Below are 71,499 nucleotides of genomic sequence, written 5' to 3'. Positions count from 1 at the left end.
CCCTCCGCCTCTCTCCTCCCCCCAACCGACCCCCTCCCCTACTTTCCCATCCTTCCCTGCAGTATCCTCAGAGGAGATCTCCTCCCTCCTCGCAAGTGCCACCCCCTCCACCTGCGCCTCGGACCCCATTCCCTCTCACCTTCTTAAAACCATCGCCCCTGCCCTCCTACCTTCCTTAACTTCTATTTTTAACCACTCAATCTCCAAGGGCTCCTTCCCCTCTGCCTTCAAACATGCCCACGTCTCCCCCATCCTAAAAAAACCCGCTCTTGACCCCACTTCCCCCTCCAGTTATCGTCCTATCTCCCTACTACCCTTCCTTTCCAAAATCCTAGAACGAGTCGTCTACAATCGATGCCTAGAATTCCTTAACTCCCATTCTCTCCTAGACCCCCTCCAATCTGGCTTCCGTCCCCTCCACTCTACCGAGACTGCTCTCTCTAAGGTCACCCGTGACCTTCTTCTTGCCAAATCCAATGACTCCTACTCCATTCTAATCCTCCTTGACCTCTCTGCTGCCTTTGACACTGTCGACCATCCCCTCCTCCTCCATACCTTATCTCACCTTGGCTTCACGGACTCTGTCCTCTCCTGGTTCTCCTCTTACCTCTCTGGCCGGTCATTCTCGGTCTCCTTCGCTGGAGCCTCCTCCCCCTCCCATCCTTTAACTGTTGGAGTTCCTCAAGGGTCAGTTCTTGGCCCTCTTCTGTTCTCCATTTACACTCACTCCCTCGGTGAACTCATTCGCTCTCACGGCTTTGACTACCATCTCTACGCAGATGACACGCAGATCTACATCTCCACCCCTGTCCTCTCCCCCTCCCTTCGGGCTCGCATCTCCTCCTGCCTCCGGGACGTCTCCACCTGGATGTCGGCCCGCCACCTAAAACTCAACATGAGCGAGACTGAGCTCCTCATCTTCCCTCCCAAACCCGGTCCTCTCCCAGACTTCTCTATCACCGTGGATGACACGGGCACGACCATCCTTCCCGTCTCTCAGGCCCACAATCTTGGTGTCATCCTGGACTCGTCCCGCTCGTTCACCCCACACATCCTATCCGTTACCGAGACCTGCTGGTTTCACCTCTACAATATCGCCAAGATCCGCCCTTTCCTCTCCACCCAAACGGCTACCTTACTGTTACGGGCTCTCATTATATCCCGGCTAGACTACTGTGTCAGCCTTCTCTCTGACCTCCCTTCCTCCTCTCTCGCCCCGCTCCAGTCTATTCTTCACTCCGCTGCCCGGCTCATCTTCCCCCAGAAATGATCTGGACATGTCACTCCCCTTCTTAAACAACTCCAGTGGTTGCCTATCGACCTCCGCTCCAAACAAAAACTCCTCACTCTAGGCTTCGAGGCTCTCCATCACCTTGCCCCTTCCTACCTCTCCTCCCTTCTCTCTTTCTACCGCCCACCCCGCACGCTCCGCTCCTCTGCCGCCCACCTCCTCACCGTCCCTCGGTCTCGCCTATCCCGCCGTTGACCCCTGGGTCACGTCCTCCCGCGGTCCCGGAACGCCCTCCCTCCTCACCTCCGCCAAACTGATTCTCTTTCCCTCTTCAAAACCCTACTTAAAAATCACCTCCTCCAAGAGGCGTTCCCAGACTGAGCTCCTCTTCCCCCTCTACTCCCTCTGCCATCCCCCTTTACCTCTCCGCAGCTAAAGCCTCATTTTCCCCTTTTCCCTCTGCTCCTCCACCTCTCCCTTCCCATCCCCACAGCACTGTACCCGTCCGCTCAACTGTATATATTTTCGTTACCCTATTTATTTTGTTAATGAATTGTACATCGCCTCGATTCTATTTAGTTGCCATTGTTTTTACGAGATGTTCTTCCCCTTGACGCTGTTTAGTGCCATTGTTCTCGTCTGTCCGTCTCCCCCGATTAGACTGTAAGCCCGTCAAACGGCAGGGACTGTCTCTATCTGTTGCCGACTTGTTCATCCCAAGCGCTTAGTACAGTGCTCTGCACATAGTAAGCGCTCAATAAATACTATTGAATGAATGAATGAATGGATTCACTAGGTGAAGAGGTCAGACCAGGGAAAAAGGTCAGACCAGGAGAAAAGGTTAGGGAAAATTAGGGGAAAAATAGGGTGACCAGTCTGTCCTCTCTGGAAGGCTCCCGAGAAGAATCCTCCCCTTACTCCTGCTGCTCTGGGGGAAGACAAGAGGAGGCCTTTTCCTCCAGGGACTGGCTGTCCAGTAGCTCAGTCCGGGAGCCTTCCCTGGTGACGATGAGGGCTACTCCGATGGTCCTCCCCCATCTCCCTCCCCCCGCCTCCCCTCTCCCCCATGACTCACGTGCAGCTCCTCACTCGACTCGCTTCTGTCAAGCACGGGGTGGACCCGCGGAGGGGCAGCATCCTCCAGTTAGCCAGAGATGGCCAGGGAACCCCTGGCATGCCCCACCGGGTTTCTGGCCTGGGAGGGAAAGAGAAAGGCAAGAGTGAGCTCCCCATCCACACTCCCTGGGTTTCCCCTTCCACCTCACCCCTACACCTCATTGTCATCCCCCCCCAAGCCCCCACCGCACTCAGGCTGGAGAGAGTCCCCTCCCCGTCCCGTGGGACAGACCCCGTGAGGCCGATGCTGGGCGGAGTGGGAGAGTCTCCTCTGGGGCCAGCACCTCCCTCGGAAGGGGCACCTGGGGGTGGTTCTTCTCCGTCCCAGGCCAATCGGAGACGACTCGCTGCCTGCCCAGAGCCCGGGCCCCTGATCTCCCCGGGGGGGGGCTCAGGCTCGTCCCACATCTTTCCTCCAGGATTCACACAGACACACACATACCCTTAGCTCTGGGAGTAGCCGCGCAGTTCATTCAGTCAGAGGGAAAAGCTGCCAGTAGAGTATGCCCACAGGAGAAGAGAGAGGATCCTCAAAGCCGAGGAGCTAAGGAGCAGCACTGATCAACCCTTATTTTCTGAAAAAGGGTTCGGGGCCAGACCAGCAAGGCCAAAGCAGGGCACAGGGAGGGTGGACGGGGGTGGTAATGGCAAGGAAAGGATTAGGGGTGCACGGGTAAGGCACCCCCTAGGGCAAAAGATCAGACCAGGGATAAAGATTAGGCCAGGGATAAAGTTTTGGCTAGGGGAAAAGTTTAGACTAGGAAAAAAGATTTGGCTAGGGGAAAGCTTAGGCCAGCAGAAAAGGTTTGGTGAGGGGAAAAGGTTAGACCAGGGAAAAAGGTTTGGCTAGGGGAAAAGGTTAGGCCAGGGAAAAATGTTTGGCTAGGGGAAAAGGTCAGGCCAGGAGAAAAGGTTTTGCTAGGGGAAAAGGTTTGGCTAGGGAAAAGGGTCAGGCCTGGAGAAAAGCTTTGGCTAGGAAAAAAGGTCAGGCCAGAGAAAAAGGTCAGGCCAGGAGAAAAGGTTTGGCTAAGGGAAAAGGTCAGGCTAGGAGAAAGGTTTTGGCTAGGGGAAAAGGTTAGGCCAGGGAAAAAGGTCAGGATTGGAGAAAAAGTTTGGCTAGGGGAAAAGGTCGGACCAGGGAAAAAGGTTAGGCAAGGGAAAAAGGTCAGGCCAGGAGAAAAGGTTTGGCCATGAGAAAAGGTCAGAACAGGACAAAAGGTTAGGCCAGGAGAAAAGGTTTGGCTAGGAAAAAAGGGTAGCCTAAGAGAAAAGGTTTGGTTGGGGAAAAGGTTAGGCCAGGGAAAATGGTTAGGCCAGGGAAAAAGATCAGACCAGAGAAAGAGATTAAGCCAAGGGAAGAGGTTAAGTCAGGGGAAAAGGTTAGGCCAGAAGAAAACGTTTGTGTAGGGGTAAAGGTTAGACCAGGGGAAATAGGTTAGGGTAAAATAGGGGAAAAATGGGGTGATCCATCTGTCCTCTCTGTGAGTTCCTATACTGTGAGTTCCATGTGGGACAGGGACTGAACCTAACCTGATAATCTTGAATCTACCTAGGACTTGGTACAGTGTTGGGCACATACTGGGCATTTAATAAATGCCACCACAATTATCATTATGCAGGTGGGGATGGGAGCCAGCTGGTTTTTCAACAGATTTTTGTTCTCTCTCTCCTTCCCCTGCCTTGTTAATCAGAGGAGGATGGTTGGGCTCCACAGACTGGACCTTGCCAAAGAAGCCACATGGGAGACTATACAGTAGGGTTTATTTTTCTACAGAAACATTCTGGACATGTCATCCCCCTCCTCAAAAATCTTCAGTGGTTGCCTATCCTTCTCCATATCAAAAAAACACTCCTCACTATTGGCTTTAAAGCTCTCCGACACCTTGCCCCCGTGCCTCCATCTCCCCTGATTCGTCGTCCATCCCCTGGCCCACATCCTACCTCTGGCCCAAAATGCTTCAAAATGACCGATGGATTCACTTGATTGATTTGGGCCTCCCTCCTCAAATCTGCCAATTGCTCTTCCTCCCTTCAAAGCCCTACTGAAGATGCACCTCCTCCAAGAGGCCTTTCCAGTGTAAGCCCCACTTTTCCTCAGCTCCTACTCCCCTGTTTATCACCATGACTGGCTCAACTTTGCTCTTTCCCCCCTCTCCCCACAGCACTTATGTATATTTTATTGATATATATATTGATGTATTTTTGCTTGTATGGATGTATGCCGCCCCCCCCCCCCACACACACACACTATGAGCCCATGGTGGGCAGGAATTATCTGTCTTTATTACCATATTGTATCCTCCAAGCACTTAATAAAGTGCTCTGCTCACAGTTAAGCGCTCCATAAAAATTAACAAATGAATTTTACGCAGACCAATTTACCAAGCGCTTGGGAGAGTTCAACGGATCTGGTAGACAAGATCCCTGCCTTCGAGCATCTTACAGGCTAGTGGGAGAAGCAGATAGTAAAAGAAAATTACAGGTAAGCAGGATATCTGAGGCACAAGTGCATTTGTGAGAGTCCATGCCCTCACGTGTGCCCTTGAGCGCTATCTCTGCATGGGTGTGTACTTGTGTATTTTGAGCTCTCTGTTTCAGGGTGATTCAATTCCCTGTTCCCTGTCTCCATTCCCTGTGTGTGCTTGGTGAAAATTCCCTGTCACTGGCCTGGGAATCGGGTCAGGGGTTCTAATCCCAACTCTAACCCTGCTGTGTGACCTTGGGCAAGTCACTTCCCTGTGTCATTTCTCATCGGTAAAATGGCAGTTAAAACAGAGAGCCCCATCTGAAAAAGGGACTGTGTCTAACCTGAATCGCTTGTGTTTCTCCCCTTACCCCTCTCCCACCGGTTCGCATAATGCCTGGCACATTGTGGGCACGTAAATACCCCAGTTAATCCCAACTCTGCCAATTGTCTACTGTGTGATCTTAGGCAGATGACAACTTCTTTGGCCCTCAGTTGCCTCATCTGTTAAATGGGGATGGAGACTAGGTGCCCTGTATGGGACAGGAACTGTGTCCAATCCCAGTTGCTGTGTCTTTAACCAAGCTCTTGCTGCAGTGCCCGACATGCTAACTGCTTAACACATACCACAATCATTATTATTATTATTGAGATTAAAAAGCAAGTTAGTAGACACATTCCTTGCCCACCAGGAGTTTACAGACTAGAGGGGGCTACAGACACGAATATAAATAAATGATGGACATCCTGGCACTTAAGCACTTAATACCACAATTATTGTGCTTGTTATTATTAGAAAAGGGGAGGGGAAGCAGAGACCCAGAGAGATTGAGGCACACCACTAAGTCACACAGCAAGTCACTTAAGTCGCTCCAATATGATGGATTAATACACTAAACTGGCTGGGTAGTGAAACCTGGGACAACCTGCAATCTGAGCCCCTGCCCGTCTCCAACTCGTGCTGTCCCCTCCCTCTCTCTTGGGCCTAGAGGGTCCTGCCGTCCACGCTAACCCTGCCCACCAGAGTGGATAGGGGCAGGGAGAAATCTGAAACCCTCCAGCCCCTGGGAGCCACATTCCTCTAGAGACCCTGAGGCTGGATAGGGGGAGAGGCAAGAAGAAAAAGAGTGTGTCATCATGCCCCTTCCTTGAACTCACAAGACCCCTTACCCTGCCTGCGTGAGCCAGAAGGAATGAGATCTGGAAGTTGGGAGGGTGCTAGGTTGTCACTCTACAAGTTAGAAGCTGGTGAAATCCACTTGCTTTGAGTACACAGCTGGTTCCCTCTAATTCTAACCCTTCTGTGGAGCGGGGCCAATTGCCAGTGGCTCAAGAGTGATGAAGAACGTATACCTTTTATTCCAGAGACATTTGGGCTTACAGATCCCAGGCTGCCAAGGGGACAGAGATGGGAGGAGGAGGGGAAGGGGGGAGAAGGGAGCAGACCGTGCCATTTCTGTTGGTAGGATGGGGGAAAACCACTTTGCATCTTCCCACTCTAGCATTTACTATTAGTCCTCTCCACTCCTCTTTCTGCTCATCCAGGAGGGATGGAAGACACAGGGTAGTCACATATACATACATACATACACACAGACAGACACACACAGACCCTTAACTCAACCTGTCCCTACCCCCGCTCCCCCAGGGGCACCCCCCTGGACAGGAAAGGGAGTCTGTACTCTTGAAGCCTGAGTTAGGCAGGAAACTCCGACAGGGCGGAACAGGCTAGGAGGATGTCGCACTGACTATAGAATTAAGGGCCCCGGTGCGACTTCACACCCGCTCGGATCCGCCCACCGAGTACCAGCTCCAAACTCTAGACCCCTGTTTCCATAACCCTTTACCCGGCCCAAGAGGGGCGGCCCCTCTGACCCTGCTCTGGTCCCGGCCCTCACTCTCACGCATGAGGCACACACACATGCACACACCTCCATACCCTCCTGGAGTTGCAAGGGATTGATTTGGCATCCATGATGCAGTGTTTGACCCTTAACCCCCCCCCAAAGGAAATGGCACTGTCTGGAAGGAGGGGATACAGTTGCAGGCTAGGGGGCGGGAAGGGGGTGGCCAGGGGGCAGCAGCCTCGTGTCAACAAATTTCCTCTCAGTGGGGCCGGCGCAATTTATCACTGTCCATAGCAACCGGTGAGTAGCTGGTCCTTCCTCCACTGTCCGTGAGCCCTGGTGGTCCGGTTCGGGGCTGCGCTGTGGCTTCCTGGGGATGGATGTGACTGTTGGCTGAAGAGGTGTGCCCCTGCCCGCACATGGTGAGTGCCAGCCAGTCACAGTTGGGGGTGGGGAAGGCTCGGTTGGGTCGGCAATGGGGAGCCCAGGCTTCCAGCTGGGGAGCAGGAAGTTGTATGTTGGGTAGGAGCCTGGTCAGGGGTCACTACTGAGCCCAGAGCGACTGGGTCACTGCTCTGGGTTGTGGACTATATGGATGCAATGGATCATGTGGGTATGTGCAGCGGGGAATAAGGTTCCTTTCACTATACTCTCTAAAGCACTTGGCAAAGTAGTCTAGACTTCAGTGCTCAATAAAGAGCATTGTTTCCTCAATTCCTCCCACTTGCTCGAAACAGAACTCAGATAGCCCCAAGTTTAAGGCATAAAACTCACCATTCTGTCCAGCCCTGTCCAGTCCAAGATGTCCTTAGAGAAGCGGGGATGGGCCAGGGGGCTGGGTCTCCCATGATGCACCTGGGGCTCAGGCTCCTTCCTTGGCCCTAAGGATAAACCTTGTAAGGTCTCAGGGTAATCTCGCTCTGCCCCCCTGCTTGTGGCAGAGGATGCTGCAGCCCAGGCCCAACCCCATTTGCAGCTGGACTGTGCCCTGCAGGCTCATTCCCATCCAAGGTCAGAGAGTGAGAAAAAGAGGAGACAAAGAGAGAAAGGAGGGAAGACTCCTCATATAGAACAGAGCAGCTGCCATTCACACCCCCTGCAGGGGAGGCTCTGGCTGGCTTTGTCACTCCAAAACAGGACACCCCACACACTCTGGTTTCCCCCAATAGAGTCTCAGTCCCTGGAGACCCCCTCCCCAACACAGCCACGCACCCCCAATTTCCCAGGGTCTTACCTGTGAGCAGGCCTGTCTGGGAGACTTCTCCAGGGGGCAGAAACAAACTGGGCTTCTGCCTTTTCTCTCAGGCAGCCAAGACCCTGAACACTTACCCAGTACCAATCTGGTCCTTCACCCCTGCTCCTCTTCCACTCCACCAACAGTAGAAGGAGACTGGGGCACCTGCCCCCAAGTTTGGCCCTACTGGAGTGAGACCCCAATCCCTTAAGCACCCTCTTTGGCAAGTCAGATTTAGGAGACACAGCCCCTGCCCACTGGGAGCTTACAACCTAAGTCAGTCAGTCAGACAGCCCATTGTATTTGAGCTCTTATTGTGTGCAGAACACTCAGCTAAGACCCTGGCATAGTACAATAGATGCTTTAACATATATGACCTACCCACAACAGGCTCACAGTCTAGAAGGGGAAGCATCGACTTTGGAACGACGTGGTGCAAATGCTTCAGAGTTCAGCATTACATAGCACACGTGGCCTCTGCTCTCAAGAAGCTTCCAGTCTACATGAAAGACATTAAAATTGATTTACTCACTGGTAGAAGGGCCTAAACAAGATCAGTACACCAAATTGAACATGGTGAACCTATGATAAGCTTGAATCGGTGGTATGAGTAGACCAAAAAGAAAGTCAATCAATACACAGAATGAAGAGTGGCAGTGTTGCATTAATATAGCAAGAGTCTTTATCAAACACTATTTGACAGAGCACTGTACTAAGAGCAGGACGGGGGTGAGAGGGCTCGGTTGCTAAGGACACCCACTTGGGTCAGTTATATTTCCCCGGCACTGCAGAACAAGATATAACCAAAGTCCCTGCCTATTATGAGCTTATAGTCTAGTGGGAAAGACAGATGGTAATATGAGTGTTATGCCCATTTAAGTAGGAACCACGACGAGTCATTTGGAAATATTCCGTAGACTAGATTCCACCTCAAGGAGAGATTTGCACTTGGTAACTCAGTCTCCCAGGCGCTCAGTAGGATGCTTTGCAGCCAAGTACTCGGCGAATACTAACGGTGACTCAGCTTCTGCTACTACGGCAGCACTTGTGTTTGTGGTGTTCTGGCTCAGTGCGGCGTATTTGAGCTCAGAGCACTAAATAAGCACTTGGGAGAGCACAACAGACATTGCCTGCCCACAACGGGTTTACAGTCTACTCCACTGGGTGGCTACTGAACCCCAACTCATTGTTGGGCTTCTGAGGGGCTCGAGTCCCACGGGGGGGGTGGGGGAAATAGGCAACATATCTTGGGGTACAGGAATTGGGAAGCCCAAAAAGAGTCCTCAGACAACCAGCGGAGGTTGGCGCAATCCTGCCCTCGAGGGGCACGTGACAGTACCACCACGCCACCCCTCTCCCATCGGCGGGTCTTGATTCCTGCCCCAGAGGGCTTACAATCTGACTCTCCGATACTGACGCACTTCCAGAACTGACCCACAACTCTGAATCTAGCGAGGATGGTAGGGAGGAGGTTTCCAGTCGGTGGGGGTTGGAAGTGCACCTCCTTTTAAATAATTGGGGAGGTGGGGGTGGCACAAGTCTTGCAGAAACAGTCCCTCACCTTCTAGCACATTCCAGAGGCATGAGCATTTGTTGAGGTTGGATAAGACTGCTGGCTTTGACAACTTTATGGTTGAGTGGGAAATACTAGCTCACTGGGGACTAGCAAGAGCACAGGTAGAGGGCTCACTGACAGACACACAGAGAGACACATAAAGACACACAAAGACACAGACAGACAGTGAGCATGCACCCCCATGCACCCCATCGTTTCTGCCCCATCCCTTTCTCCCCCCCCCACCAAAACCCTGAGCACCAATCATTCCCCCTAAAAACAGACTTCATAGCATCACAACCCCTCAAAATCCTCCTCTCTAGAGATTTTTTTGTCCCAAATCAGACACTTCACTTCCTAGATCCCAGACTCATCTCCCAGTCAGCAAAACCAAAACCTTTATTGTCTGTGGCATTCCCTGCCCCTCTAGGGCATGAATACTGTAGCCACATCAGAAACTGGGCTACAGGCACCATTAACCACACACAGAGTCCAATCTGATTATCTTGTACCTACTCAAACACTCGGAACATACAGTAAGTACTTAACCAATACCATCATCACATCAACAGTATGGACAAGTCAATAATATCAAATACATTCTCCTTACCACCATCAGCCCACTCCACTACCAACATCTCATTAATATAGGACTCATTCTCAGAGTCAGAAGGTCTTGTGTTCTAATCCCAACTCTGACACTTGCCTGCTGGGTGATCTTGGACAAGTCACTTTACCTCTCTGTGCCCCCATCACCTCATTTGTAAAGAAGTGGATTAAGAATGAGACCCATGGGACAAGGAGTGTGTTCAACCTGATTACCTAGTATCACCACCAGCACTTAGAATAATGCTTGGCATATACTAAGCCCCCAAAAGCATCAAGACATTCCTGACCCATGAAAGCCAAACCATTTGCCCTGACCCTCTCAGCCCCACCAGGGCCATTGGCATAAGAAGTAGGCAAAGAAAGCCAACTTTGGGGGGACTCTTAATCCAAAACATCAACTACCAAGTCATCAACTACCCCAGCTGAACAAAAAATAAGTTAACCAAAGGGAGCAACTCAGGCACTACTCCCCAAACCCCCAGACAAACACACTACATCTCCTCTCCACAACCTATGGCAACTACAGCCCACTGACCCTACTTAAGAAAAAGAAAAGCACACAAGCCTCTGGGGCTTTAAAGGAGCACTGCCACTTGCTCCACTGTAGGGCACCTAATGGAGAGAGCGGGTTTCTAGGGGGTGGGGCTGTAATACGAGAAGGAGGAGACAGAAGGCTATTAAGGAGAAGGAGATTTGCACCTGCCTATCATTAAAAGGATCTGGAAAAACAGCCTTAATTATACACACCTGCAACCCATTCATTTACTCCTTGAGGATGGGGTCTCATTCTCATCCAAGGCTTTCCCAGAGTTTAATACAGTGCTTTGCACCCAGAAGGATAGTCAATAAATAAGAATGAATTAATTAATCAATCAATCAATCAACACAAGCTCTTCACTGAGGCCTCCCCAGTCCCCACTGTCCCCTCCACTCCCTTCTTTCGTTTTTTGTTTCCTTTCTAATGATAACTAAGTGCTTTCTATGTGCCAGCCACTGTGTGGGCGCCACGGTGAATACAAGATAGTCGGGTTGGACACGGTCCCTGTCCCGCATTCATTCATTCATTCAATTGTATTTATTGAGTGCTTATTGTGTGCAGAGCACTGTACTAAGTGCTTGGAACGTACATTTTGGCAAGGTAGAGACAGTCCCTGCCCAAAAGTGGGCTCACAATCTAAAATCCCCCTATTTTACAAATGAGGTGATTGAGGTCCAGAAAAGTGAAGCAACTTGCCCAGAGTCACGCAGCAGACGGGTGGTGGAATCGGAGTTGGAACCCAGGTCCTCTGACGCCTGGGCCTTCCCACTAGGCCACGCTGCTTCTCTCCCCCCAGCTTCTGTACCGTTCAGCTTCCAGGGAAGGCCTGTTGGTGTAAGAAGTAGGTAGAGGAGGCCAACACTGGGGGACTCTTTATCCAGGAGCCTGGGGAGAGAGGAGGGAAAAGGCAGGGAGCCAGAGGAAAGACAGGTAGGAAGGACAGGTCAGCTTTAAGTCTGGTCAGTAGGAAGGCCAATGATGGGTCTTTCAGATCTTTGACCAATAATAATAATGATATTTGTTAAAAGCTTACTATGTGCCAAGCTCTGTACTAAGAACTGATGCCTGGGTGTCACATGTCCCACAGAACACTTTTTTTAATGTTATTTGTTAAGTGCTTACTATGTGCTCAACATCTTGCTAAGTGCTGGGGTAGATAAAAAGTGAATTAGGTCAGACCCAAGCTCTATGCCGTAAGGGCCTCACAGTCTAAGTAGGAGGGAGAACAGAAAAACCGAAGCTTAGAGAAGTAGAGTGGCTTGCCACACAACAGGTGTTTGGCAGAGCTGGGATTGGAATTCAGGTCCTTTGACTCCCAGACCCAAGCTCTTTCCAAGGCCACACGGCTTCTCAGAATTCGACCAGAATCATGGGCTCTCTATAGGGTATGGAAAGGCTGAGAAGCCTCTGATTCTTTAAAGGGCAGTGCCACTTGCCCTATTGAAGGGTACCTAGTGGAAAGATTGGGTTTCTAGAGGTAGGGCTGAAAGATCAGGAAAAGAAGAGGCAGAGGCTATTAAGGAGAAGGGGATTTGCAGCTGCTCAGTATTGAAAGGATCTGGAAAAACATAAACAGGTGCATCTCATTCAAATACTCCTTGAAGACCAGGTCTAATTCTCATCTAGCGCTTTCCCAAATCTTAGTACACTGTTTTGTAATCAGGGGGCTATTCAATAAATAAGAATGAATGAATCAATCAGTGACTGAAGGAATGAACTCAAGCTCTTCCCTGAGGCCTCCCCAGTCCCCAAGCCCCGCTGCCCCCTCCACTCTGCCTCTCCTTTTGGTTTTTTGTTCCCTTTTTAATGGAATTTGTTAAATGCTTCCTATGTACCAGGCTCTGTGCTGGGTGCCGTGGTGGACACAGGACAGTCGGGTTGGGCAAGGTCTCTGTCCTACAGAGCGCTCACACTTGATCCCCCATTTTACAGATGAGGTGACTCAGGCCCAGAGAAGTGAAGCAACTTGGGACTCAGGTCCAGAGAAGTGAAGCAACTTGCCCAGGGTCACACAGAAGTGGGCAGTGGAGCTAGAATTGGAACCCAAGTCCTCTGACTTCCAGGCCTGGACCCTTTCCATTAGGTCGCGTGCTTCTCTCCTCACTGCTTCTGTCCAGTTCAGTTTCTGGGAGAGGACTGTTGGTGTAAGAAGTACGTAGAGGAGGCCAACTTTGGGGGGCTCTTAACCCAGGAGCCAGGGAAAATGGCAGGGAAGGGGTGGGGGGGCAGAGGAGACAAGAAGGAAGGGCAGGTCAGCTTTAAAGCTGGCCACTAGGGTTGCCACTCATAGATATTTGTTAAGCACTTACTATATACCAAGTACTGTATTAAGCGCTGATGCCTGAGGTGTCACATGGCTCACTTTTTTTTACGCTTTTGTTAAGCGCTTATTATGTGGTCACCATCGTTCTATGTGCTGGGGTAGATACAAGTGAATTGGTTTGGACACTGTCCCTGTTTATCTCCTTTGGAACTCACAGTCTAAATAGGAGGGAGAACAGGAGTACCAAGGCCCAGAAAAGTGGAGTGGCTTGCCCAAGGTCACCCAGCGGGCATTTGGCGGACTCTGGTTTGGAACTCAGGTCTTTTGACTCCCAGGCCTGGGCTGTTTCCACAAGGCCACACTGCTTCTTGGAAGTCCACCTGAATCTTGCACATTTCTCCAGTGGTGTTCCCCTCTCCAGTCAACGGAAGCACGGGCACCACTTCTGAGCCATGGAACTCAGTATTCAGGTTAAATGAGTGGAGGGATGCTGGGCATGGAAAATAAAAATGGTGGACAGGAAGCCGTTCATTATTGACCTGTACCATATTGGCCGGGTCGGCTGTGAATCCAATTAGGTTAGGGGTCAGATTGGACAAATGGTCATTCTCCTGGCCACCTTGTCTAGGGGCCTGTGACGCACCTGAGACCACATAGAAGGTCTGCTGTCGGGTTCTCTGTTCTCCCCTCCTAGAATGCCTTGGGGTTGAGATATGTCACCCAAGGCCTCTCAGGACTCACCATAGAACAGGTTTCCAGTTTTAGCGTGCAGAGGATGGACCAAGATGCCACTTGTCTGCTCACTGCCCTTCTCTGTGCCTCAGTTACCTCATCTGTAAAACGAAGATTAAGACTGTGAGCTCCGTGTGGGACTGACTCTATGTCCAGCCTCATTACCTTGTATCTACTCCTGTGCTTAGAATGGTGTTTGGTAAGCGCTTAACAAATACTACAATTATTATTATTATTCTTATTAGCAGACTAAACAGCAGTGTTCAGCCTTTATTCACTGAACGTGCCAAAACCCACCTCAAGTTCATCACAGCATCTTCCGCGTCCCTTCAGATGAAAAGCACCCAGGATGTACCTCAGTTCTGAGCAGTGACAGCTCACTGCCTATTGTCCAAGTGGTTGAAGATTTACCTCTGAATAAACCAGGTCAATTTAGGATGAATGTGTCTTCTAGGAGGGTTCAGAGACCATGGAATCCAAAGAAGACGAAGAAGAAAATAGAAAATTAAAACACTGTGTGAACCTGACCTTGGAAAATAAAGAGCTAAGCCTGTATTGTAAATCAATGCCACAAAACTGCTCATGACTTGGAGATGTCATTAAAGATGTCTCTGCTGACAGCTGGAAATTGTGAGGAAGAAAATGTAGAATCAAGGGATAGCCTCTAGACTTTACACTAAGAATAATAATAACAATGATAATAGTAATATTCTTATGGTATCTACCCCAGCACTTAGTACAGTGCCTGCCAGTAAGTGCTTAACAAATACCATAAAAAAGGGCTACAGACTTTTACCAGGGAAACCAAAGCAGTTGCAACAGCGGAGGTGGCCTTTAAGCTGGAAGCAGTGTTTATCCTTTGGCAAACAGCAGCAGCAGTGCCTGGAGTATAGTTTGTGCTTAACATATATCATTATTCTTATTAAGGGCCAGCCTTCAGTCCATCAAAAGTCAATCGATCAACCATACTTACTGAACACTTACTCTGTATCAAGCACCATATTAAGCAACTGAAAGAGTCCACTAGAGTTAGTAGCCACCATCCCTGCCCTCCAGGGCCCAAAGGGGCTAGCTGGTTGCCATTTAGGGTCCTTTCAGCCTTAACTGGCAACTCTCAAAGAGCAGAGAAGAGACTGCCTGCCTATCAATCTTAATAAACCTTACGGTCTAAGTCTTCATTGATTTCAGCTGTTCTTAATTAGCTTCATTAAAAGTAAAGTAAAAATAAAACAAAATTTTGGAGGTTACCAATGGGGTAAGGCTAAAACCTTTTGCCTCAGCATCTCGGTGTCGTGAGTTCTAATCCTACTTGGGAGATCAGAATCTTTTTTACAGTTCTAAGACTGAAGCATAGATAAGAACCCAAGCCTCCAAACCATTACCTTCTCTCTAGGCTACAGCAGGCCTCACAAGGGAAGGGTCTCATTCACACAATTTCAAGCGGAGGATAAATTCAAAGCAGGGGGAAAGAAAACCCCTAAATACCACAGGTTTTCTCTTAGGGAGAAGCGGTCAAGGCAGTAGATGTGGAGCAGAGGTAAGTCTTCAGTCTCTGAATTCGGAGGCTGTCGGTTCTAACCTGCAGGTTAGTCTGTAAAGAAAATGTGTGTGTGCACATGTCTAGAAATAAGTACCGTGATGTGTAAATAAGATGGTGTATATAAGCATCTGAATAAAGTGAAATGTGTGTAAAAGTACACGTGTTTCCTCAGTGTATATCTTTGTTCGCATAGCACTAAAAAAAATGCTCCATATGTTTATGGGTGTGAACATACTTTGTGCATACAAAGAAAAAAATAATATCTCCCTTGTTTTAACAGGATATTTGCTAAGCACTGGGATAGATATTAGACATGGGCTCACAGACTTTACCCCACTTTAGAAACAAGAAATCACTGAGGCATGGAGCAATTAAGTAACTTCATTCATTCCTTCAATTGAATCTATCGAGCACTTACTGTGTGCAGAGCACTGTACTAAGCACTTGGGAGAGTATAATACAACCAAAAACAGACTCACTCCCTGTCCACAATGAGATTACAGTATAGAAATGGGGAAACCGACATTACTATAAATAAATGACAGATATGGACACAAGTGCTGATGGGCCGGGAGGGGAGACGAATGAAGGGAGTGAGTCTCACATCAGACAGTGGCAGAGCCAGGACTTCTGTGTAAGTATGTGAATGTCTGCACAGGGGTAAGTCTTAGGACCACTATGTATTTCTTTTCCTGCAGAGAAGTAAAGTCATTTGTTTCCGGGTAAGTATGCATGCACCTGCATACTTCTCACTCTTTACCTGCCTTTGACACTGTTGACCATCTCCTTCTCCTCCACACCTTATCTCACCTCGGCTTCACGGACTCCGTCCTCTCCCGGTTCTCCTCTTATCTCTCTGGCTGGTCATTCTCGGTCTCCTTTGCAGGCTCCTCCTCCCCCTCCCATCCTCTAACTGTTGGGGTTCCTCAAGGGGCAGTTCTTGGCCCTCTTCTGTTCTCCATATACACTCACTCCCTCGGTCAACTCATCCGCTCTCATGGCTTCAACTGTCATCTCTATGCAGATGACACACAGATCTACATCTCTGCCCCAGTCCTCTCCCCCTCCCTTCAGGCTCGTATCTCCTCCTGTCTCCAAGACGTCTCTACCTGGATGTCTGCCCGCCACCTAAAACTCAACCTGACCAAAACTGAGCTCCTCATCTTCCCTCCCAAGCCCTGTCCTGTTCCTGACTTCCCTATCACCGTGGATGGTACAACCATCCTTCCCGTCTCTCAGGCCCGCAACCTCGGTATCATCTTTGACTCTGCTCTCTCGTTCACCCCACACATCCGATCCGTCACCAAGACCTGCCGGTCTCACCTTTATAATATCGCCAAGATCAGCCCTTTCCTCTCCACCCAAACGGCTATTTTACTGGTACAGGCTCTCATAATATCCCAGCTGGATTATTGTGTCAGCCTTCTCTCTGATCTCCCTTCCTCCTGTCTCTCCCCGCTCCAGTCTATTCTTCATTCCGCTGCCCGGCTCATCTTCCTGCAGAAACGCTCTGGGCATGTCACTCCCCTTCTTAAAAACCTCCAGTGGTTCCCTATCAACTACCGCTCCAAACAAAAACTCCTCATTCTAGGCTTCAAGGCTCTCCATCACCTTGCTCCTTCCTACCTCTCCTCCCTTCTCTCTTTCTACTGCCCACCCCGCATGCTCTGCTCCTCTGCCGCCCACCTCCTCACCGTCCCCCGTTCTCTCCTATCCCGCCGACGACCGCTGGGCCACGTCCTCCCGTGGTCCTGGTATGCCCTCTCTCCTCACCTCTGCCAAACTAATTCTCTTCCCCTCTTCAAAACCCTACTTAAAGCTCACCTCCTCCAAGAGTCCTTCCCAGACTGAGCTCCCCCTTTTCCCTCTGCTCCCCCTCTACCTCCCTCCTTCACCTCTCCTCAGCTAAGCCCTCGTTTTCCCCATTTCCCTCTGCTCCTTCCCCTCTCCCTTCCCCTCTCCTCAGCACTGTACTCGTCCGCTCAACTGCATATATTTTCATTACCCCATTTATTTTATTAATGAGATGTACATCACCTTGATTCTATTTATTTGCTACCGTTTTAATGAGATGTTCATCCCCTTGTATCTATTCATTGCTATTGTTTTTGTCTGTCTGTCTCCCCCGATTAGACTGTAAGCCCGTCAAAGGGCAGGGACTGTCTCTACTGTTACCGATTTGTACATTCCAAGTGCTTAGTACAGTGCTCGGCACATAGTAAGCGCTCAATAAATGCTATTGAATGAATGAATGAAGACTTCCAGACAGATGAGAAGAGCTATAAAGATAGATTTGGGAGTCACCTACAAAGAGGTCATAGCTGAAGCTATGTGAGTGGATGAGTTCTCCCAGAGGATGAGTGTAAAACGAGGAGAGTGTGGTGCCCAGCACAACACCTTGGAGGTCAGCTACAGTAAGAGGATGGGAGACAGAGGAGAAGTCAGCAAATAAAACTGAAAAGAAGCAGTCAGAGAGGTAGGACAAGAACCAGGAGAGTATTGTATCAGCAAAGCGGAGTCCTGTTAGTGTTTCGAGCAGGAGGGAGTGATCCTTGGTGTTGAAAACACCAGAGGGATTGAGGTCGACCAAGATGGTTTATAATCTTTTGGACTTGGCTCTAAAGAGACCATTGGAACCCTTGGAGAGACTAGTCTTAGTGGAGTGAAGGGGTTAAAACCGAGACTGCAGAGGTTTAAAAGAGAGTTGGTGGAGAGGTGACTATGGCAGAGGGCAGAAGATTGAATGTGAAGGAGAGCAGGGAGAGAGGGCAGTAGCTGCAGGGGAACACGGGATCAATAAGTGACTTTTAAAAAAATTGGGCAGGCTTGTGTGTGCTTTGAAGACCGATGGGAGTCACTGGAGAGTGAGAAGTTGAAAATGGCAGTGAGGGAGTTGAGGTGTGAAAGCAGGTAAAATAGCCTTCTGTAGCCTGGGTATTCTCAGGAAGTGGATTGGAAAAAAGAGAAATCATAGTTTTGCTATTTAGACCCATGGTACATCTGCACTTGGAACATTTCATGGAGTTCTGGTCACTGAATCTGAGAGAACAAAGTAGGGCAGCAGAAGACACAGAGATGATCAGAGGGATGAAGCATCTTCTATATGAAGAATTTGGAGAAAAACAATCTGAGGGGGTGCATGATTGAGCACGGGCCTGGGAGTCAGAAGGTCATGGGTTCTAATTCCGGCTCTGCCACGTGTCTGTTGTGTAACCTTGGGCAAGTCACTTCTGGACCTCAGTTATCTCATCTGGAAAATGGGGATTGAGACTGTGAGTTCCATTTGGGGCAGGGACTGGGTCCAATCTGATTTGCTTGTATCTACCCCAGTGCTTAGTACAGTGCTTGGCACATAGTAAGCGCTTAACAAATACCATAATTATTATTATGATTGTCTATGCTCCTCATTCTATGACCTATGGACACAATATTCTCCCCAGTCCGAGAACACTTTATGTACATATTTTAAATTATATATTATCAATTACATATTTATTCATATTAATGTCTGCTTCCACCTCTAGACTTTAAACTGTTTATTGGAGGGAATGTGTCTGCTAGTTCTGTTGAACTGTACTCTCCCAAGCACTTATTCCAGTGTTCTGCACACGACTGAAGCCCAAGCTAGAAATGTCCATACATCTGCGACAGGAATGCTTAAGTGGATAATAACCTGAGAAGTTATTTGAGTCTGTAATTGAACTTGCCCTGGAAGCTTTCTGAAATTGGAGGTAGAAAACAGGTGGCTACCTGGATTCATAGTCCTTTGGAATGACATTAGACTGCTTATACTAAAATAAATAGACAAATAAAGTTTACAAGTATATCTGGACACCACCCCCAGGAAATATTCCAGAGAGTAATTGGTTATAAATTAAGAAGGGCACAGGACTGACCACCACATAACTAGGATTTGCTTATCATCATCATCATCATCATCATCATCATCATCATCATCACTGTTATGTATTGAGTACCTACTGGGTGCAGAGCACTGTATTAAGTGCTTGGAAGACTATAATACAACAGAGTTGGTAGACAAGCTCCCTGCCCACAAGGAATTTACAGTCTAGACATTACTCCCCAGACAGAAATTAAAATATAAAAATGATTTATAATAGCTAATTTATAGATATATATATAAGCGCTGAGTCGAGAAGAAAATGCAGGTAGAAGTTTGGCTTGGGAGGAATGAATACAGAAGGTAGAATAATTTTGGGTGGAGAGAGCAGATAGGTAAAGTGGTCACATGATGGACAACATTGAAGCCAGTTGTGAGGAGATTTTTAAATTTTTGGGTATGAGGCAACATAGATGATTATAAACCACTATCAAATGCATCAGAATTGTTTTTTTTAAAAAAAGGATTTCCCCTCTTCCTGTTGTGGATGTCAAAGTCTGACGGCCCAAGATTCTCTCGGCACATCCCTTCTTTGTGACCCTGCACGGTCAGAGTGCTCCCTGATAGCCTGGGCTGACCATCTCATCTGGCTCTCGCCGCTCATCTATGGGCCTTGGCATGGTGAGTGCTGGGATGATTTTCCTGGATGGTCTGGCTAGGGAAGGCAGCCAGGCTCTTTCCCAGTGTTCCATATCTGTAGAATATAGAAGCCCACAGGTTGATAAGTCTCATCCTTCCTAGATTTTTTTAGTGGTCTTCATTAAACGTTTCCTATGTGCCAAACATTGTTCCAAGTGCTGGGGTAGGTACAGATTAATTCAGTAAGAAACAGTCCCTGTCCTGCATGGGGCTAACAGATTAAGGAGGAGGGAGAACAGGTATTTCATCCCCATTTTACCATTAATGAAAGTGAGGCATAGAAAAGTGAAGTGAATTGCCCAAGGTCAAACAGCAAGTAATCATCAGAGCCGATATTAGAGCATGGATCCTCTGACTTCCAGGTCCATGCTTTTCCCACTAGGCCAAGCTGCTTCCCAGATGCGAGTTAAGTACATGTGGCAGGACAGTTGATCGTAAAACAAGTCCTGGTCTCCACTGGCTGAGCCCATGAACTTCTGGGATAAATCTGCCTCCACCTTCCGAACCAGCAGTGAGGTCTATTGGATAGAGCATGGGCCTGGTAGTCATAAGGACCTGGGTTCTAATCCTGGCTCCGCACCCTGTCTTGCTGCGTGGCGTAGTGGAAAGAGCATGGGCTTTGGAGTCAGGGCTCATGAGTTCAAATCCCAGCTCTGCCACTTGTCAGCTGTGTGACTGTGGGCAAGTCACTTCACTTCTCTGTGCCTCAGTTCCCTCATCTGTAAAATGGGGATTAAGACTGTGAGCCCCACGTGGGACAACCTGATTCCCCTGTGTTTACCCCAGCGCTTAGAACAGTGCTCTGCACATAGTAAGCACTTAACAAATACCAACATTATTATTATTATTGCTGCGTGACCTTCGGCAGATCACTTCACCTCTGCCTTGGTTATGTTACTTCACTCCTCTGTGCCTCAGTTACCTCATCTGTAAATAGGGATTAAGACTGAGCCCTACATAGGACAACCTGATCTACCGCAGCGCTTAGAACAGTACGTGGCACATAATAAGAGCTTAACAAATACCATCATCACAGTTATTATTATTATAAAAAAATGAGTGACGGAGCAATTCTTGTGACTCTTTTCTTCCTATTCTTTTAAAAAATCTAGATAAAATATTTTGGACACTTTCAATGTGTGATCTTCTTATTGCCCAATCTACCGTATCGTAAATTGTTTTCTCTAACTTCTTCAGTGGCCATGCGAACTGTGTTGTGTCCTTCCTCTCTAGGGTTTTCATTTGTTTGTTTGTTTATCATCCTCATTTGAGAAAGGGGACTGGAAAACCTTTCTTGTCTTTTAAGTAATTACTGTCCTGGAAGGGCTGAGCCCTGACACTGAACTTTTTGCTCATTTATATCACCCTTTCTCCTCTACTTCAGTCTTGTGAGAAGCAGTGTGGCTTAGTGGATAGAGCCTGGGCCTGGGGGTCAGAAGGACCTGTGTTCTAATCCCCTTTCTGGCACCTGTCGGCTGTGTGACCTTGGACAAGTCATTGCACTTCTCTGGGCCTCAGTTACCTCACCTGCAAAATGGGGCTAAGAGTGGGAGAGCCATGTGAGATAGGAACTGTGTCCAACCTGATGAACTTGTAGCCCCTCCAGCACTTAGAACAGTGCTGGCACACAGTAAGTGCTGAACAAGTGATAATAATAATAATGGAGGTATTTGTTAAGCGCTTACTATGTGCAAAGCACTGTTCTAAGCACTGGGGGGATACAAGGTGATCAGGTTGTCCCACATGGGGCTTGCAGTCTTCATCCGTATTTTCAGATGAGGTCACTGAGGCCCAGAGAAGCTAAGTGACTTGCCCAAAGTTACACAGCTGACAAGCGGTGGAGCCAGGATTAGAACTCATGACCTCTGACTCCCAAGCCCGGGCTCTTTCCACTGAGCCACGCTGCTTCTCAGTACTATTCTTATTATCATTATTTCTCTCCCTCCAAAAATACCTGAGAAGGACCGGGTTAGAGCCTTCAAAAGGGAGAGCTAACAACTTGCAAAATGTGTTTAAGTTGTCTGTTTTCTTTTCATCCACCCCCTCCCAGTTTATTGTAGTGAATGAGACAGCTCCTAGCTGGGATGATAGCAGAGCTTGCTTTTCTTTCTGAGTTCACCATCTTTGCTCTGGATCCCTCCAAGCCAGCTGAGCCCCTGAGTGACCGCAGCGCGGTGAGTTTTCCCGTGCCTTTTGGCCATCTTTTCTTTAATGGGAGGGACCGTCCTCGTAGGACTCAAACAAGTACTGCTTGTCACTCACCAATCTTCAGGCAGTTACTGCTAACCCTGCATGAAAACTCAGAGAGTAAGAGCCCAGCGCTCGTGGCCGGGGCACTGGATGGCGTGATTGTCTTTGAACACAAAACTTAACTCGTTCTTTGCACCATACTGTGAACATGAAAAGCAACCTGGCAGAGGGGAGGGAGCCCGGGCCTGGGAGTCAGAAGGTTATAGGTTCTAATCCTGGATCTGCCACTTGTCTGCTGGGTGACCCCGGGCAAGTCACTTCACTTCTCAGGGCCTCAGTAACCTCATCTGTAAAAAGGGGATTGAGACTGTGAGCCCCGTGTGGTACATGGATTGTGTCCAGCCTCATTTGCTTGTATCTACCCTAGCTCCTAGTACAGTACATAGTAAGCTCTTAACAAATATAACAATAATAATAATATAGCCTAAAATTAGTAGGCACTGCTGATGCCTTTTTGCTTAGGGCAGGGGTAGCTAACAGACTCTTTTACTCAAAGGAGTAGCCTGTAGTATAGGAAGAAAAGCAGCATGGACCTAGGAGACAGAGGACCTGGGTTCTAAACCTGGCTCTATCACTTGTCTGCTGGGTGCCCTTGGGCAAGTGGCTTCACTTCTCTGGGCCTCAGTTCCCTCATCTGTAAATGAGCCCCATGTGGGACATGGACTGCGTCCAACCTGATGAGCTTGTATCTATCTATTCCAGCACTTGGTACAGTACTTGGCACATAGTAAGCAATTAACAAATGCCATTAAAAAAAATATGCTGTACTGTTGCCAATCAGTACTCTGCACAGTCTTGAGTAGGTAGGTGAACCAGTGTTATAATAAATGGCTTCCAACAGCTTGATGGGTTTAATATGAAATATTTGAAGAGTGAAACTTTAAAAATTTCAAATTCTCATTTGATTGCAAGCACACACATATAAATTACTTGTTTATGCCATTTTACTAGGGAAAACTTAATTTCTATGAATTAAGAGTAGCAAAATTCTGAGTTCTGAACAGTGGGAGAGATGACATTGGCTTTGATAGAGCATCTTCTTCGTCAAATATGGACCCCTTTAAATACTTCGACTTGTAGTTTAATATGATGGGGATCTTAGAACCCTTTGTAATATTCCACTCCAGGAGGGATTGGCTCATTTACTTGATAATTGCTGATAAAACCAGCAAATTTCTATTTTTGAATCATTTTTACTGAGTAAAGGCTCAATCTAGAACCCCTGGGCTCAATGTCAATTGTAAAGTGCCATGTGAACCAGATTTGAGAGATGAGATCGAAGAATGTGGCCCTTTTCAATGGTGAGATTTCTTACCATTGAACTCACTGCAAAAGAAAAGCTCTACCTGGGTGGGTATTATATATTGACAGCACCTATTAAGACTCGCCTGGCAACGGGACAAGTGGCGAGGTTCTAGGTTAACTATTTGGTAAGCATTTATAATTCTTTAAATTTAGATTTGAAATGAAAACATTGGCATGTAGGTTTACTGAGTGATGTTTCCTGGGTTCTTCAATTACTTCCTGAACATCTTTAGAAGCTGTTGTAACTACATTCCAGTGACAGTATCTTCCAAAACTATTTTCCCCTTTACAAGATCCATTTGTTCTTCACTCCCTCCCAGCCGTCCTCATCCTCCTCCTCTCTCTCCTCCATCCATACCCACGGCTTTAAAGCACTCAATCACCTTGCCCCCTCCTACCTCACCTCCCTGATTTTCTGCTGCAACTCAGCCTGCACCCTTCTCCCCTCTACCGCCAACCTAATCAATGAACCTTGATTTCATCTATCTCACTGCTGATCTCTCACCCACGTCCTGCCTCTGGTCAGGAACACCTTCCCTCCTCAGATCTGAGAGACAATAACTCTCTTCTCCTTCGAAGCCTTCCTGAAGGCACATTTCCACCAAGAGGACTTCCCTGACTAACCCCTCTATCCTTCTCTCCCACTCACTCCGTGTTGCCTTTGCACATGGATTTGCACCATTTATTCCCCCTTCCCTCAGGCCCACAGCACTTAGGTTGATATGCATAATTTCTTTCTATTAACATCTGTCTCCCTCTGTAGACTGTAAGCTTGTTCTGGGCAGGGAACGTGTTTACCAACTCCACTATATTGCCCTCTCCCAAGGGCTTAGTACATTGCACTGCACCATAGTAAGCGCTTAATCAGTGTGGTTGATACTGAAGCCAAATGGCTCAATTGCTGAATTGGTGTATGTACTCTTCTAAGTGCTTAGTACAGTGCTGTGCACACAGTAAATGATCAGTAAATACTGTGGATGATGATGATCTTGCACCACTTGGTAGAGGAGCTTTAAAATGTACATTATAACAATAATAATAATATTGGTATCTGTTAAACACTTACTTTGTGCAGAGCACTGTTCTAAGTGCTGGGTGAGATATGGGTCATCAGGTTGCCCATGTGAGGCTCATAGTCTTCATCCCCATTTTACAGATGAGGGAATTGAGGCACAGAGAAGTGAAGTGACTTGCCCACAGTCACACTGCTGCCAAGTGGCAGAGCCGGGATTCGGACTCATGACCTCTGACTCCCAAGTCCGGGTTCTTCCCACTGAGCCACGCTGCTTCTCATACATTATAAGAATTTAAATTTTCTGTTATTAAAAATCAGTACGTGATGGGGAAACCAGGCTCTCAGAATTCTATTTTGATTTCTTTTTTCCTCGCAGATTAGATCAGGTGTTGTTGAGACCTAGCCCCTACATCTACACAGTGTCGGCTAAGACCATAAACCCATTGTAGGCAGGGAATGTGTTCGTTATATTGTTATTTGTACTTTCCCAAGCGCTTATTGCAGTGCTCTGCACACAGTAAGTGCTCAATAAATACGATTGAATGAGTGAGATTCAAAACATGGGCACTGTGATGGGACAGAGAGAACCCGATGCGAAGGATTCTCTAAAATGTACGGAAATTATGGTGTGTCTCTGTCTGCAGCCAACTGACATGTAGACCTTTGCCCAGAAGCTCTAACTCCAGGTTCCGTTACTGGAATCCCTGTTTCAAAGTCCAGTGAAACAGTCGCTGTTCTGGCCACCTTTAAAAGAGTTTCTGCCTTGAGCCTCTTCTAGAGTCTTTAAACCAGCTGGTCTTTGGAAGTTCCATCTACTGTTAGACTTCGAGAGTGAGGCGGAGGATACCACAGGGAACGTGGACAGCCTGACCAAAGGCCAGTTGCTTTGGCATTTGAATAAGAGCAAGGGCTGCATAAATACCTACAGAAATAAATATTCAGAGGTTGGAGTGCGATTCTCCGCTTTTAGGGAACTGCTTGACGACAAATGAAATTGTGTCACCTCTTGGAATGGTCTGCTATTCCCATCCAGTCAAAGCTGCCCATGGAAGAAATGGTAATTTGGAAATGATTGCCACTTTGGGTTGACTTTATTTGGAACCCAAAGGAACTTTGGGAAATTCATTTGTCCCCCAGGTTACTGGGGAAGTGTTGATAGCACCTCTATTGAGGTGGAGTTACTGATACCTTTTGTTGTCTCAACACATAGAGAAGCAGCATGGCTCACTGGAAAGAGCACAGGCTTTGGAGTCAGAGGTCATGGGTTCAAACCCCGGCTCTACCACTTGTCAGCTGTGTGACTTTGGGCAAGTCACTTAACTTCTCGGTGCCTCAGTTACCTCATCTGTAAAATGGGGATTAAGACTGTGAGCCCCACGTGGGACAACCTGATTCCCCTGTGTCTACCCCAGTGCTTAGAACAGTGCTCGGCACATAGTAAGCGCTTAACAAATACCAACATTATTATTATTATATACATGATTCTATTTTATCATTATTATGGTATTTGTTAAGTGCTTTGTGGGTGTCAAAGCACTGTTCTAAGCACTGGGAAAGATACAAATTAATCAGGTTCGATACAGTCCCTGTCCCACATGGGGTTCGCAGTCTAAGGAAGAGGGAGAGCAAGTATTTAATACCTGTTTTACAGATGAGGAAACCGAGTCATAGAGTAGTTAGGTGACTTGCCCAAGGTCACACAGCTGGCAATTGGCAGAACTGGGATTAGAACCTAGGTCCTCTTCCTTCAAGGCCCTGCTCTTTCCACTAGGTAACATTGCTTCTCTACTATATAAAATATTGGCCCTATGTAATATTTTGACCAATAATCAATGAATGGTATTTATTGTGTGCTTATTTTGTGCAAAGCACTGTACTAAGTGCTTGGGAGAGGACAATAAAATAGAGTCAATAGACATGTTCCCCTCCCTTCTAGAGAAAAAAGCCGGATGCAGAATCCACTGCTTTTTATAGCTTTTATAGCTTTTTATAGCTGAGGGGCCAGTGTCTGTTTCCTGTTGTGTCTCACCTGGGGAGTAGAGGAAGATTTAGGGAGGAAATGATATGACTGGAGCATCTACTGTGTCCTTCCAGTTTCTCAGTGGTCAAAGTATCCTCAATTGCATGGGTTGGCAACTTTTTCTTTTTTAATGGTATTGGTTAAGAGCTCAGTATGTGCCAGTCTCCATCCTAAGTGCTGGAGAAGGCACAAGTTAATCAGGTTGGACACAGTCTCTGTCCCACATGGGGCTCACAGTCTTAATCCCCAGTTTACAGATGAGGCAACTGAGGCCCAGAGAAGTGAAGTGATTTGCCTAAGGTTCCAAAGACATGTGGCAGAGGTGGGATTCGAACCCAGGTCCTCTGACTCCCAGTTCTGAGCTCTTTCCACTAGGCCAAGCTACTTCTCACTTTTTTGTGCAGAAGAGCCAAATTAAATGAAGCTTTTGAGCCGCTGATGTGCAAACAACCATAATGATGATGATAATGCTGCTATTAAGCCCTTTTTGTTGGCTGAATGTTGTGCTAAGTGTGGGGGTAGATAGGGACAAATGAATCAGTTCAGATACAGTCTCTGTCCCAGATAGGATGGAGGGAAAACTGACGTTTTAATCTCCATTTTACAGATGAGGAAACAGGCCTAGTGACTTGCCCAAGTTGATACATACAGAAGGCAAATGGCAGATTCGATTCTAGAACAGAGGGTTTCCTTGGCTCTTGTGTCATGCTCTTTCTACTAGGCCATAAGCTAGTAGTACACATGGAGTGCTTTACTTCATTGTGGAACTATTCATTCAATAGTATTTATTGAGCACTTACTATGTGCAGAGCACTGTACTAAGCTCTTAGAATGTACAAATCAGCAACAGATAATGACAATCCCTGCCCATTGATGGGCTTACAGTCTAATCGGGGGAGATAGACAAAAACAATAGCAATAAATAGAATCAAGGGGATGTACATCTCATTAACAAAAAAAATAGGGTAATAAAAATATATACAAATGAGCGGATGAGCACAGTGCTGAGGGGAGGGCAAGGGAGAAGGGGAGGAGCAGAGGGAAAGAGGGGGAAAAGGGGGCTTAGCTGAGGGGAGGTGAAGGGGGAGCAGAGAGGCAGCAGAGGAGGGAATAGGGGAAGCTCAGTCCGGGAAGGCCTCTTGGAGGAGGTGAGCTCTCAGTAGGGGTTTGAAGAGGGGAAGAGAATTAGTTTGGCAGAGGTGAGGAGGGAGGGCATTCCAGGACAGCGGGAGGACGTGGCCCAGGGGTCGACGGCGGAATAGGCAAAAACGGGGGACGGTGAGGAGGTGGGCGGCAGAGGAGCGGAGTGTGCGGGGTGAGCAGTAGAAAGAGAGAAGAGAGGAGAGGTAGGAGGGGGCAAGGTGATGGAGAGCCTTGAAGCCTAGAGTAAGAAGTTTTTGTTTTGTGCGGAGATTGATAGGCAACCACTGGAGGTTTTTAAGAAGGGGAGTGACAGGCCCAGAGCATTTCTGCAGGAAGATGAGCCAGGCAACGGAATGAAGAATAGACTGGAGCAGGGAGAGACAGGAGGAAGGGACATCAGAGAGAAGGATGGCGCGATAATCCATCCGGGATATTATGAGAGCTTGTACCAGTAAGATAGCCATTTGGGTGGAGAGGAAAGGGCGGATCTTGGCGATATTATAAAGGTGAGACCGGCAGGTTTTGGTGACGGATCGGATGTGTGGGGTGAACGAGAGAGCAGAGTCAAAGATGACACCTAAGTTGCGGGCCTGAGAGATGGGAAGGATGGTCGTACCATCCACAGTGATAGGGAAGTCAGGAAGAGGACAGGGCTTGGGAGGGAATAATGTTGGTATTTGTTAAGCACTTACTATGTGCAGAGCACTGTTCTAAGCGCTGGGGGGAGATACAGGGTAATCAGGTTGTCCCACATGAGGCTCACAGTCTTCATCCCCATTTTACAGATGAGGTCACTGAGGCATAGAGAAGTTAAGTGACTTGCCCACAGTCACATAGCTGACAGGTCGCAGAATCGGGATTTAAACCCATGACCTCTGGCTCCCAAGCCCAAGCTCTTTCCATTGAGCCTAAGGAGCTCAGTTTTGGACATGTAGGAGCTATGATTGTGAAACTATAATATACTATATAACTAAATAACTATAATTGTGAAATTGTAATAATGAAGTTAAAAATGGGAAGAGAAGAGGAGGAGAGAGAGGGAGAAAGGAAGCGAGAAGAAAAGTGAGAAAAACTTATTCCTTGATCAATTTTTAAATAGTATTTGCCAAGCCCTTATATTATGTCAAGTACTGTCAAGTACAAGTCAAGTAGTATGTTAAGCACTGGGGTAGATATAAGTTTATCAGGTTGGACACAGTTCCTGTCCCTCACGAGCCTCAAAGTCTAAGTTGGAGGGAAGGGGATTTAATCCTCATTTTACAGGTGAGGTTAATGAGGCACTGAGAAGTTAAATGACTTGCCCAAGGTCACACAGCAGATGAAAGGCAGAGCCGGGATTAGAACTCTGGTCCTCTGATTCCCAGGCCCGTGCTGTTTCCAGGAGACCACACTGTTTCTCTTGTTGGGAACTGGGAAGGTGGGTGCTGGAATTTTTAATTTTTTCGTGGTATTTGTTAGGCACATACTATGTGCCAGGCACTGTACTAAGCACTGGGGTAGGTATTCATTCATTCAATTCAATAGTATTTATTGAGCGCTTACTATGTGCAGAGCACTGTACTAAGCGCTTGGGATGAACAAGTCGGCAACAGATAGAGACAGTCCCTGCCGTTTGACGGGCTTACAGTCTAATCGGGGGAGACGGACAGACAAGAACAATGGCACTAAACAGCGTCAAGGGGAAGAACATCTCGTAAAAACAATGGCAACTAAATAGAATCGAGGCGATGTACAATTCATTAACAAAATAAATAGGGTAACGAAAATATATACAGTTGAGCGGACAAGTACAGTGCTGTGGGGATGGGGAGAGGTGGAGGAGCAGAGGGAAAAGGGGAAAATGAGGCTTTAGCTGCGGAGAGGTAAAGGGGGGATGGCAGAGGGAGTAGAGGGGGAAGAGGAGCTCAGTCTGGGAACGCCTCTTGGAGGAGGTGATTTTTAAGTAAGGTTTTGAAGAGGGAAAGAGAATCAGTTTGGCGGAGGTGAGGAGGGAGGGCGTTCCAGGACCGCGGGAGGACGTGACCCGGGGGTCGACGGTGGGATAGGCGAGACCGAGGGACGGTGAGGAGGTGGGCGGCAGAGGAGCGGAGCGTGCGGGGTGGGCGGTAGAAAGAGAGAAGGGAGGAGAGGTAGGAAGGGGCAAGGTGATGGAGAGCCTCGAAGCCTAGAGTGAGGAATTTTTGTTTGGAGCGGAGGTCGATAGGCAACCACTGGAGTTGTTTAAGAAGGGGAGTGACATGCCCAGATCGTTTCTGCAGGAAGATGAGCTGGGCAGCGGAGTGAAGAATAGACCGGAGCGGGGCGAGAGAGGAGGAAGGGAGGTCAGAGAGAAGGCTGACACAGTAGTCTAGCCGGGATATAACGAGAGCCCGTAATAGTAAGGTAGCCGTTTGGGTGGAGAGGAAAGGGCGGATCTTGGCGATATTGTAGAGGTGAAACCGGCAGGTCTTGGTAACGGATAGGATGTGTGGGGTGAACGAGAGGGACGAGTCAAGGATGACACCGAGATTGCGGGCCTGCGGGACGGGAAGGATGGTCGTGCCATCCACGGTGATAGAGAAGTCTGGGAGAGGACCGGGTTTGGGAGGGAAGATGAGGAGCTCAGTCTTGCTCATGTTGAGTTTTAGGTGGCGGGCCGACATCCAGGTGGAGACGTCCCGGAGGCAGGAGGAGATGCGAGCCTGAAGGGAGGGGGAGAGGACAGGGGCGGAGATGTAGATCTGCGTGTCATCTGTGTAGAGATGGTAGTCAAAGCCGTGAGAGCGGATGAGTTCACCGAGGGAGTGAGTGTAAATGGAGAACAGAAGAGGGCCAAGAACTGACCCTTGAGGAACTCCAACAGTTAAAGGATGGGAGGGGGAGGAGGCTCCAGCGTAGGAGACCGAGAATGATCGGCCAGAGAGGTAAGAGGAGAACCAGGAGAGGACAGAGTCCGTGAAGCCAAGGTGAGATAAGGTATGGAGGAGGAGGGGATGGTCGACAGTGTCAAAGGCAGCAGAGAGGTCAAGGAGGATCAGAATGGAGTAGGAGCCATTGGATTTGGCAAGAAGGAGGTCATGGGTGACCTTAGAGAGAGCAGTCTCGGTAGAGTGGAGGGGACAGAAGCCAGATTGGAGGGGGTCTAGGAGAGAATGGGAGTTAAGGAATTCTAGGCATCGATTGTAGACGACTCGTTCTAGGATTTTGGAAAGGAAGGGTAGTAGGGAGATAGGACGATAACTGGAGGGGGAAGTGGGGTCAAGAGCGGGTTTTTTTAGGATGGGGGAGACGTGGGCATGTTTGAAGGCAGAGGGGAAGGAGCCCTTGGAGATTGAGTGGTTAAAAATAGAAGTTAAGGAAGGGAGGAGGGCAGGGGCGATGGTTTTAAGAAGGTGAGAGGGAATGGGGTCCGAGGCGCAGGTGGAGGGGGTGGCACTTGCGAGGAGGGAGGAGATCTCCTCTGAGGATACTGCAGGGAAGGATGGGAAAGTAGGGGAGGGGGTTGTTGGGGGGGGAGGGGAGAGGCGGAGGGGTGACTTTGGGGAGCTCAGACCTGATCGTGTTGATTTTCGTGAGGAAATAGGTGGCCAGATCATTGGGGGTGAGAGATGGGGGAGGGGGAGGAACAGGGGGCCTAAGGAGAGAGTTAAAGGTCCGGAACAATCGGCGGGGGTCACGGGCATGGGTGTCGATGAGGGAGGAGAAGAAGCTTTGCCTGGCGGAGGAGAGGGCAGAGTTAAGGCAGGAAAGGATAAATTTGAAGTGTGTGAGGTCGGCTTGGTGCTTGGACTTTCGCCAGCAGCGCTCAGCAGCTCGAGCATAGGAGCGTAGGAGGCGGACGGAGGAGGTGATCCAGGGCTGTGGGTTAGTGGAGCGAGAGCGGCGGAGGGAAAGGGGGGCGAGAGAGTCGAGATGAGTAGAGAGGGTGGAGTTGAGAGCGGAGACCCGATCGTCGAGAGTGGGAAGAGAGGACAGGGCGGCGAGGTGAGGAGAGATGCTATTGGAAAGACGGATGGGATCAAGAGAGCGGAGGTCTCTGTGGGGCAGTAGCGAAGATTTGCAGGGGGAGGGAGTGTGAGAGATGAGGCAGGTGAGAAGGTTATGGTCAGAGAGAGGGATTTCAGAGTCGGTGAGTGAGGAGATAGTGCAGCGGTAGGAGATGACGAGATCGAGGGTGTGACCGAGTCGGTGAGTGGGCGCGGTATGGTGGAGGAGGAGGTCGGCAGAGTCGAGGAGGGATAGCAGGCGGGCGGCAGAGGAGTCGTCGGGTACATCTGTATGGATGTTGAAGTCTCCAAGGATCAGAGTGGGCAGAGAGAAGGAGAGAAGGAAGGTGAGAAAGGGGTCAAGGTGGTTGAAGAAGTCGGAGGTGGGACCGGGAGGGCGATAGATGACGGCGACAAGTAACTGGAGGGGGTGGTAGAGGCTAATGATATGGGCTTCGAAGGAGGAGAAGGAGAGGGAGGGGGGAGGAGGGATAGTGCGGAAGCGGCAACGGGGCGAGAGGAGGAAGCCGACGCCTCCTCCCTTACCGGTGAGTCTGGGGGAGTGGGAGAAGGAGAGGCCTCCGCCGGAGAGAGCGGCGGCGGAGACCGTGTCTTCGGGAGAGAGACACGTTTCCGAAAGGGCGAGGAGGAGGAGAGAGCGGGAGAGGAAAAGGTCATGGATGAAAGGTAGCTTGCCTGTAATAGAGCGGGGGTTCCAGAGGCCACACTTGAAAGTAGCTGTGGGTGCAAGGGGGGGAGGGGGGGAAGGGTGGGGGGAGGGGAGGGTTTGGATGGGAAGGAGGTGGCGGGGCCCTGGACGAGGAGAGGGGGATGAGGGGTGGCGGTGGGACAAGAGGACTGGGATGGGGCATGGGTGGGGAAGAGAGAAGGGGGGAGGGGGTGAAGAGGGGGTTTGGTGGGGGGAAGAGTAGGGGGAGGGGGAAGAGGGGTAGCGCTGGTAAAGTGGGGTTCTAGGGCGGGAGAGGGGAGGGGGGGAGGAGACAGAGGAGAGAGCGGGAAAGAGCTGAGCGAGAGAGGGGAAGGGGAAGGGGAGGATAGGAAGGGGCGGGAGGGGGGAGGGGGGGAGGAGGGACATGGCGAGGCCAGAGAGGTGGGTGGCAGCACTGACAACAATAAACAGTAATAAACGAAATCGGTAATATAGCAACATGATACAATATGATACAATACAGTAGTGCTAATATAGCAACATGATACAGTATGATACAATATAGTCGTGTTAATAAAAGGGGTGATGATCAGGGTCGGGGGTAGACTCGATTAAGGGGCGACCTGATCAGATTCAAAGTCTGACGACAATAAACAATAAAAAGCGAGATCGCAAATATAGCAACATGCTACAGTAAGGCACACTACAATAGTGTTAATAAGCAGGCGATGACCAGGGTCGGGGGACGAGCCGACCCTACCCGATCAGACTCAAAGTCAAGCGGCCAGCGGCCGAGAGAGTCCCAGAGCTCATGACCAAATAACCCTGTGGCGGCGGGGGGGCCCTGAGGTTGTCCGGGGTGGGTGGCGGCCGTAGGCGGCGGCTAAGGTAAGGTAACATGGTGAGAAGAAGGACGTGGTCGCCCGGGGCGGGAGAGATGAATCACCTCAAGAGGGAAGAGGGAGTGAGGCCTTCCCAAAATGGCCGCCTCAGGCAGAGTGGGGGCTTCCCAAAATGGCCGCCTCGGGCGGAGTGGGGGAGCGGTTGGGGAGCACAATGTCCCCGGGCCCGAGCAGGGGGACACAATGTCCCCCGAGGACACAATGTCCTTGGGGCCGAGAAGGGGAGCACAATGTCCCCAGGATCGAGAAGGGGAGCGCAATGTTCCCGGGCCCGAGCGGCGGGGGGCGGGTGGACTGGAAGCTGGGGGCTGGGGGTCTGTGGGGGCGAAGATCCGTAGTGTCGGAGTTCCCGAGCGGGGGTGCGGAGATCCAGGTTGTGAAAGGCTGAGGCGGGCGCGGGTCCGGACGGTCCGAGGCTCAGCTCCCCGGTGGAGGCGGAGGAAGCGCAGATGAGTCGGCGAGCGGTAGGCGAAGGGGGGCTTGTCGGGAATCGGGGCAGGGGCCGGGTGGGCCGAGGCTGCGCCTCAGGGGAGCAGAGATCCCGAGCCCACGAGGTAATGGCTCCAAGGGTCCGGGCCCCCTGTTCCTCCCCCTCCCCCATCTCTCACCCCCAATGATCTGGCCACCTATTTCCTCACGAAAATCAACACGATCAGGTCTGAGCTCCCCAAAGTCACCCCTCCGCCTCTCCCCTCCCCCCCCCCAACAACCCCCTCCCCTACTTTCCCATCCTTCCCTGCAGTATCCTCAGAGGAGATCTCCTCCCTCCTCGCAAGTGCCACCCCCTCCACCTGCGCCTCGGACCCCATTCCCTCTCACCTTCTTAAAACCATCGCCCCTGCCCTCCTCCCTTCCTTAACTTCTATTTTTAACCACTCAATCTCCAAGGGCTCCTTCCCCTCTGCCTTCAAACATGCCCACGTCTCCCCCATCCTAAAAAAACCCGCTCTTGACCCCACTTCCCCCTCCAGTTATCGTCCTATCTCCCTACTACCCTTCCTTTCCAAAATCCTAGAACGAGTCGTCTACAATCGATGCCTAGAATTCCTTAACTCCCATTCTCTCCTAGACCCCCTCCAATCTGGCTTCCGTCCCCTCCACTCTTAATCCCCATTGTACAGATGAGGTACCTGAGGCACAGAGAAGTGAAGTGACTTGCCCAAGGTCACACAGCAGATCAATGGCAGACCTGGAATTAGAACTCAGGTTCTTCTGCATCCCAGGCCCTTGCTTTACCCACAAGGTCACACTTCTACTACGAGTTCTCCAGAAAAGGGTCTCAAGAGTTACCTCTACCTCAGCACCTCAGATGTGGGGCAGGGATATAATATTTTTAATCAGAGAATGAGCACACACAAATGTTCCACACGATTTTAGCTATCTTTCTTTGTTGTCTTTATAATCAATCTCAGTGAATTCTCAGGAAATGAATGTGCGGGATTGTACATCTGAATTATTTAGTGGGGTAAGAGTCACTTTTGGGTGTTTTAAGAGGAGTTCTTCTAATTTTGTTTGCTTTGTAATTGGCATAAGATACTATTGTTCGATCAAGGATTTTAAATGTTATTCTTATTCTGATTTTAAGAGCATTTAAAGCCAGAGCTTAAAGTGCTTCAGAGAATTGGAGAACTGTGGGAAGTAGGTTTTCGAGGCTGGTTCAAATTCTATGAACTAGAGCCCATCAGAGATCTATGCCAGTGCGTAGTACACTCCATTTGACCTGGCGACACTGAAACAAACAACAACTAACAAACTTGCTAGTTGCTCCATGGAATAAAGGATTAGTAAAATGGAATAAATTGAGCTTTCTTTCCCTGCTCACTTGTTAACTGCTGACTATAGACCACTGGGATAGATAGAAGCTAATCAGGATTTTGTTATGGTGTCTGTTAGGCACTCACTTTGCCGAGCATCATACTAAGCGCTGGGATCGATAGCTTGTCAGACATGGTTCTTGACTAACTCTGAGGGAGGAAGATTTAATTACCATTTTACAATGGGGTAACTGAGGTGCAGTTCTGTCTCCTGAGTGGGGTTTAGGGCAAAAACTAAATTTTCAAAACCCAATTCGTCACCCTTATATGATCCCCAAATCTCTCTTGGTCTTGGGGGTAAAAGATGTCTCAAATAGTCCACATGTTATGGATGTTCCACTCTCCACCACCTTCTGATCACTTAGTGCACTATCGCCAGGTTTTTTGCAAGTTCTATTTTTTGGTATTTGTTAAGTACTTAGTATGTGTCAAGTACTGTTTCAAGTACTGGAGTAGCCAGTAGTTAATTAGGCCTGATACAGTCTAGGCCTCACTGACTGGATCTTCCCAAGGAGAAGGGATGGTAAGGTTTTTTTGGGGGGGTGGGGGTTTGTATGGGAAGCAGCGTGGCTCAGTGGAAAGAGCATGGGCTTTGGAGTCAGGGCTCATGAGTTCGAATCCCTGCTCTGCCACTTGTCGGCTGTGTGACTGTGGGCAAGTCACTTAATTTCTCTATGCCTCAGTTCCCTCATCTGTAAAATGGGGATTAAGACTGTGAGCCCCACGTGGGACAACCTGATCCCCCTATGTCTACCCCAGCGCTTAGAACAGTGCTCGGCACATAGTAAGCGCTTAACAAATACCAACATCATTATTATTATTAAATTGTACACAGTAAGCGCTCAATAACTACATTTGGCTGAATAAATGAAAATCCCTGGTGCACCCCCAAGCCGGTGACCTCTGATCCTTTCTGGGCCTGGAACTCTCCTAATCTGACAGTAAAGGCTGCTGGGGAAGGGATGGGAAGGTAAGGAGGGAGGGGCTTCTGAATACCAGAGGGCTGTTTCTCTCTTTCGCCAGGTTTCCCAGAATCACACGATCCCACCCATTTTCCGCAGGGCATGATAATAGCAGAGACAATAGTAGAGATAATAGCGGAGTCCCATCAAGCAGATTACCCTCCAGGGAGAGAAGTTACAAGAACAGAAAGAGAAGTCCGAGAAAGCCGGCAAGGAATTGCTGAATTGTACGTTCCAAGCACTAAGTACAGTGCTCTGCACATAGTAAGCGCTCAATAAATACGACTGAATGAATGAATTCACGGGTCCATTAGCCGTACGTTAGAAACCAAGAGTCTTTTGGTGCTTCAACACTGATTTTGATTCAGTCTGAAAGTGGTCACGCTCAGTCAGAAAAACCCCATCAAATACGGTTTTCTTTTCCACAGAGATCTCATTTGAAAGCTCTACCCTTAGGGGATAGTTAAGCCTCGATTGACATTTGCCCACCAGCTTTGCCAAATCAAATGACTAACCCAGAAATGGTCAGCTCAAATTACCACTACTTCTAAAAATTGTGGTATTTGTAAATCACTTACTATTTGCCAAGTACTGGACTAAGCGCTGGGGTAGATACAAGGTCATCAGGTCCCACATGAGGCTCCCAGTCTAAGTAGGAAGAACAGTGATTGAATCCCCGTTTTACAAATGAGGGAACCAAGGCTCAGAGAAGTTGAGCGACTCACCCAGGGTCACCCAGTGGACAAGTAGCAGGGGTGGGATTAGAACCCAAGCCCTTGGCCTCCCAGGCTCTTGCTCTTTTTGCTAGACCACATCGTTTCTCTGGCAGGCTCTTTTCAAGGCACAGAAACATTTGTGATGGAGCAGCTCTTGTTCACTTAGCTAGTTTGTCACTCCTGGAAACTTGGCCTACGACTCTGTGGTCTACATGATCTACATGTCAGGGTAATGAATTATGCTGATTCTGAATCTTGGACCACAGGACCTATGAAGGTGGGGTGGAGGGAAGAGAGAAGGAGAAATTGTGGTGGGGTGATGAAAAGGTCAGTCAGTCAGTTGTATTTATTGAGCGCTTACCATGCTCAGAGCACTGTACTAAACACATGGGACAGTTGGCAGACACACTGGTTGATAAAGAATTGGCTTCAGTGAACTTCTCAGCCTTCCCTCTGTCTCCTTTCTTCCTTCTCCTCCTCTTTTCATTCATTCAGTCAAGCGTATTTATTAAATACTTACCGTGTGCAGAGTGCTGTTCTAATCGCTTGGAAGAGTACAGTATAAAAATGAATAGACGATTTCCGTGCCCACAACAAGTTTACAGTCTAGAGGACTCCACCTGCTGTTGATCTCTCCCATGTTATCCTGGGAGGGGCAGGGTGAGTGCCGGCTGGTTGGACACTGAATCTTGGTTTACCAACCAAAAGGCCTGTTGCCTTATTCTAGTCAGTACTGCAGGCAATTTTGGACTAGCCAGGGTCAATAAACGCCCTGGGTATTGACCAACTTATTTTTAGCCAGTTAGGATATTTCAGCAGCCTCTCTCATATGCTGTTTGTTTTTCCTTAGACAAAATTCAAAGAACATTGTATTTGAGCAGAGGTCTTCTGTTAATTTTCTTTTCTTGACTGGGATGCAAATGAGCAGAATATAGAGACACAAAAGAAGCAGCCTAACCTAGTGGATAGAGCATGAGCCTGGGAGTCAGAAGGACTGCCCCACATGGGGCTCACAGTCTTCATCTCCATCTTACAGATGCTGTATTTGAGGCTCAGAGAAATGAAGTGATTTGAAGTCACCCAGCAGACAAAAAGCAGAGGAACCTGGGATTAGAATCCAGGTTCTTGGGACTCCCTGGCCCAGGCTCTATCCACTAGGCAATGCCGCTTCTCAATTGTGGTGCCTTCATTTTCATTCAATAAAGTAGCTCTCAGTTATTTATTCCGTGGTTGATTTTCTAGCGCATAGATATTTCAAGCCCCTGATTTTCCTCCCCTCTTCTTTATTCCCCCTCCTCCCGACCCCATTTTGGACACTAGACCATTTTTTTTATGGAGATGGGCATGTTAAGGAGCTTAACATCCAACTGGTGGAAATACATAAAGCATACATAAAGAATACAAAAAACTGACAAAATTACAAAGATACCAGAAGATCTACGGGAAGAGTTAGAGTAATTAGAAAAAGTACTAGTGAAGACCTAGCCACGGGTGACCATCTACTTTTTCTTATATTACATTTGTAATATAAAGACTTTCATTTCTTTTTCTCCTGTTTCCAAATGTAGATGCAGGACAAACTCTCATTTTAGTTCCCTCAAGAATCTAAAAATTGGTTTAAAACTCCTGGGAAGTAAAAGATTTGTTCCTTTTGATAGGCAGGACAGCCAGTTAAATTGTCCAACTGTGTCCAACTTGATAAAGTTGTATCTACCCCAGTGCTCAGAACAGTGTGTGATGCATAGTAACTGCTTAACAAATATTTTAAAAATCCAATAAAATGACCACCAGTTTAATTGTTTAAAAATGGTGGAGAAGTCATAATCATCACAGTGCTTGGGTAGAAGCATTACGAACCTTTGTAAGTGTATTTCCATTTTGTGGCCACTGCCTGATGTAGCAGAGAAACAGCATGGCCTAGTGGAAAGAGCACAGGCCTGGGAATCAGAATGACCAGGGTTGTTCTCATCCCTGCTGCTTGATTTGTCTGCTGCATGACTGGTCTGCTGCATGACCTTGGTCAAGAAACTTCACTTCTCTGCACCTCAGTTACCTCATCTGTAAAATGGGGAAGAAGACCGTAAGCTTGTATTCACTCGAGTGCTTAGTTCAGTGCCTGGCACATAATGAGCTCATGACAAATACCATTAAAAAGTGTTTTTACTTTCTTCAATTGCAGGTTATGGGAGAAGATATCATTCCAGAAAAAGTCAAAGATGAAGGTCATGCTGAAATGAAATGTGTAGGCTGTACAGCTCTGAGTGCTTTAGTAATTGCATCTGTAAAAGAATTTGAAGACAGGTGGCTCAGAAAAATCGAAGAGCTATCAGGGCTTTTGAAAATAGGGGCCTCTAATAGATAGACATTTCAACCTAGCAGCCGATTTTAAAAGTTCTTGCTTCTGTTTGGCTTTTTGGGGTATTTATTTCAGGCAGGAGTTTAGACTAATAAAAGATGTAGTGAATTCAACTGGTTCTTCATGATGTCTGTACAGTGTTTCCCCTGCGCCCCCGCAACTTTCCACTGTAATTATTATTTTAATTAATTTTAGCCCTTCAATCTGCTATGAGCACTACTTGAATTTTATTTCTTTCAGAGATATTAATGCTTTTGGAAGAATATTTTGTGGGTAGTATATGTTCAACAATATCATCAGTGGTATTTATGGAGTGCTTACTGTGTGCAGAGCACTGAACCAAGGTCATGGTATAGTACAACGGGGTTGGTAGGCATGTGTCCTGCCCACATTGAGTTTACAGTGTTCTGCACATAGTAAGCGCTCAATAAATACTATTGAATGAATTGAGTTTACAGTCTAGAGGGGGAGATGGACACTGATTAAAAAAAATTCCCGATCCATCCATCAGTTGTAATTATTGAGCACTCATATGTGCAGAGCACTGAACTAAGGGCTTGGGAAAGTTGGATATATTGTGGGCAGGGAATGTGTCTGTTTATAGTTATATTGTACTATCCCAAGCGTTTAGTACAGTCCTTCACACACAGTAGGTACTCAAAAAATACGGCTGAATGAATGAATGAACAGAGTAGATAGACACATGCCCTCCCATAGCCACTCGAATTAGAACTCAGGTCCTCTATTGTCACTCTACTGAGCCATACTGCCACCTACTGGCCACCCTTGAGTGTGGTCTCCAGCTCCAGACTGGTGTCAGGCCAAGGTTTATTCAAATAAAGGTAGGAAAAAAAAAATCCCATCTTATTACTTTTCCAAATTGAAAGGCCAGTTGTCTCATATAAAATTTATTCCAGTCCTGCATATGGGATCCTGAAATCAGTCTTTAGACAATATTACTTTTTTATGGTATTTGTCAAGTACTTATTATGTGCCAGCCACTGTACTAAATGCTGAGATAGGTACACATTTATCAGGTTGGACACAGTCCATGCGCTACGTGAGGCTCACAGTCAAATCCTCGTTTTATAGACGAGGTAACTGAGACACAGTGAAGTGATTTACCCAAGATCACACGGCAGACAGGTGGCCCAGAGAAGTGGCAGAGGTGGGATTAGTATCCAGGACCTTCTGACTCCCAGGCCCATGCTCTGCCCACTAGACCACACTCCTTTTTATTTATTTATTCAAATTAACTTATGAAAAAAACCCCATCTGAATTCACTTTCCAAATTAACGGACTTTTGTCTCATATAAAACGTTCTCTCGTCATTAATATATGATCCTGAAAGGCCTTTATCCTAAAGTTAGCGGCCCAATAAATGGGTGAGTTAAAGCTTTCCCCACGGTGGTAGGTATCCAACCCATGTCTTTTGAGGTTGATAGATTTACCAAAAGAAAAATGATTTAATGCATCCAATCTGGTGATTCCTGCAAAAGAAGAAAATGTTACCCTTGAGGGATCAGTCATAAGAGAGACTTATCATCACTGATTTGTTCACTCTTTATGTACTTTCTAAGCCAATAAATGGAATTTTTCCTGTAGTTTCTCTTAAATGGATCAAGTGTATGTGAACACAATAGGTAGCTTGACCTAATGGATAGAACCTGGGCCTGAGAATCAGAAGGACCTAGGTTCTAATCCCATTCCTGCCACTTTTTTGTCTGCTGGATGCCCTGGAGCAAATCACTTCACTTCTCTGTTCCTCAGTTACCTCATCCATAAAATGGGGATGAAGACCATGTGGGACAGGGACTGTGTCCAGCCTAATTAGCTTATATTTACCCTAGCATTTAGTACAGGGCCTGGCACATAGTATGTGCTTAACAGATGCCATAAAAATAAACCAGATAAAAAGGTATAGTCTATGGTCTTGCTCCAACACTGCCCCATGCCCAGCCCTGCTCATCATACTTCTCAGTTAATCAGTGAATGGGGTATCTACCCCAATGCTTAGTTCAGTGCTTGGTACATAATAAGTGATTTGCTTTCTTTAATTTTTTTTTCTCAAGTGAAGCAGGGAAGCAGTGCGGCTTTATGTACAGAGCACAGGCCTGGGAGTCAGAAGGACCTCAGTTCTAATTCTGCCTCTTCCAATTGTCTGCTGTGTGACCTTGGGCAAGTCACTTTTCTTCCCTGAGTCAATTCGTCTAAAATGAGGATGAAGACTGAAAGTCCCAAAAGGAGCAGGGACTATGTCCAACCTGTGAACTTGGATCATCTCTAGCAGTTTGTACAGTGCCTGGTGCCTACTTAAGTGCTTCCCAAATGCTATATTAAAAAAAAAGTGAGTATGAACCCTCCTGTAAAGAAGTGAATTCTAGCCCCCAACCCTGGGACCCTCACGGCAAAATTGAACCGCCATCCACCCCACTGGTAGGAATCTTTCCTTTTCTATTTCAGGGAATGTGTCTACTAATTTTGTTGAATTGTGCCCTCCAAAACTCTTAGTCCAGTGCTCTGCACATAGTGAGCGCTCAACAAATGCCATCAATCTGTGGCTCAGTTCCCTACTCCACGCTGCTTCTAGTTATCAGAGATGAGGTTACATTCCCCCTTCCCCACCAACTCCCACTCCCCAAAGAGAGGGGGATGATGGGGGAAACCGGCGCTGAGTACAGTACGCTGCACACAGTGCTCAATAAATACGATTGAATGATGGGAAGAGGGATGTTTCACCCAGATTTCAGAGAATCTCAATCTTGTTTCAATGTCCTTAGTGGAGGGTGAACCCACAAATAATTGCACTAACTGAGGGCCAAAAAATTCAAATACCTGGACTTTAAAGGCAAGGAGGTTTTTTTGTGCCCTTCGGTGTGTAGAATTTGCTAGTGTAGGCTTCGTCTAAAATCCTCATATTATTAGAGGCCACCCCACATTCCCCTTTGATCTTGTACCTCATCATGAGCCTTAGAATCTGCAATTTGTAGTTAAGTTGCTATCTCTATAAGTGACTTAATTCATTCCACAGAAAGTAGGTTTTGTTCACCTGGGAAAGTTTGAAAACATCAAGGAGCCAGCTGAAAGACCTACCTGCTCTTGGCACTAAACTGAAACCAATGCAGGAATTTCCAAACTGATAATTGATCACTGGGTTGTCAGTCCCAGCTCAGGCCCATGAATATGCCTGGCCTGTCATTAATCAGTCTATCAGTCAATGGTTTTACATAGCACTTATTTTGTGAAGAGCGCTGTACTAAGAACATGAGAGAGCATGAGAGCTCTAATTTATTTATATTAATATTGGTCTCCCCCTCTAGACTGTAAGCTCAGTGTGGGAAGGGAATGTCTCAACCAGTTCTGTTGTATTGTACTCTTACAAATGGTTGGTACAGTGCTCTGCACACAGTAGGCACTAAATAAATACCACTGATTGATTGACTGGCTTTAGATTGAAAATCCGGGGCCTGGGCAAAGCTCCTTGATGCTTTCTCATGTAGCCAACCAAAAGCCCAGTGGAGGGGAGCAGATTCTGGAGTCCCAAGTGGGACAGAAACTTTGTCTGAGGTGATTGTCTTCGAAAGATCCATCTGCGGTATTGACTGAGCGCTTACTGTATGCAGAACCCTGTATTGAGCACTTGGGAGAGAACAGTAATACAGAGTTGGTAGACACATTTCAATCACTAGTATTTATTCAGTGCTTACAGTGAACAGAGCACTGTTCTAAGCACTTGGGAGAGGACAATACAACGGAATTGCTAGGCACGTTCCCTGGCCACAACGAGTTTACAGTTTAGAGGAGGAGACAGAGCATTAATATAAAACAATTAATTATGGATTTATGCATAAGTGCTGTGGGACTGAGGGAGGGGTGAATAAAAGGTGCAAATCCAAGTGCGAGGCAGAAGAAAATCTTCTATTTTCTCCAATGCTTAGTGCAGTTTTTAGGCACAAAGAAAGTGCTGAATAATTACCCTCATTATTGTACACACCTTGCTTCTGCTGCAAGCACATGGGACCATTGTGGGGAGTGAGGACACACGCACACACACCTCACCCCAAGCCTCTTCACCCCCACCCCAACCCCTTTCATGAAGCACTTATTTGCTCATCTTTAAATTCCACTTCTTCCTTCTGCTTATAAGGTATCTTAGTGTCTATTTTCCCAACTAGATTATGAGCTCCATGTGAACGGGAATTGTATCTGCTAATTTTATTGTGATTTCTCAATCAATCAGTGGTGTTTATCGAGCACTGCCTATGGGCAGAGCACAGTACTAGGATTTTAGGAGAGGACAATACTACACAATTAGCAGACACATTCCCATCCATCCCAAGCACTTTGTACTGTGTTGGATAAATTCTACTCTAGAACTTTGTTCTGCTATACTCTCTCATGCTCTTAGTACAGCGCTCTTCACATAATAAGTGCTATGTAAAAGCCATTGACTGATAGACTGATTAATAACAGGCCAGGCATATTCATGGCTTGAGTAGGGCATACCAGGACTGCGGGAGGACATGGCCCAGGGGTCAGCGGCAGGATAGGAGAGAACGGGGGACGGTGAGGAGGTGGGCGGTAAAGGAGCGGAGCGTGCTGGGTGGGCAGCAGAAAGAGAGAAGGGAGTAGAGGTAGGAGGGGACAAGGTGATGGAGAGCCTTGAAGCCTAGAGTGAGAAGTTTTTGTTTCGTGTAGAGGTCGATAGGCATCCACTGGAGGTTTTTAAGAAGGGGAGTGACATGCCCAGTGCGTTTCTGCAGGAAGATGAGCCGGGCAGCGGAATGAAGAATAGATTGGATCGGGGAGAGACAGGAGGAAGGGAGATCAGAGAGAAGGCTGACACAATAATCCATCCGGGATATTATGAGAGCCTGTACCAGTAAAATAGCCGTTTGGGTGGAGAGGAAAGGGCGGATCTTGGCGATATTATAAAGGTGAGACCGGCAGGTTTTGGTGATGGATCGGAGGTGTGGGGTGAACGAGAGAGCAGAGTCAAAGATGATACCGAGGTTGCGGGCCTGAGAGACGGGAAGGATGGTCGTACCATCCACGGTGATAGGGAAGTCAGGAACAGGACAGGGCTTAGGAGGGAAGATGAGGAGCTCAGTTTTGGTCAGGTTGAGTTTTAGGTGGCGGGCAGACATCCAGGTAGAGACGTCTTGGAGGCAGGAGGAGATACGAGCCTGAAGGGAGGGGGAGAGGACTGGGGCAGAGATGTAGATCTGTGTGTCATCTGCATAGAGATGACAGTTGAAGCCGTGAGAGCGGATGAGTTGACCGAGGGAGTGAGTGTATATGGAGAACAGAAGAGGGCCAAGAACTGCCCCTTGAGGAACCCCAACAGTTAGAGGATGGGAGGGGGAGGAGGAGCCTGCAAAGGAGACCGAGAATGACCAGCCAGAGAGATAAGAGGAGAACCGGGAGAGGACGGAGTCCGTGAAGCCGAGGTGAGATAAGGTGTGGAGGAGAAGGAGATGGTCAACAGTGTCAAAGGCAGGTAAAGAGTGAGAAGTATGCAGGTGCATGCATACTTACCCGGAAACAAATGACTTTACTTCTCTGCAGGAAAAGAAATACATAGTGGTCCTAAGACTTACCCCTGTGCAGACATTCACATACTTACACAGAAGTCCTGGCTCTGCCACTGTCTGATGTGAGACTAACCTTTTTCCCTGGCCTAACCTTTTCCCCTAGCCAGACCTTTTCTCCTGGCCTAAGCTTTTCCCCTGGTCTAACCTTTTCCTCGGGTCTCACCTTTTCCCTGGCCTAACCTTTTTCCCCAGACAAACCTTTTCTCCTGGTCTAACCTTTTTCCCTCGTCCAACCTTTCCCCCTAGCAAAACCTTTTCTCCTGGCCTAACCTTTTTCCTGGCCTAACTTTTTCCCCCAGCCAAACCTTTACTCCGGGCCTAACCTTTTCCCCTGGTCTAACTTCTTCCTTCGGTCTGACCTTTTCCCCTGGCCTAACCTTTTCCCCTAGTCAAACCTTTTATCCTGGCCTAACCTTTTCCCCTGGCCTAACCTTTTCCGCTAGCCAAATCTTTTCTCCTGGCCTAACCTTTTTACCTGATCTAACCTTTTCCCCTAGCCAAACCTTTTCTCCTGGTCTAACCCTTTCCCCGGGTCTGACCTTTTCTCCGGGCCTACACCTTTCCCTCAGGCCAAACCTGTTCCCCAGGCCAAACCTCTTTCCCAGGCCAAACCTCTTTCCCTGGTGTAATCTTTTCCCCTGGCCTCACCCTTTTCTGATGGCCTAATCTATTCCCTGGCTCACAATCTTCCCCTACCTTATCCTTGATCTGTCGCCTAACCATTTCCCCTCACCTAGGCTTTTCTCATAGCCCGACCTCTCCCCTACCCTAACCTTATCTCTTAGCTAAACCTTTGCCCCTGGCCTAACCTTTTCCACTGGCCCAAGTGTTTCCCCTTGCCCAGCCTTTTCCCTAGGTTGAACCGTTTCCCCTGGCGTAACCTGTTCCCTTAGCTTAACCTGTTCCCTTGGCCTAAGCTGTTCCCCTGGACTAACCCGTTCTCCTGTCCTAACTGTTTCCCCTAGCCAAACCTTTTCCCCTAGCCCTAAACCTTTCCCCTTGCAAACGTTTTCCCCTACTGCCACCTTGTCCCGTCCCCTAGTATTTTCCCCTTGCCTCACCTTTCCCTTTTCTCACCTTTCCCTGAGCCAAGCCATTTCTCCTAGCCTAACATTTTCCCTGAGCCTAACCTTTTCACCAGTCTCACCTTTTCGCCTGGCCTAACCTTTTCAACTGGCTTAACCGTTTCCCCCGGTCTAACCTTTTCCCTTGACTCACCTTTTCCCGTACCCTAAACCGTTCCCCTAGGGAAACCTTTTTCCCTCCTGTCACCTTCTCCAACAGCCTAAAGTTTTTCTTCCCTTGGCCTCCCCTTTCCCCTAGCCTAAGCTTTTCTGCTAACCTATTCCTCTGGCCTAGCCTTTTCCCCTGGCCTCCCCTCTTGCCCGGCCTACCCTTTACCGCAGGACCCACCTTTTGCCCTCACCTGACCTTTTCCCCCAGTCGAACTTTGCCCCATGGCCTAACCTTTTCTCAGGCCAGTCCTTTGCCCTGGTCTAACCTTTTCATTGACCTAATGGCTTCACCTCGTCAGAACCTTTTCCCTTAGCCGGTCTCTTTCCGCTGGCCTTCGCTTTTCCCTTGGCTTCTCCTATTCCTCTCTCCTCACCCTTTCCCCCAGACTGGCCTTTTCCTTGGGCTTCCCATTTTCCCCTAGCCTCACCCCGTTTGGTCGGGGACAGAGAAGACCCACCCCTAAGCTTGTGGGTCTTGGGTTCTGTTGGGCTTGCCTGCCTTTCTCCCCTTTGGAGAAGGTGAACCTGACCTTGGGCAGGGAGGGTCTCTTTGGGTGGCCGCAAGGGACCTTCCAAGCGATGAGTCCCGTGCTCTGTCCCTGCAAGTGCTCAGTCCCTACTATGGAAGAAAGGAAAGAATGAAGGAAGGGAGGGAGGGAGGGAGGGAGGGAGGGAGGGAGATCCAGGGCCCTGACTTCTCGAGATTCAGGGTGACTCCTCCCGGCCCTCCCAGTCCTGTCCCCAGGCTCACCCTGCACCTGCTTCATCCCTACAGAGCTGGAACTCCTTAGGGGCTGTCTCTGAGGAAGTTGGACGGGTGCAGGGGGTGAGGGGGGGGGGGGGGGGTCAGGCCCGGGGGAAGAGTGAAGCTGGCTAGGGGCTGTCTCCCTTGCTAGCTGGGAGGGCTTCTAGGTCAGGTCTTTTCCCTAGGGACCTTCCTGCGGGACTGGTCTTGGTGTGGGGGGAGCATCCCTCACCTCTCCTGACCTCCAGCCCTGGTTGTGGGTGGGAGGCGGCCGAGTGACCCTCCACGGAAAGAGGGTCACTGGCTGGGGTTTCCAGGGATGCCGGACATGGGTTCTCAGCTCGGCCCCGCCCCTGTCCCCCTGTTCCCCCAGGCTGGGGCTTTTCCTTGGGCCTCCCATTTTCCCCTGCCCTCACCTTGTCTTAGAGCCGAATCTTTTCCCGGGCTCCCATTTGTCCCCTGACCTCTCCTTTCTCTCTAGCCTCATCTTTGCCCCTAGCGTCGCCTTTTCTCCTAGCCCAACCTTTCCCCTACCCTAACCTTCTCTCCCAGCTTACCCTGTTCCCCTGGCCTAACCTGATCCCCTGGCTGAACCATTTCCCCTGGTCTAATCTTTCCGCTAGCCTAACCTTTTCCCCAGGCCACACTTTTTCCCTGACCTTCCCTGTTCCCGGGCCTCTCCTCTCGCCTTGGCCTCTCCTTGGCCTCTATCGTCTCCCTTTTCCCTGGGCCAACTTTTTCCCCTCCTGTCACCTTCTCCCCTAGCCTCATGTGTTCCCCTGGCCTCCCCTTTCCCTTTTCCTCACCTTTCCCCCCAGCTCACCTTGTCCCCGGCCTGCCCTTCATTCCCGAGGATTTCCGGAGTGCTGACTCGGTGCAGAGCCCTGTTCTCCACGCTGGGGGAGATGCGGAGTCCTCTGACGGTCCCCTGTGGGGCTCACCGTCTCCCTCCCCATTGGACGGAGGAGGTCACTGAGGCCCAGCGAAGTGAAGTGACTTGCCCCCGGTCCTAGAGTGGAGCAGGGGCGGCACCGGGGTGCCTTGCCCGTCCACCCCAAATCCTTTCCTGCCCATTGGGGGCCTCCCCGCCCAGCCACAGCCTTAGCAGTTTGGGCCCCAAGCCCTGAGCGTTCCCTTCTGCGTCGCCCCCCCGCCCCCGGCTTTGGCCTTGCGGGTTTGGCCCAGCACCTTTTTGGTGCCAGTTAGAGAAGCAGCGTGGCTCACTGGAAAGAGCACGGGCTTTGGAGTCAGAGGTCATGGGTTCGAACCCCGGCTCTACCACTTGTCAGCTGTGTGACTTTGGGCAAGTCACTTAACTTCTCGGTGCCTCAGTTACCTCATCTGTAAAATGGGGATTAAGACTGTGAGCCCCACGTGGGACAACCTGATTCCCCTGTGTCTACCCCAGCGCTTAGAACAGTGCTCGGCACATAGTAAGCGCTTAACAAATACCAACATTATTATTATTATTAGTTGAAGAGAAAAATGGGTGCTCAGCGATTCTCCTCAGCTTTGAGGATCCTCTCTTTTCTCCTGTGGGCAGACTCAACTGGCAGCTTTTCCCTCTGACTGAATGGACTGCACTGCTACCCCAGAGAGAAGGGTGTGTGTGTATCTAGGTGAAACCTAGGGGGAAGAAGCGGGATGAGGCTGAGGCTCCTCAGGGGAGACCAGGGGCCCGGGCTCTGTGCAGGAAGCGAGTTGTCTCCGAGTGACTGGGGACGGAGAAGACCCACCCCCGGGCTTGTTTGTCTTGGGTTCTGTTGGACTTGGCCGCCTGTCTCCCCTGTGGAGACGGTGAGCCCGTCTTTGGGCAGGGAGGGTCTCTCTGGGTGGCGGCAAGGGACCTTCCAAGTGACGATTCCCGTGCTCTGCTACAATGATCAGGAGAGAGGGAAAGAACAAGGACAAGGACACTGGGTATGCGCTAGATATTTCAGCTCCCGAGTCCTAAGGTTAACTTTGACAAGGAACTATTTTTACTCCGTGAAAATAATTTTTATTTTTGCATTTCAATATTTATCTGAGACGGTGAGTTTGTTCTTGTCTGCCTTGCACGAGGGTTGCTTCTTTCCACATGTATACTGGGGGAAGAATTCATACTTTCGGTTCAATTTGACTTTGGCCCAACACTTGACAGCTTCACTGTCACACTTGCACATCATTTTTTGGCATCTATCTTCCAGCGAGTCTGGAAGAGGTTAAAAAAAGCAAGTTATTATTTAAAAAGGTCAGAGTGAGCAAGCAGACAATGACTTTAGGAAACAATAACACGATTTACAGTTTGATATTACAAAATGTAACAGTCTTTTATTTTTATTCCTGGTCACTGTTGCACTATATTTCGTGTCTCTCCTCGTTTCTTTAATGACAGTACTCGTTAAGCACTTACTCTGTGTCAAGCACTGTTCTCAACACTGGAGTAGATACAAGCTAATCAAATTGGACACAGTTCCTGTCCCACCTAGAGGTCACAGTACTAATCCCCACTTTACACATGGGGCAACTGAGGCACAGAGAAATGAAGTGACCTCCCCAAGGTCACACAGCAGACAAGTGAGGGATCAGGATTAGAACCCAGGTCCTTCTGACTCTCAGACTCTACTATTTCATTACCTAGAAAAAATAAATATCAATTAATTTTAAAGTGTAATCTCTGCTCCTCCTCTAGATGCTCAAGAGTTAATAACGATCAGAGAAACATTTATTGAAAACAGAAAGATCAGAAAAGACTTATTGAGACTATTAGTTGGAGCTACAGGATGACAAAATTTGGAGAATATGCAGTTCCTGTCATCAGGGATTTTACAATTTGCCTGAAACATACCATTAACAGAAGGCTAAAGAAAATAATTCAAATTCAACAAATCTAAGCTCATTGTGGGCAGGGAATGTGATGATTTATTGTTGTATTGTACTCTCCCAAGCGCTTAGTACAGTGATCTGCACATAGTAAGCACTCATAGAATGAATGAATGAGTAAATGAAGAAAGACTTGTTCTTTGTAGATAAAGATCAGCTCACCACAACCAAAACTATTGATAAAACTTTCCATTACTTGAATTATCCAACTACTTATCTACATTTAGTTAAATGTGGAGCAGCCCTGGAATGTTTTCTCTCTCTCTCATGCTATGTTTGCTTTTTCTTCATACCTTCATGCCCAAGGAAAGTGGTATTTCTGGGAAAATTTGGCCCCACTGCCCCCACAGCTCCTTGTATTTTGGCTTTTTGTCCCCTTGTCTTCAGCTGGTTGTGCAGAGACTTTTGTAAGAAAGTTGAAAAGACTCACCTTGACTCTTACTAAACTGTTCAGCAAGAGCTTAGAATACGAGCGAAGGCCCAGTGGCATCTGTTGCTTTTTGGGGTCTCAAATATACTCTATTATGTGACCACAGACTCTACCTACCAGCTGTGTCTCAGTGCAGGCCTGCCTCTCCACATGAGAGGATGGATGGCTCCATGCAAATTATCATTGCTAGAGCAAAGGTCTGGGAGGCAGAACTACCTGGGTTCTAATCCCAGATCCCCCACTTGTTTGCTGTGTGACCTTGGCCAAGTCACTTCATTTCTCTGTGCCTCAGTTACCTCGTCTGTGAAATGGGGATTAAGACTGTGAGCCTAATGTGGAACAGGGACTGTGTCCAACCCAATTACCTTGTATCTACCCCAGCACTTAGAACAGTGCCTGGCATATAGTAAGCACCTAAAAAGTACTACAATTATGATTATTATTATTATTACCACTATTAAAACAACTCAAGGGCAAGCCCTGCTGGCATTGGGATTCACCTTGCTTATTCTTAACCATTGTTGTCTAGGTATTCTTCTTAACCGTTGTTGTCTAGTTATTGATTCCCCCGCATGGCAAGGAGCCAGAAAAATACACTATCACCATCATCATCATCATCAATGGTATTTATTGAGTGCTTACTGTGTGCAGAGCACTGTGCTAAGCACTTGGGAGAGTATAAATGATACGTTCCCTGCCCACAACAAGTTTACAGTCTAGAAGGGGAGACAGATGCTAAAAGTTGCTGTAGCCTAGAATGTGTCTATCAGCTTTGCTATACTGTATTCTCCCAAATGCTCAGCACAGTGCTCTGCACACAGCAAGCACTCAATAAATACAATTGATTGATTGACTGAGTCTTTAGAGGTGTTGTCTCTGGTGCTTTAGGGCTCTTCGCCAACTGCATTTTCATTCAGACACTTCTTCCTAGTCAAAGCTTATTTCCCTTCCTTCTGTGATTCTATAAACACCCTGGGGGCAGAATCACATCTGCCAATGACATGGCATTTTTTCTGTGGTATCTGTTAAACATTTACACCATTCTAAGAGCTGGGGTAGATACGAAATAATCAGATTGGACACAATCCGTGTGCTACATGGGGAAACACAGTCTTAACCCCCATTTTACAGATGAGGCACCAAGAAATGAAGTGATATGCCCAAGGTCACACAGCAGACAAGTAGTGGAACCGGAATTGGAACCCAGTTTCTTCTGACTTACTGTATTTTCAATGACACAGGAAGCAAGAGGGCAAGCACGCTTTCTTGCAGGGACACGAGTGCTCACAGATATGGTCGTGCTGTCACCATTTGACATTTCTCTGCCACATTGAGGGACAACTCTGTCTTGCTAGGAGGTCAGCTTGGGAGGAGTGAACTGGCATGAAGCAGGGAAAGAGAGCAGAAAGATAAAAAAAAGACAGCAGTAGTAGTGTCAATCGATCAGTGGTATTTACTGAGTGTTTACTATGTGCAGAACTTGGGAGAGCAGTAGTAATAGTATTTATTAAGTGCTTACTATGTGCAGAGCGCTGTATTAAACATTGGGAGAGAAAATGCAGGTGGGAAGAGGGCTAAGGGAAAGCCTTAATAATTAATAATAATTATGGTATTTGTTAAGCGCTTACTATGTGCCAAGCACTGTTCTAAGCGCTGAGGTAGATACAAGGTAATCGGGTTAGTCACAGTCTCTGACCCACTTGGGGCTCACAGTCTCATTCCCCATTTTACAGAAGAAGTAACTGAGGCACAGAGAAGTTGTGACTTGCCCAAGGTCACACAGCAGGCAAGTGGCAGAGCCGGGATTAGATCCCACAACCTCTGACTCCCAAGCCCGTGCTCTTGCCACTAGACCATGCTGCTTCTCATAAAACCTTGAAACCTTGACAACTGTCAGAAGTTTCTCTTTGAAAACAACAAAAATGGATAGCCTTTGGAGGCTTTAAGAAGATAATTTGGGCAGCAGAGTGGCAGAAGGGTAGGCTTAGGAGGGGAGATGAGAAACTCAGTTTCTACCGATTCTGTGTATCTTACTTTTACAAGCACAAAGTACAGTGCTCGGCACCTAGTAAGTGCTCAGTAAATACCAATGATTGATTGACTGATTGATTCAGTTTTCGCCATTTTAAGCTTGAGATGCTAAGAAGAGTCTCTCCACCAGGCAGGAAGAAATGCAAAATTGTCAGGCACGGAACTGATGAGGTTGCCTGGGGAGTCAATGGCAGAAAGGTTACAGTTAAGCTATGTGAACAGATGGATTTTCAGAGAGACTTGAGAGTGGAACTAGAAGAGATTAGGACCAAGAGAGAGACTTGCGAATTTAGAGTTGGAGGAGGAGAGAGAGTTGGGAGGAGGAGGGCCCTTGGGGAGGTTACATAAACACTCAATCGCCTTTCTCCCTCCTACCTCATCTTGCTACTCTCCTACTACAACCCAGCCCGCACACTTCACTCCTCTAATGCTAACCTACTCCCTGTACCTCAATCTCACCTATCTCACCGCCGACCTCTTGCCCGTATCCTACCTCTGGACTGGAACGCCCATCCTCTTCATATCTGACAGACAATTACTCTCCGCACCTTCTTGGAAGAGGCGCATCTCCTCCAAGAGGCCTTCCCTGACTAAGCCCTCATATCCTCTTCTCCCACTCCCTTTTGTGTTGCTCTAATTTTCTCCCTTTATTCACCCCTCCCTCAGCCCCACAGCATTTATGTATATATCCGTAATTTATTTATTTCTGTTAATGTCTGCCTCATCTTCTACACGGTGCACTTGTTGTGGGCAGGGAATGTGTCTGCCACCTCTGTTATATTGTACTCTCCCAAGCACTTAGTACAGTGTTCTCTGCACACAATAAGAATTTAATAAATAGGATTGATTGAGCAATTCACTTTGGCCGTGACCTCAAACTACCAACAAAACAGCTGATAAAGAAGCAGAAAGGCAGCAAGGTCTAGTGGATAAAGCAAGGGCCTGGAAGTTAGAAGGACTTGGACTCTAATCCCAGCTCTGCCACTTGTCTGCAGTGTGACCTTGGGCAAGCCACTAACTTCTCTGAGCCTCCGTTACCTCATCTGTAAAATGGGGATAAAGAGTTTGAGCCCCACTTGGGACAACCAGCTTACTTCATATCTACCCCAGCACTTACAACAGTGCTTGGCACATAGTATGCGCTTAACAAATACCATCATTATTATTTTAGACTGTGAGGTTGTTGGGGGCAGGGAACGTTGCAGTTTATTGTTGTACTGTACTTTCCCAAGGGCTTAGTACAGTGCTCTGCACACAGTAAGCGTTTAATAAATGTGATTGAATGAATCAATGAATGAACGAATGAACAATCTAAATGTAGACAGCAGGCTTCATCCCAACTGCTCTACCAGCTAAGAAGAGAGTCAGGAGGCAGGGGACTGGGGCCATGGTAGGGAGGGAGAGGAAGGGGATGGAAAGGAAAGGGGATGACAGGGAGAGGCAGGCTCAGGTATCTGGCAACACCTTTCCAAGAGCTCCAGAGGAGTCAGTGAGGCAAAGTTTCCACAAAAATCACTCTAGATTCAGCTCTTGGATGCGCCCTGACAAAGGATTGGGGTGGGTGTTTCCTGTAATGCTGGAATCTGTCTACCTAGATGAGGACCTACTTACTCTCAAAAAACTTGCAAACTTCATGCAATTTTTGTCCACACCCTGAGGAGAGGGTATTTCATGCAGTGCTTAACAGAGAGGCAGTGAAACAGAAAATTCATTTTGTTCCTCCTTCATTTTTTTAACCCATGCTCATGGCAGAGCCATGGCACATAGGTCAGATTAAGAGAGTCCTGGCTCTGATAATTGCTGTTATTTTGGGGAGACTTTATTAACTTCTGTTTCCCATACTCTCCAGTGGGAATGAGAGAGTGAAGGAGCACGTCCTAGTGGAAAGAGCATGAGCCTGGGAGCCAGAGGACCTGGGTTCTAATCCCTGCTGTGTAATATTGAACAAATAACTTGTCTTCTCTATGTTTCAGCTTCCTCAACAAGAAGATCGGTGTTCTAATTGCCTGCTGTGTGACCTTGAACAAATCACTTGACTTCTCAGTGCTTCAGCTTCCTCAACTGGGAGCCTCTTGTGGGATAAGGGACTGTGCACAATTTTGTGTCCATTCCAGCACTTAGTAAGCAACAAATACCACAGAAAACCTCCCTGCGAATGACTTTTGAGACAACTACTCAGACAATCAGATTTGTAAGCTTCCCAGGAATCAATAATGGTATTCATTAAGCACTCACTGGATGGGAATCACTTGCATGCCTTGTGCTAAGCACTTGGGAATATGCTTGTTCTCTGCCTCTAGTGACCCGCCCTGCATGCTAAGCAGCGTGGCTCAGTGGAAAGAGCACGGGCTTTGGAGTCAGAGGTGATGGGTTCGAATCCCGGCTCGGTCACTTGTCAGCTGTGTGACTTTGGGCAAGTCACTTAACTTCTTGGTGCCTCAGTTACCTCATCTGTAAAATGGGGATTAAGACTGTGAGCCCCACGTGGGACAACCTGATTCCCCTGTGTCTACCCCAGCGCTTAGAACAGTGCTCAGCACATAGTAAGCGCTTAACAAACACCAACATTAATTAAGGGGGGGAAACAGACATAAAAAGATTTAAAAATAATATAGTCAGAATAAATAAATTGACTGTAGAATCACTTATATGTGAATAGAAAGTGCTGAGAGAGGAATAAGGGCTAGAGAGTGTTGATGGGGCGATATGACAATTTAATGTGACATTTTGATATGACGATTTCATCGGACAGGTTTGTTGGAAGTGGAATTTTAAGATTTTGGATACGGGGAGGGCTGCAATCTGACAGATCATAGGGGAAGGGAGTCTCGGGCCAGAACTTGAATGAGGGGATAAAGGATGGAAAGTACAATGTGAGCTACAACTAGAAAATTTCTTGAGAGGAAAAAAGAGGAAAAGCTGAGGAGCAGTGGGTAAAGAAGGCTATGTGTAAAATGGTGAGAGCTGGCAGGTAGCCTTGAGGCAGATTCTGAGGAATTTTTGTGTGATGGTGAGGGAAACCAAAAGACACTGGAAGGTTGTGAGGAAAGAAGTGGATCTTTGCAGCAATGGGAGGTTTATACTGGAATGGCAGGGGAAGGTTGGAGATAGGGAGACCGGTGAGGAGGATGATATAAGCCCTCTCTTTCCCTCTGCCCCTCCTCTCATCCCCATTCTCCCTACTCCCTCCCTCAGCTCTTCCTCCTTCCCCTCCCCACAGCACTCGTGCATATTTGTATATACTATTTACTACTCTATTTATTTTATTAATGATGTGTATATACCTATGATTCTCTTTATCTTGGTGGTATTGATGCCTGACTACTTGTTTTGTTTTGTTGTCTCAGACTGTTAGCACGTTGTTGGGCAGGGATTCTCTCTATCGCCAAATTGTACATTCCAAGCGCTTAGTACAGTGCTCTGCACACAGTAAGCACTCAATAAATATGACTGAATGAATGAATAATAATCTAGTCACAAGTTGTGTAGTCCAGAGGAATGGTAGTGTCAGGAAACAGATATGATCTTGGGGGTGGTATGAGTTTCTGACTCAGGATGTCCTCTGACGACCCCTCCACTCCTATCATTATTCCTCCAAAGAGAGAGGATTGAAATCTTTGTAGATGCAGAAGATGGTGGATCTTCTGATGGTGAAGTTCCCTTAACTTTATTATTATTATTGTATTTGTTAAGCACTTACTATGTATCAAGCACTACTCTAAGCCCTAGGGTAGATACAAATTAATCATATTGGACACAGTGCCTGTCCCATTTAGGGCTCACAGTCTAAATAAGAGGGAGGAGAATTTAATCCCAATTTTACAGATGAGGTAACTAAGGCACAGATAATTTAAGTGACTTGTGCAAAAAACATGCACTAGAATTTCTGGCTTGAAATGCCTGTTAAGCCCCTTTGCCAGAAATGCCAAACACTAAATAGCAGACGGAGGTTGAGTTATCAGACTCATCTTTTAGATGAGGTCAAGTGCTTCTAATTCAACAGCTCTGGGGATCCTGTCAAAACACAAGTGCAAGTCCTAGAAGCGTCCAACACCTTAGAACACTTAGCTCTCTGAGCCACTTGAAAAAAGTTGTGCTGAATGGATAGGGCCACTTAGAGAACTCTTTTGGAGTCCAGACCCAGAAATATGCAGAAAATACCAAAACCAAACTCTTCACCTGCAACCTTTGGTCTTACAGGTAATAGGTTTGACATTGTCTCTCTATGAACCCCATGTTAAAGGGGGTTGGTAGAAAGCCTCAAAAACCTAAAAAAAAATCATTTTCCTCATCTAATGGATTTAACCCCCCTCTCCATCATACTAGAGGAGCAAGAACAATGGTCTTTCAACCAATGGTACTTCACGAGGGGAAATTTGGTCCTAAAGTTGCCTGTATTAAAGGAATAGGAGAATAACCTGTTTGCTTAGAAAACGACTGGGTCTCTTTAAAGAGATTGTTCATTGTTAAAGTTTGTTAGATCCCTATAAATGTTTCAGTTCATCACTCTGAATCTATTAACTTTTCTCACCCCTCCCAATTGAGGGTCTCCTGATTTAGGAGCCAAGAAACACTTGTGAGGTTGTAAAAAATGAAGGTGGAAAATATTAGGGGAACAATTTTTTTTTAATTTTTCTCTCTATGTACTCCATTCTCCCAAGTGGTTAGTACAAAGCTCTAAACACGGTAAGTGCTCATTAAATACCACCGATCGATTGATTGTTTCCCTATCCAGGGGAGGTTTGTAGATTTCGGTGAATTCTCTTGCCCAGCACCACAAATAATTGTGAGTATCATGGACTGCCCTCCAGTGGAAATATCAACACTGACATGGCCTCAAGGTCGGCAGGAGGGTGAAGGAACACGGGAGGTGAAGAGAAAAAGGAAAAGCAAACAAATAAACCAGTATTGTGTAGAGGCCCATAATAGAGAGAGATTTCATTGGTTGTCTCTTATCAGACATGTGGCCTAGTGGAAAGAGCACAGGATGGAAGTCAGGAGACCTGGATTCTAATTCCAGCTCTGCCACCTGCCTGCTGAGTGACCTTGGGCAAGTCACTTAATTTCTCTTAGTTTCCTCATCTATAAAATGAGGGTTAAACACCTGCTTTCCTTCCCCCTTAGACTGGGAGTCCCATTTGGTTCAGAGACTATGCCCGATCTGATTATAGTGCATCTATCCCAGCACTTAGCACAAGCACTTAACAAATAGCACAGTCATTATTAATATCAAGGATTAGGGTGGGAAGTGTTTGGGTACTGGATGCTTCAGGGGCAGTTTAAGGTTTGGAATAGTTGGAATGGGCTACAGATATGGGAGTCAATGGAGGAGGAACAGAAAAATGATGCTAGGTGGGGGAAAGAGAGAAAGAGATGAATTACAGCAGGGGAGAGTGAATTTGAAGTGGCAAAAGTCAGCCTCTAGATTGTAAACTTGTGGGGAGGGAATGTATCTGTTAGATTATTAGACTGTACTCTCCCAAGTGCTTAGTGCAGTGCTCTGCTCCTAATAAACACTCAATAAATATGATTGACTGATTGCATTTTTACTAGCAGTGCCTGGCTGCACTAGTGCAAGAGTGAAAAAAAAGAGGGTCCCAGGATGGTAGTGTGGGCCTGGAGGTGCAGGGAGCCAGAAGCCTAGCGGGGGAATAGAGTTTTTGGAGTTGAATCAATCCATCAATGCAATTGAAGGCATTTGTTGAGCACTTACTACAGGCAGAGCCCTGTAATCAGTACTTGGGAGAGTATAATAAAACAGAAGGAATAGATTTTAGCACTCAGAGATAGGAGAGTTTGAAAGGAGTGTAGAAGGGGTGGGATAACTTCATTTATTCAATCATATTTACTAAATGCTTACTGTGTGCAAAGCACTGTACAAAATGCTTGGGAGAGTACAGTATAACAACAATAATAGCTTGGGATAGGTACCTCATGGGCAGGGAATGTACCTGCCAACTCTGTGCTATTGTTATATGGTACTCTGGAAAGAGCCTGGGCTTGGGAGTCAGAGGTCATGAGTTCAAATCCCTGCTCAGCCACTTGTCAGCTGTGTGACTTTGGGCAAGTCACTTAACTTCTCTGTGCCTCAGTTACCCCATCTGTAAAATGGGGATTAAGACTGTGAGCCCACGTGGGACAACCTGATCACCTTGTATCCTCTCCAGTGCTTAGAACAGTGCTTTGCACATAGTAAGCGCTTAATAAATGCCATCATCATCATCACTTAGTACAGTGCTTTGCACATAGTAAGCGCTTAATTCAATCAATCAACCAGTTGTATTTATTAAGCGCTCATTGTGCGCAGAGAACATTGTTCTAAGTAGTCGGGAGAATACAATTTAACATTGTAACACAGTTGGGAGACATATTCCCCACACACAGTGAGCTTACAGAGATCAGTATAAAGATGGTTAATTGATTGATTGATTGATTGATAGGTAGGTAGAATGAGTCCAAGGTCCGGAGGGCCCACAGTGGGTGAGGACAGATCTGGGGTTAAGGGAATGTGGGCAAGAAGGCAGGTTAGAAGGATATGGACTATTAGTGATATGGCCGAGTTGGTGAGGTGAGAGATTGAGAGCATTTTCTGGAGATGGTAAGATCTAACAAGTTTCTATGCTGATCTGTGGAGCACTCCAAAACACTTCCTACTCAGTCAATCATATTTATTAAATGCTTACTGTGGGCAGAGCACTGTACTGAGTGCTTGGGAGAGTACAACACAACGATAAAGAGACATTCCCTTCCCACAGCAAGAGGACTAATAGGGTGGACACAACTCATTTCCTTATCTTCCACCCAAGGGAAGCCAGAAATGGTCTATGTGGATACCGGACACCAGAAGCACAATGTTATCCTACAGAACATTTTGTGGGAGTCCCCTGAATCTAGAGTGTTTTTCCAAGGGGACCCCTGATTTACCCCACATTGCTCCAGAACCACTGTGCTCTCCTCCCAGATTCCCTTGAATCTGGTGGCTGCTTCAAGGCCATGGGATTCATCAGCAGGAGTCAGTCAATCGCATATATTGAGCATTTACTGTGTGCAGAGCACTATACAAAGCACTTGGGAGAGTAAAATATAACAGTAGAACAGACACTTTCCCTTCCCACAACGAGCTTACAGTCTAGAGGGGGAGACAGACATTAATATGAATGAATGAATTAATACATAAATAAATAAATAAATAAATAACAGATATGGACATAAGTGCTGAGTTAAGGCACAGGGAAGCTAGATGCCTAAAGTAAAAATACTGTACACTAGCCCATGTCCTGACTCTGGTCTGAAATGCCTTCCCTCCTCTATTAAGACAGACATTTACTTCCCCCGCCCCTTCAAAGCCTTATCGAAGGCACATCTCCTCCAAGAGGCTTTCCCAGACTAAGCCCCACTTTTCCTCATCTCCCACTCCCTTCTGCGTCACCCCAATTTGCTCCCTTTGCTCCTCCCCCCTCCCAGCCCCACAGCACTTATGTCCATATCTGCAATTTTATTTATTTGTATTGATGCCTGCCTCCCCTATTCTAGACTGTAAGCCCATTGTGGGCAGGAAATGTCACTGTTTATTGTTGCACTGTTCTCTCCCAAGTGCTGAGTACAGTGCTCTGCATACAGTAAGCGCTCAATAAATATGACAATGAATGAATGAATGACAGATCGCCTGAAAAACCAGACTGTCTAATGTAAAACCAGGTGAATGGTCACTCTATTCCTCCCTTCAGAAATGCCCCCAAACTGGACTTTCTAGTCAACTGGAAACTCCCTAATTCTCAAATCTTCCAAAGGGGAGTTTACCTCAGAACAAATTCATATGTAGAGTGGGAAGAGGGACGGTCTTTGGTCTTTCAGCCAGTGTTGGGGCTTTCTTACGAGAAGTAGCATGGAGTAGTGGATAGAGCACAGGCCTGGGAGTCAGAAGGTCATGGGTTCTAATCTCAGCTCTGCCACTTGTCTGCTGTGTGACATTGGGCAAGTCACTTCACTTCTCTCTGCCTTAGTTACCTCATCTGTAAAATGAGGTTTGAGACTGTGAGCCCCACATATGAGAAGGACTGCATCCAACCTGATTTGCTTGTATCTACCCCTGTGCTTTATACAGTGCCTGGTACATAGTAAGCACTTAACAAATACCATCATTATTATTATTATCATTATTATACCCAGTCTCCTGGGTTTCAGCAACTTGTTCTCAGTTCCCTTTACCGGAGCACTCTCAGAGTGGGGAAGCTGGGTGACAGGTTTTCACTTTTTATAAGGTAACAACTGGTTTTTTCCAGGTACGAATTTAGGTTTTAGTGAGTCTGGGACTGAGAAGCAGCATGGCTAGTGAATAGAGCAAGGGCCTAGAAGTCAGAAGGTCTTGGTTTCTAATACCACTTCCACCATTTGCCTGCTGCATGACCTTGGGCAAGTCACTTAACTTCTAGGTGCCTCAATTACTTACCTCATTTGGGGATCAAGACTGTGAGCCCCATGTGGGACGGGGACTGTGTCCAACCTTGTACTAACTCAGTGCTCAGTTCAGTGCCTGGCACAAAGTCAGCGCTGACAAGGTTGTCCTTTCCACTAGGCCGTGCTCTTCTCTGTACTATTGTTGAAAGAGAATTTCACTTCCAATAGGCAAAATTTTGGCAACCATAAGGGAGTCAGTTACCGTGGTGCCAGCTGCAGACAGTGGAAGGAGTGGGAAAAAATAAATGTGAGCTAAATGACATGGAGTCTCTATGTCCTGCCATATTACCTAGGGGCATGGGGTTGGAGAACTAGGAAGCTACACACACACACACACACTCTCTCCCTCTCTCTCTTGCTCTCTCTTGGGCTAAGCCAGTTGAGGGACACAGAGGTCAAGAGAAAATGAACAGAGCAGTAACTTGCTACTCACTACTCAGAAACTTCCAGTTGTTGCACATATCCCTCCATGTCACACAAAAACTTGTTACCATCGGCTTCAAGGCTCCCTACCACTAGCTTATATATCCACTCTGTTCACCCATTATTCCCCTGCATCCACTCTGACCTCCTTCCAAGCTCACAATCTTGGTAGCCCTCACTCTCGAACTCCCGCCTCCGAGCTCATGCTGTTCAATGCTCTTCTTCCAACCTACAGCACCCTCCCCAACAAATAACAATAACAACAATAACTGTGGTATGTGTTAAGCGCTTACTATGTGCCAGGCACAGTTCTAAGCACTGGGGTGGATACAAGTGAATCAGGTTGGACACAGTCCCTGTCCCTCATGGGGCTCACAGTCTCCATCTCCATTTCACAGATGAGGTAACTGAGGCATAGAGAAGTGATGTGATTGCCCAAGGTTACAAAGCAGACAAGTGTTGGAACTGGCATTAGAACCCATGATCTTCTGACTGCTTTGTGACTAGGGACCCAAACATCTTCCCAGAATAACTCCAAATGATTCTGTTCTGGCCAAACAATCCAACTCCCCTCAGGACTTACATTTTCCCCTCTAAATAACATATAAATATACACGTTCTCTTAGGCATCCAGTTCTTACTTACTATATCTCTTCCATTTTTGCATAATTCTTTCTACTCAGTGATGACGTATAACTGTCTCTCTTGTATTTCTGCAAAGGTTAGCATCATCATGTTATTCGCCTCTACAACTCTTTAGCACCAAACAGTAGTGTGCGTGGTAATGCCAGACTGCCAAATTGATGGGTTTCTCTACTCACCACAGTTTACCTTCCTGTCTTTGCACATGAAGTTGTACGGCTCCAATATGGGGTTGCAACCTTTAGCCTCGGCCTGGCCATAACAGCAGTCATGACTATGACAGCACCTAGATGCGGAAAAGAGATTAAGGAGGGTCCCTCAGCGGTGATCTTTTCTCCTTTCCTAGCAGTTTTTCCCTCTTCTTACTGGTCTTAAGGACTGAATTTCATCCATTCATTCAGTCGTATTTATTGAGCACTTACTGTGTGCAGAGCACTGTATGAAGTACTTGGGAGATGAAAATATAACAGAAAATAAACAGACACATTCCCTGCCCGCAATGAACTTACAGTCTAGAGGGGGAGACCAACATTAATATAAATAAATTACAGATATGGACATAAGTGTCGTGGGGATGGGAGGGGGGATGTATCAAGGGAGCAAGGCAGGGTGACACAGAGAGGAGTGGGACAAGAGGAAAAGAGGGCTTACAGGGTGACACAGAGGGGAATGGGACAAGAGGAAAAGAGGGCTTAGTCAAGGAAAGATGTGTCTTCAATGAGGCTTTGAAGAGGGGGAGAGTAATTGTCTGTCGGGTTTAAGGAGGGAAAGCGTTCCAGGACAGAGGCAGGACGTGGGCAAGGGGTTGGTGGTGAGATATATGAGATTGAGGTACAGTGAGAAAATTGGCATTAGAGGGGCCAAGTGTGTGGGCTTGGTTTTAGTAGTAGAGCTGGGTTCCCTCCTCTTAGTGTTCTAAAGGATTGAATTTGCCACCCTATGAGAGCCCATAGGATTTCAAAACCGTTCCTTGTAGGCCTACATAAATAGCATCCAGAGAAGGTGATTTACTAGCTGAATGGGTTTCTGGGAGTTGGCATGAGCTGTAGGAGAGGAACCAAGAACCTCAGAATCCTCTGACTGAAAAAGACCTCTAGAGCTCATCTAGATTGTTGCTTCTCCATCTCCGTTAGCTGGGGGCTCTTCAGGCTGAGAGCCACCATCTTAAATGTCATTTCCTCACGTTTAAGAAGACGTCTAAGATGGTGGTGCCCAAGGTAGTCCTTGGCTATTGTTACTAAGCTATTGAGACTCGGGTCCAAGAGCAAATTAGAACCATGATATGGAGAGGCGAGACCAGCCTGCCCAATTTCCTGCCACCTAACCCAAGCCCTTGCCCACAGCCCTTTGGTTCTTACCAGTCGGTTTTGTCCTGGGGCCAACCACTTCCTCCTAAACCACAGTAGCACCCGTAGTTCACATAATTCAGAGGGGAGTTGTCCGTGCTGCACTGTATGGCTTTGGCCAATTCAATGAAGCTCCTCCTGGGTCGGGCTTTCCCTGCAGCTAGTGAAATGGGACAGAGTTCGAGTGACAGACAAGAATTTCAAAGCACATTCACTCTTGGCTTCCTAGAGCTGGGAGGAACCATTGAAGATCACCTAATCCATCCCCCAACTCCAGGCAGGCCACCATCCCAGCCAGTTGAGAATCCCCCTGGTGTTTAAAGTCCTCCTGAGAAGGAGCAGCTGTAACTTCTTTCATTTACCTCTTCCAGCATTTAACAGCATTCAACTGGGAGGAAGGTCATATTTATGACGGATTTATGTCACTTTGGCTGCAATTTAAATCCATTTCTTCTTCTTAAATCTTCTATAGAAATGGGAAAACACTGATTGCCACACTCTGCATGGTGACCATTTAAGTTTTAAAATTTCCCTCCAGGAAATATGCTGGGGGTAGGGGTTGCCTAACAACTCAAAATTCCATGCAGTCAGGAGGAACGCAAACTCAATTTAAGGTGATGATAGGTCCCCCAAGTCAGGATAAGCACAGTATTTCTTACCACCAAGGACCAATAATTGGTCCTTCTTCACTCTCTTCTGAGCACTCTTAGGCCTTAAGACCTGGATGCAACTTCCCCTCCTCTATATATTGGGATTACTTTTAACTCGGTGTTAGCCCCATGTGGGACAGAGACTGTGTCCAACCTAATTAATGTGTATCTATCCCAATGCTTAGAACAGTGTTTGACACATAGTAAGCCCTTACAAATACCATTTAAAAAAACCAAAGCAGCAGCGCAAAGGAAATAAGGGGAGAAATGATCTGTTCTTCCCCAAGCCCTCATTTCCTCACCTGCCACTCATCACCCTGATTTGCTCCTTTTATTCATCCCTCCCCACTCCAGTCCCATAGCATTTATGTACATATCCACGATTGATCTATATTAATGTCTCTCTCTAGACTGTAAGCTCATTGTGGACAGGGAATTTGACTACCAACTCTGTTATCTTGTTGTACTGTATTCTCCCAAGAACTTAGTACAGTGCTCTGCGCACAGTGAGCGCTCAATAAATGTGATCGATTGATTGATCTGTTGGGTTGGCCTCAGTTAGATTGCTCTTGTTGCAATGGAGCAGCTGCTTTGGGTCCCACATTGCTAGGAATATGAGAAGTAGCATGGCTTAGTGGATAGAGCACGGGCCTGGAAGTCAGAAGGTCATGGATTCTAATCTCGGCTCTGCCAATTGTTTGCTGTGGGACCTTGGGCAAGTCACTTGGCTTCTCTGTGCCTCAGTTATCTCATCTGTAAAATGGGACTGAGAGTGTGAGCCTCCGGTAGGACTGGGACTGTGTCCAACTGATTGGCTTGTATTCACCCCAGCACTTAGTACAATGCCTAGCACATTGTAAGCGCTTAACAAACACCATTATTATTATTATTATAGGAACACTGGGAAGTGTCTAGTGGAATGTACCAGTTAGGAAGGAGGGAGACTCAGGGTCCAGAGCCAATGAGAACCATGATATGGAAGTTAAAGAAATCTTTTCTTCAAATCCCTTTCAATCTTAGTTTGGCAACTTTAATTTGGCAACTTTCAGGAGTTCTGCATGGGACTTTCATGTCCAAAACTGAACTTGTCATCTTCCCAGCTAAACTCCATTCTCTTTCCCATCACTTTAGACAACACCACTGTGTGACTGTGGGCAAGTCACTTAAATTCTCTGGGCCTAAGTTCCCTCATCTGTAAAATTGGGATTAACTGTGAGCCTCATGTGGGACAACTTGATTACGCTGTATCTACCTCAGCGCTTAGAACAGTGCTCTGCACATAGTAAGCGCTTAACAAATACCAGCATTATTACTCCCCGTCTCACAAGTCCATTACCGTGGCATTATCCCTGACTCACCTCTCTCATTCAACCCACATATTCAATCTGTCACCAAATCGTGGCAGTTCAACCTTTACAACAGTGCTAAAATCTGATGGTTCTTCTCTATCCAACTGATCCATGCACTTTTCCTATCAGGCCTTGACCTTGTTGATTTCCTCGCCTCCTGACTCACCTCACTCCAGTTCTTACTTCACTCTGCTGCCTGGGTCATGTGTCTAAAAAAAGGTGCAGCCCAAATCTTCTCACTCCTCAAGAACCTAACCTACAAATACCATCTACTCCTGCAACAAACAGAAACTCCTTACCATCAGCTTTAAAGCAATCAATCGGCTCTCTCCTTCTTACCTTCCTTGCTGAATCCCTTCTATGAACCATCCCTCACGCTTAGCTCCTCTAACACCACCCCACAGGGACTAGGGGAAAGAGTACGGGCCTGGAAGTCAGAAGACCCAGGTTCTAAACCCAGCTCTGCTACCTGCCTGCTGTGTGATCTTGGATGTGCACTTAACTTCTCTGTGCCTAGTTTCCTCATCTGTAATGGGGATTCGTTATCCATTCTTTCTTCATCTTAGATTCGGAGCTCCATGTGGAAAGAGGACTGTGTCTGACTTGATTGCCTTGTATGTATCCCAGAGCTTAGTCGCACCTCTGCCACTTGTCAGCTGTGTGACTGTGGGTAAATCACTTCACTTCTCTGTGCCTCAGTGACCTCATCTGTAAAGTGGGGATTAAGACTTTGAGCCTCATGTGGTACAACCTGATGACCCTGTATCTACCCCAGCGCTTAGAACAGTGCTCTGCACATAGTAAGCACTTAACAAATACCAACATTATTATTACGGTGCCTGGCACACAGTAAACACTTAAATACCACAATTGTAATTATTATTACTTCAATTTTGTCTGTCTCGCAGCCGACTCCATGCTCATGTCCTTCCTCTGAACTACAACTCCCTCCCCTTTCATATGTGACAGACCACTACTCTCTCCACTTTCAAAGCAGCTTTCTCCTACTAAGCCCTCACTTCCCGCCTCCCCCACCCCTAGAGAAGCAGCGTGGCTCAGTGGAAAGAGCACGGGCTTGGGAATCAGAGGTCATGAGTTCAAATCCCAGCTCTGCCACTTGTCAGCTGTGTGACTGTGGGCAAGTCACTTAACTTCTCTGTGCCTCAATTACCTCATCTCCTCAATTACCTCGTCTCTAAAATGGGGATTACCTGTGAGCCTCACGTGGGACAACCTGATTACCCCATATCTACCCCAGCGCTTAGAACAGTGCTTGGCACATAGTAAGTGCTTTACAAATACCAACATTATTATTATTATTATTACCCTGTCACCTTTGCACTTGGATCTGTAGGCTTTAAGCATTTGGTATTCACCCCACCCTCAGACCCACAGCATTTATGCTCATATCCATATTTTATTTTAATGTCTGTCTCCCCCTCTAGACTGTAAACTCCTGGTAGGCGGGGAAGATGTCTACCAACTCAACCAGTTGGTAGACATCTATGCAGTATTGTTCTCTCCCAAGGGCTGAGTACAGTGCTCGGCACGCAGTATCTGCTCCATAAATACCATCAATTAATGATGGACCCCCTGACGGCTCTGAGGGTCCTTTTATTGCCATTGGTAGAGGCGCTTTAAGGTGGTGGTCCGGGTCTTTGCCCAGTTTACCTAATGCTTAAAGTAGATCTGGAGGAAAGGACAGCCATGCCATCACTTGAAGATTCCCTCGCTAGAAGCAGCGTGGCCTAGTGGAGAGTGTACTGTTCTGGGACTCAGTGGTCCTTTCATTCACTAGTTCAGTTGTATTTATTGAGCGCTCGTGTGCAAAACACTGTACTAAGCATTTGGGAGAGTACAATATAAAAACAGACACATTCCTGCCCACAACCAATTCATAGTTTAGAGGGGGAGACAGACACTAAACAAATAGATGAATGAATAAATAAATAAATTACAGATATATACATATGTCCTGTGGGGACAGGAGGAAGGATGAATGAGGGAGCCACTAAGAGTGGCATAGAAGGGAGTGGGAGAAGAGGAGAGGAGGGCTTAGTCAGGGAAGGCTTCTTGGAGGAGATGTGCCCTCACTAAGGTTTTGAAGTGGGGAAGAGTAATTATCTGTCTGATATGAGGAGGGAAGGTGTTCCAGGCCAGAGGTAGAAGGTGAGGGAGAGGACAGTGGTGAGATAGATGAGATCGAGGAACAGTGAGAAGATTAGCATTAGAGGAACGAAGTGTACGGGCTGGGTTGTAGTAAGAGAGTAGCAAGGTGAGGTAGGAGGGGGCAAGGAGATTAAGTGCTTTAAAGCTAACGGTGAGGAGTCTTTGTTTGATGCAGAGGTGGATGGACAACCACTGGAGTTTCTTGACATGTGGGGAAACATGGTCTGAACGTTTTTAAAGGACAATGATTCGGGCAGCAGAATGGAGCATGGACTGGAGTGGGGAGAGAGAGGAGGCAGGGAGGTCAGCAAGGAGGCTGATATAGTACTCAAGGCGGGATAGGATAAGTGCTTGCATTAACGTGGTAGCAGTTTGGACGGAGAGGAAGGAGCAGATTTTGGCAATGTTGTGAAGGTAGAATTGACCGGATTTAGTGAGGGCTTGAATGTGTAAGTGGAACAGAAGAGAGGAGTCAAGGATGATGCCAAGGCTATGAGCTTGTGAGACAGGAAGGATGGTGGTGCCATCAACAGTGATGGGAAAGTGAGCGGGAAGGGAGGGTATGGGTGGGAAGATAAAAAGTTCAGTTTTAGCCATGTTAAGTTTGAGGTGATGGGAGGACATCCAAGTAGAGATGTCTTAAAGGCAAGAGGAAATGTGAGACTGCAGAGAGGAAGAGAAATCGGGCTGGAGATGTAGGTCCTGGGTTTTAATCTGGGCTCCACCACTTGTCTGCTGTGGGCCGTTGGGCAAGTCACCCAACTTCTCTTTGCCTCAGTTTCCTCATCTGTAAAATGGGGATTAAGAGAGAGCCCCATGTGGGAAACGCATTGGGTCCAACCCGATTAGCCTGCAACTACTCCAGTGCTTAGTACAGTGCCTGGCACATAGTTAAGTCCTTAACAAACCATCTGAGACATCTGAATAACTGGAGAGGTTAATTTTGCCATCCTCCTGGGCAGACCCCCACCCATCTCTGCACCTCCCTCACACCATTATTCTCCACCTAAATGCCTCCTGGCATTGCCTGTCTTCCCTACTCTTTCCATTCTGCCCTTATGCCCAATCAGACCGAGGTGCCACCTGGGACTGGCCGATTGATCTAAAGGCTGGGTAGTTACGGATGAGATGAGAAGCAGTGTGGCCTAGTGCAAAGAGGATGGCCCTGGGGGTTAGAGAACCGGAGTTCTAATCGCAGCTCTGCCACGTGTCCGCTGGGTGACTTTGGGCAAGTCACTGAACTTTCCGGGGTCTCAGTTACTTCATCTGTAAAATGGTGACTGAATCCTACACCCTCTTACTTTCATGGTAAGCCCCATATGGGACAGGCACTGTGTCCAAACTGATTAACTCGTATCTACCCCAGTGCTTGGAACAGCTCTTAGCACATAGGGAGCACTTAACAAGTATTAGTATAATGATTTCCTTATTCAACCCTAACAGTAGAACTTGGAACATTTGTAAGTTTCAAACCTCCTTTTCTAGACCCTTTCAAAATACTTGGTGTGAAGACGAGGCTACTAGTGCTTTGAGGTGAACACAGTTCACCTTAGCTGCACCAGGCAATCAGGCAAGTATAATCAGGTTGAGCTGTCTGTTTTGCAGATGAAGCACAATTTGCCCTACACACGATGTTTCTTCTTAGTCCATAAACAGACACTTTTCCCCAGGAACAAACATGTCCTGAAAGCAAGGCGAACAAGGCACTCTCACTATGATACTGATGCCCGGTATTAAAATACCAAAGCTAAATCACTGGACACCAGACACTGCCCACACAAAAATCTCAAAGCTTTTCTCAAATCCAACTGAGTAAATAGTTGATGGTCCCAAACCTCACAGCTCAGATTTTAGGGACAGTCTGATTTAGGGACTACTCCCTTCAAGGCTGACTTGGCTCCACTCTGAGCTCCCACTTCAGGTTGGTTTTGGAAGGAAGGTATCCAAAGGCACTGAGCTTGCATAAAGTGGCCACAGTGTTGCTGGCCAAGGAAAATACTCCAGCTCCCTGCTGCCTTCTCCAAGAAGCCTGCAGGGTATGAAAAAGTGTGTGTGCTTGCCTGTCTCTGTATTTCTGTGTGTGTTTGTAAGTGTATGTTACGTGTCTCTGGATTTCTGTATATGTATGTTTGTATGTTTGTGTTGTGTGTCTGGATTTCTGTGTGTATGTGTGTTGTGTGTCTCTGGATTTCTGAGTGTATGTGTGTATTGTGTGTTGTGTGTCTGAATTTCTGAGTGTGTGTGTGTGTATGTGAGTGTTGTGTGTCTCTGGATTTCTCTGAGTGGGTATGTTGTGCGTCTCTGGATTTCTGATTGTGTGCTGTGTGTCTGGATTTCTCTGTGTATGTGTGTTGTGTGTCTGGATTTCTGAGTGTGTGTGTGTGTCATGTGTCTCTGGATTTCTCTGTGAGTGTGTGGTGTGTGTCTCTGGATTTCTGAGTATTGGTATCTACTGTGTGTTGAGTGTCCCTGGATTTCTGTGTGCGTATGTATGTGTGCGTGTGTGTGAGACAGTGTCTGTGGGTCAGTGAGACTCTAAGTCTCTGTGTGTGTCGCTCAGTGGGTATGTGTCCGACCAATGAAGGTGTGTGTCTGTGAGTGAGTGAGTGAGTGAGTGAGTGAGTGAGTGGGTGGGCAGGTCTGTTGGACTGAGCAGCCCAGGGGAGAAGCGCTACAATTTAAATTCTCTGTGCCTCAGTTACCTCATCTGTAAAATGGGGATTAACTGTGAGCCTCACGTGGGACAACCTGATTACCCTGTATCTACCCCAGCGCTTAGAACAGTGCTCTGCACATAGTAAGCACTTAACAGATACCAACATTATTATTATCTTCAGAAAACGGACATGGCGCTCAATGAATTTTCCTTTCTGCAAACGGACCCTGGGAATGGGCTTTTCCTGCCTGCCCCCTGCTCTGTCCCCCTGCTCTGCCCCCTGCTCTGCCTCCCTGCTCTGCCCCCTGCTCTGCCTCCCTGCTCTGCCCCTGCTCTGCCCCCCTGCTCTGCCTCTTGCTCTGCCCCTGCTCTGCCCCCCGCTCTGCTCCCCGTTCTGCCCCTCCTGCTCTGTCCCCCTGCTCTGTCCCCCTGCTCTGTCCCCCTGCTCTGCCCCCTGCTCTGCCTCCCTGCTCTGGCCCCTGCTCTGCCCCTGCTCTGCCCCCTGCTCTGCCTCCCTGCTCTGCCCCCTGCTCTGCCTCCCTGCTCTGCCCCTGCTCTGCCTCCCTGCTCTGCCCCCCGCTCTGCCCCCCTGCTCTGCCTCTGCTCTGTCCCCCTACTCTGTCCCCCTGCTCTGTCCCCTGCTCTGCCCCCCCAGCTCTGCCCCTGCTCTGCCCCCCGCTCTGCCCCTCCTGCTCTGTCCCTCTGCTCTGCCCCCCGCTCTGCCCCTCCTGCTCTGTCCCCCTGCTCTGCCCCCTTGCTCTGTCCCTCTGCTCTGCCCCCTGCTCTGCCCCCTGTTCTGCCCCCCTGCTCCCCCTGCTCTGCCTTCCGCTCTGCCCCCTGCTCTGCCTCTCTGCTCTGTCCCCCTGCTCTGCCCCCTGCTCCCCCTGCTCTGCCTTCTGCTCTGCCCCCTGCTCTGCCTCTCTGCTCTGTCCCCCTGCTCTGCCCCTTGCTCTGCCCCCCTGCTCTGCCCCCTGCTCTGCCTTCTGCTCTGCCCCCTGCTCTGCCCCTTGCTCTGCCTCCCTGCCCTGTCCCCCTGCTCTGTCCCCCTGCTCTGCCCCCTGCTCTTCCCCCCTGCTCTGCCTCTCTGCTCTGTCCCCTGCTCTGCCCCCTGCTCTTCCCCCCTGCTCTGCCCCCTGCTCTGCCTCTCTGCTCTGTCCCCTGCTCTGCCCCCTGCTCTTCCCCTCTGCTAGGCCCCCTGCTCTGCCTCTCTGCTCTGCCCCCTGCTCTGCCTCCCTGCTCTGTCCCCTGCTCTGCCTCTCTGCTCTGCCCCCTGCTCTTCCCCCCTGCTCTGCCTCTCTGCTCTGTCCCCGTGCTCTGCCTTCTGCTCTGTCCCCCTGCTCTGCCCCCCTGCTCTGCCTCCCTGCTCCCCCCTGCTTTGTCCCCCTGCTCTGCCCCCTGTGTGAGCCTCTTCTCTGCCAGCGTCGCCTGCTTCCCCCTGGCTTGGTTTCCTGGGACTTCAGAGATGTGTCCCCCCTTTCCACCCCAGATCCCGGGGCGCCCCTCCATCCCTCAACCCCCACCGCTGCCAACACCTTCTCCCCAGGACCCGTCCCCCCTAATCCCCCAAATTCCCCCCAATCCCTCCTCTCCTCCACCGCAGGATCCCGGGGGTCCCGGCCCGTCCTTCCCCTCCTCCCCAGGGCCAGGACCCCAGGGGCTGTCAGTCAGTGGGGTATCTGGAGGGCTTCCTAAGTGCGGGGCCCTGTAGTGAGCGCTGGGGCGAGGGCAGCGCCCGCCCCGCGGGGACTCACCGGTGTCCGGGAGCAGGAGCAGGAGCAGGAGGGGGAGCAACCGCCGCCCCCGCGACTCCATGGGGACTGAGCGACAGGGACAGCAAGGCCACCAGGGGAGGACAGCGGCACCACACCTCCCCGTCCCTCTGGGCCCCGCCCCGTCCCTCCAGGCCTCGCCCCATCCACACGACACAACCTGTCCCTCCTGGCCCCGCCTCATCCACCCAGGCCCCTCCCCATCCATCCAGGCCACGTCCAGTCCATCCAGGCCTCGCTCCATCCCTCCAGGACACTCCCGTCCATCCAGAACAAACCCCCTTCCAACTACGATACGACCCATCCATCCAGGATGGGACCCAGGACACGCCCTGTCCCTCCAGGACACACCC

General features: G+C 48.0%; 1 protein-coding gene across 1 annotated transcript; it reads right to left on the bottom strand.

Annotated features, from left to right (window-relative positions):
- Positions 1-48,344: 48,344 nt before the first annotated feature.
- LOC100681539 (phospholipase A2-like) lies at positions 48,345-71,240 on the bottom strand. The gene is made up of 4 exons (XM_029058242.1): positions 71,129-71,240; positions 62,566-62,713; positions 61,387-61,493; positions 48,345-48,553 (listed from the first exon to the last, which is right to left on the bottom strand). Exons 1-4 carry the CDS (start codon positions 71,187-71,189, stop codon positions 48,375-48,377), a joined length of 495 nt encoding a protein of 164 aa, XP_028914075.1. The 5' UTR covers positions 71,190-71,240; the 3' UTR covers positions 48,345-48,374.
- Between the last annotated feature and the right edge of the window lie 259 nt (positions 71,241-71,499).

The sequence above is a fragment of the Ornithorhynchus anatinus genome, chromosome 2, assembly GCF_004115215.2.
Source record: "Ornithorhynchus anatinus isolate Pmale09 chromosome 2, mOrnAna1.pri.v4, whole genome shotgun sequence".
Lineage (NCBI taxonomy): Eukaryota > Metazoa > Chordata > Mammalia > Monotremata > Ornithorhynchidae > Ornithorhynchus > Ornithorhynchus anatinus.
This window is presented reverse-complemented; position numbering and strand designations above follow the sequence as displayed.

What these genes read in the sequence shown, in the direction of transcription:
- LOC100681539 (XM_029058242.1), bottom strand. Translation starts at nt 71,189, where the DNA reads ATGGAGTCGCGGGGGCGGCGGTTGCTCCCCCTCCTGCTCCTGCTCCTG. An exon ending in CCCCAGGACAAAACCGACTG is followed by an intron (nt 61,494 to 62,565) that starts GTAAGAACCAAA and finishes TTCCGCATCTAG; the next exon opens with GTGCTGTCATAGTCATGACT. An exon ending in AGACAGGAAGGTAAACTGTG is followed by an intron (nt 48,554 to 61,386) that starts GTGAGTAGAGAA and finishes AACCTCTTCCAG; the next exon opens with ACTCGCTGGAAGATAGATGC.